The 63,365-nt window shown below is 40.9% G+C and overlaps 1 protein-coding gene across 1 annotated transcript; it reads left to right on the top strand.

Annotated features, from left to right (window-relative positions):
* The first annotated feature begins 5,917 nt into the window (after positions 1-5,917).
* On the top strand, positions 5,918-50,116 carry nsg2 (neuronal vesicle trafficking associated 2). The gene is made up of 5 exons (XM_084373186.1): positions 5,918-6,267; positions 6,625-6,804; positions 20,300-20,410; positions 45,488-45,598; positions 48,677-50,116. Exons 2-5 carry the CDS (start codon positions 6,676-6,678, stop codon positions 48,875-48,877), a joined length of 552 nt encoding a protein of 183 aa, XP_084229312.1. The 5' UTR covers positions 5,918-6,267; positions 6,625-6,675; the 3' UTR covers positions 48,878-50,116.
* Positions 50,117-63,365: the final 13,249 nt, after the last annotated feature.

The following is a 63,365-nucleotide window of genomic DNA, read 5'->3' as shown; positions in this document are numbered from 1 at the left end:
AAGTCACTCAGTGGCAACCTACTAGCCGAGCATTTAAATATGTCAGGGAGTTAGTACAGAAACTTGATTATACACACTAGTGAGACACGTATCCTCATATCGGCGTGGTGTCGTTGCACCAGTTTTGCACCCTGGACATTAGTTTTGGTGCGGTGGGTGAGCATTTTAGAAGTTAAAACACTTTGTGAAGAATTTGCTGTTAAATGAGATGAAAAAAAAAAAGATTATTTTATACATGGCCTGCTGATTTTTGGTACAGTGTTTTCTAGCTAAATTATTTTGTCATGCACATATAAACATTTATTATGCACTACTTTTCTAAATATTTTTTCTTTTTCCAACAGTCATTTTAGGCACATTTTTCACAAATGGGGAAACTCCTTTTTGCAATACCTCAATTTTTCACATTGTGAAAGGTAGCTTTTGTACTTTTGTTACTGAGAGATCTGCATATATGGAAATGTTCATTTTAAGAAAAAAAAAGTTGAGTGATTTCAATATATATTATTTTCAATTATGCTTTTTATACATTTCAGTGCTGAGGAAACTTTACAACTAAGTGCGCACTTGTGTTGATGCGACTTCAGATCTGCAGAGGAGAGACCAAAGTGTAACGCTCTCTTGGTCTTAGCTTTTCGTACACTAGATGTTTCCAGTCAATCTGGTCAATAACAGCATGGCGAGAATTTAAAAAAAAGAAAAAAAGATTGTAAATTAAAATTGATGTTAATGTCTCTAAACATGGCTATACTAGTTGGACAATGGTAACTTCTGTCTTGGTTTCCTCTCCATAGATGGAGTATAACATATTATAAGGAGAATGCAAAATTTGGTTCACGCTTAACGCTGAATCTTGTATCACAAGAATGGATGTTTGGTGTTTAGATATTTTAATATTTGAAAAAAAAAAAAGTATATATATATTCTTGAACTTGCCAACTAGCACCTATTGTAATCCTTAGCATGCATGACAAAAAAAAGAGAAAATGACAAGTACATGAATTAGCTATTAAAATTAATTGTTGTGGTGTGCACCAAATGTTTCTCAACTATTAAGTTGTTAAGGACACCCCAAACCCGCTCTCACCTCACCTCACCCCCGTTTCCCCTGCTCCTCCCCTCCCCCCACGTGTCGATCTCCTCGCTTCCCCATTCGCAGACCTCTGCAGGATGCACATGACGGAGAGATAAAAAGACGAGAAACAAGACAGAAACGAACTTTAAATCGATTTTTTTCGGGCAGTGCAGGACTTTGAGCATCCTTCTAGAACACTGTTTAAAAGACTTGAGAACTCATCCCCGCTGTCTGTCGAGGTGATCTTATATAGACCTATCTGGAGGAAGGGGAGCTTAAAGACTTGAATGTGGTAAATGTTGCAAGTTAACTTCAAGTTGTTATGTGCAATACTTCTTTTGAACCTTTTTCCAGATAAAGACTCTTTGCAATGTAATTCTTTAATGCCATTTTTAATTGCAGACATTTAATTAAAGAAGATGTTAATATGTTTTTCACAGTCATTTTCTACTGTTATTGTAATCCTTTTCATGCTGGTGTTTGTAAAAAAGAAAAGAAATCAAACTATTTGTACTAATATAAATAATTGAAGTTATTTTTAAAACATTAAAGGTTTTGTGCTCATTTGCTTATTTTATTTATTTTAAGCTACTGTGATTGATTGCATTGTAATTATTAGGTCAACAATGTATTTAGCTGTTTATTGGTATATTTTTAATTGGAATGTATAATTGATTTTTATAATTTTGATCAGATTTTTGTTATATTTTTGAGGTGAAGCTTTTAATATGTTAAAGTGTCTAGTTTTTACTAATTGCTATATTGTGCTCCACAATATATGGTTCACATTTTCTGAAGGAAAATAAATATTTAAATTGTTGTCTGTTAATGATGTTACTTAATGGCAAGATTTCAATAGTTTTTAACTGTGTATGGGAAGGTTGTTGTATTTAGTAATAGCATTTTTTACTTAAGATATCACCTTAATTTTTATTGTCATTTCACTTTATAAGTTCCTATTTTTGTATTTTCCTTTCTAATTAAGTTATGTAATACGGATATGTCCATATTTCTAGGAGTTGGTCTGTAGAAGTTCTGGTGAAACGAAAAAGAAAAATCTAATGTTATTTAATTGTTTGCAGCCAACTATTTATAACAGTATGCATAATTTTTAAATATTTGTAATGTGAAATGTTGAATGAAATAAATCTTAACTGTGATGAAAATGTGTGCTTGGTGTGCTTATTCATGCTCGGTCTTTGAAGCGTTGATTGGGTGGATTTGCTCACCAGTCGACTCCCTCTGTTGTAATCACAGCTTGACTCTGTCGTTATATTACCATGGTCGTGAACCTTCAGCTCTGACTGTACATCAGTTAAACCCATCACATGTTCATTGTTGTCATTCTGTACAGTTGACAAATGTTCATATTTGGCCTTGAAGGGAAACTCCACCAATTTTACAGGTCTTTGGGTGTACTGCTGCATATGTGGAAAAAGTAGTATGAAGCCTTTTGTGACTTCAGAAGAAGAAGATTTGCCTTGAGTGATGTCACTCAGCGGCTAAATTGCATTGTGGGTAATGTGGGCAACAGGTTTTGATAAGAAAGAAGAACCACAATACAACTTAGCCACGAATGCAGTAGCACTCCCAAAGACCTGTAAACACACTTTAACGTCACTTAAATGAGTTACTCTTTAAAAATGTGAGGTGGAGCAGATAACCATTAGAGCCTTTACTGTCTCTGGTAACTAATTATAGACTACCTTAACAACAGGCTGGAAGACCACACCCAGCAGTGATGCCGTGGTGTCCTGACCACACCCTGGAGTGCACTTCTACATCACAGAAGTAACGTGAGAAGTTAAAGGTCAGCAAAACTGTGAATTTCAGACAACAAAGTTGCTCTTTAACACTGAATACACTTTACTGAGTTAGTGAATTAAAAGGTCAGACACTTCCATCATACAATCAATTAATTCTGGTCCCATTTGTACAGAGGAAATCCTGTAAATGTGTCTCCTGAGCTGAAGAAAATTCTTTGGAAAAACTCTGATATGGCTCCATGGTGTAAAAATGCAGTAAAAGAAAATAAACACTCACTTCGATCATGACGTATAATAACAGAAATTAACTTTTGGCGGTGTGAGGAGTTAGAATTGCCAATGGCCTTGTTTTGGCAGTCTGTATACATAAGTTGAGTGATTTCAGTGAATGCTTTTTTAAATTTTTATTCCACAGATTGGTTGTCTATATCTGTGGCCACAGGGAAGATGGGTGAAGCCTGGGTTGAAGAGATGGCAGGGGGTCATGTGTTATGGTCAGTGCTCTGCGATTGGCAGCAGTGTCAGTGAGCGCTGCCAGGTAGGGAGTGGGGTTGTCGACTGTTTGAGAAGATATGCTAGTGATTTTCAGAAGCTTGTTTCTATTGCAGAGTGGGAGCATTTTGTTAAGCAGCAGGTGGCGCAGTACAGGAGGATGGGGGTCAATGGGTGGGGTTTGACAGAGAGAGACAAAAGTTTGTGGATGGCAGAGAGACTTTGTTAGCAGTGTTTCTGGATATCTGTGGTGTGGTGATCAAAGCTCAGTTTATTTTCCAAGATGAAGTTGAGGTACTTAACGCTCTCTTAACTATTAGTTTGTTCATGTATTATTCTGTCTTTGTATTCCAACATTAGTTAAAAAATGCTCGTCAATGCCGGCCATTGAGGAAATAGCACACCACTGACTGCATGCTTTGGGACGGATTGACCCTTTAATGGACACTCTTGGTTTGAGCGTCTAAGGATTGAGGGTGTTGTGCACCTCACAGAATATATAGCAGCTTGAGGCAAACTGGTGATTTGTGATGGGCTATAGAAATAAAACATACACCACTCTTCAACATTTACTGTGCAATACTGTAGGAGTGTGTGTAGCTCACTGAAAGGGATAAAAAAAAAAAACTTGTGACATCCTGGGAGGAATTTCTACACAACAACTCATGATAAGCCCTTCATTTAAGGGCTTTCAGTTTGCAGAGTCATTCACTTTGTGGATCCATAAAAACATGTCATGCTATCTTCTGAGTAAAAGCAAGAGTGCTGACTGGGTCATGTGTTGTTTTCTCAAATTCCAGGAAAAACTGAGCAAACAGACACGATGGCTCAGTAACACCACCGGCTGGTGGTGTGTTGTACTGTTGAGTGTGAGTTGAAGAAAGTGTGATCATTATTACTCACTGAAACATTAGTCAGCATTAGTCATTAGTTGTTGGCAGGGATGTATTACAATAATTTGTCAGAGTAATTCTGAAAAAGAAGAGTCAACATTCTCTGATTCCAGCTTCTTAGTTATGAATATTATCTGGTTTCTTTACTCTATGACAGTAAACTGAATATATCACACCCACTAACATGAATGCAACCATGACACCTCTTGCCAGAAGATAGAACTTCATGCTAATATCCACTTCAAGGTTCATCAGCATAATGTCCATGAGAAAACAAGAGCTTGTGTCAGGAAATGAAGGAAATCAGGTGCATTACCATAAAGTACAAAACAACCAGAGGAGCCTGTTTCTCCAGTGCAGAGATACAGATGATTGGGCTGCCTGGAGGAAGTTTGATTTGTTTGTGCTTATTCAGTGAACGGTTAACAGATAAGTTCACCCAATAATGAAAATTCAGTCTTTATCTACTCAACCTCATGCCAATGAAAAGTAGGTTGAAGCTCAAGAGTCCACAAAACATTTATGGAGCTTCACAACAAAACAGCGTTCTCCTAAACAAGTGCAGTAGATGGGGACTTTTTTTTTTTAAGTTTAAAACAAGTCCCCATCAGGTCCAGGTTAAATATGCTTTTTATGTAATGTAACATTTACTCACCTCCACTGATTCAATGCAGTACATCTACTCTAATAGTATCGTACTTCAGTACGAGTTTGAGGTTCTTGCACTTGAGCATTTCCTATTTTTTGCAACTTCGTACTTCCACCCCACCACATTTTAGTGGATGTTATGGAAAATACTCTCTTTGTTTTCATGACTGGATAAACTGAACAATCAAACCGACCTTGAAGGTCAACGCAATTTCATACAGTTTTATTTTGTGTATATGTGGCGGACCCTGCCACCTTTCCAGCTCCAATTTTCCTCTGAGAACAGCTTGTTTATTCAGTTATGGAAAAATAAAAGTTTTATTATCACCTCATTAATATTGTAAATATTAAAATTCTTACTTTGAATTTCTTCTCCAAAACTGCATAGTGCCCCTTTAACACAATATATTTACTTTTACTTTTAAGTTTGACTGTTGGGACTTTATTTCTATTATTTCCGCATGCCTCAATCACTTTTATGGATGATTTATATATCAGACAGATTTGCCTGATCTCTAATTAATTCAAATTAACCTCTCTGTTTCAAACATTTAAACATCTCAGCATCTGTGCTTTTACAGTCAGATTATTGATGTAATTTCTTTTATTTTGCTGACACTACTCTCAGGTCTGAGTGTGAGTGTGTCACTGATTGAACCACCAGATGGCGCTGCAGGACCAAAAGAGCCAATCTGGCTCGCACATGGTTAATGCTGCGTTCAAGTGCTGTGTAATCCACGGATTTCCTTTTCTCTTTCAAACTTCTTGCTGGAAAAGTTTGACTTTTCTGTTGGGATGTGATGCAATAGGCAGAAATAATCATTAACTTCATTGTTTGGGAGTGAATTGGTTTTTTTTTATTCCTCACGCACAACATCAAACTGCTCTCTTCGTGACAAAACAATCCACTTCAATACAAAAACCTTCATTATTCAGAATGATAAAAATGAATATGCTTCCGCCCTGCCGGCTCAGCTTTGGATTTTCCGAGCAGCCCTCAAAGGCATCATTAATTCGTCTCCCACTTTGCCCAAACAAACGAGACTCCCTGAGAGGACAGAAAAAACCCCCTAGTGGCAGCTCCGGCGGCTGGGTGTAGCAGCAGCAGCAGCAGCAGCAGCGGTGAGGAAGAAGAAGAGGCTGTGTTTGGATTAGGGGGTTGGGCTGCCTGCTGGAAGGAAAACCTGCCGCCAGACATCCACTTCTGTCTCCGGCGGTGCAGCGTTGCTTTCCCGCATCAGCATCAGCAGCATCAGCAGCAGCAGCAGCAGCGACACCGCAGCGCAGCCTCCAGCCTCACCTGCTCCTCATCATCTGCGCTCCCTCCGCCTCTGAGACCAGACACAAGCACTGCCGCAGCACGGAGGGAACGGACGGACAAGGACGAGCAGCTGTAAGTTACTGCTTTTTGTTTTTTGGGAGGGGGGGGTGTTTTACATTTTTGTTTTGTTGTAATGGAGACAGGTTATGTTGATGTTACCAGCACAGGTTTGTCTTATTCTTCTGAACTGAGCTTTATTTTGAGTGTTTTGCTCTGCTGATCATCCATAATCCCACGCTTTGAATTTAATTGCCATGCCCCTTAAGTGAACAGTCATTTTTTCCTCATATTCATATGTACTTTAAAGCCGCAATCAAGTTAAAACAATCTCATCGATACTCAATCTAAAATCATCTCCATCACATAATCTGCCAGTTTTCATTGACCTGAAGTGCTGTGAGGTAAAAATCCTCTTTTTTTCTCATCCAGGAGCAGCAGTCTTCAGGGAAATAAGGGAATATAACACGCGGGCGGTGAAAGATGGTGAAACTAGGGAGTAATCTTCAAGACAAAGGGGCCAAACCTGTGAGTGTGGAGGACGGCTTCCAGAACGTGCCCCTCATCACTCCACTGGATGTTGGCAGCCTCCAGAGCCAAGCACCTGACAAGGTGAGAGACGAGCGCAGCCCAGACGACTGTGTGTTTGTGTGAGAGTTTCACCGCTTGTTTGTGCATCCTTAATCTCCTTCTGCCTCTATTAACTCAGTGCAGTTGACCTACGTTGTCCTCAAACCCTCTTATGCTGAATAACACACACACACACACACACACACACACACACACACACACACACACACGCAGACACGCTTGCCCTTTCATTCATTCACACGCTCATTCATCTCAGCTGTCTCCCAGCCATGTCCTTTGTTTTCCTGCTGAGATTAGGAGACAGATTTGGTGCCAGACAGACTGTCATTTATCATCTCGACATCCCATAGTAACTGCACCGCCGCTCGTTAATCCAGTTACCATGGTGGCAGAGCAACGTGGCGAGCCGATTGGTGTTTGCCACAGGGTTCGGGGACACAGAGCTGCACTGATTGCAAGTGATGGAAATGAATGGAATTAGACGACAGGCGAGCTCGTGGCACGTATGAGAGCTTTGTGATGCATGGATTGTGTGGCACAGCGTGATGATGTCATTTTGAGCTGCTGATCAGTGACTTACTGTAGGACCCCAATCGTTGCACCAGTCAGTTATCTCTCATCTTATATGGTATCAGAAGGATTACATCATTATTCGAACCAGTTTTTAACAGCGGTGCTGTTTAAAAGCTGGTGAGACTTCCTCGGTTGACAGTCGGCATTATCTGCAGTTTCATGTGAAAAACCCTTCATGTCGGCGTGTGTGCAGTGTTTACCTGAGATCTGACATTTGATATCTGCAACATGAAATAGAGACTTCCTTCATGGAAAGCTTTAGACTCTCCTTTGATAAACTTGATAATTGCATCACCAGAAAAGTAATTTCCAACCATTTTTTTTGATTAATTAATAATTTAGACCATTTTTTAGGCAAAAATGCCAAACATTCCCTGATTCTAGTTACTTAAAGGAGACCTGTCATGCTTTTTCTTTTTCTTTTTTTTTAAACTTTCTTTCATTGTTTTAAATATTATATTTTGTGCATGTAAACAGTCTTAAAAGTTTGCACCAACAGAAGCTATTCTTTCCCACAGGAAACACTGCTCCTGAAACGCCTCATCACCAGTCCCGCCTTTAATTCCCCGACTTCGTGACATCACACTACGCCACTATCTTAGACATTTGCATAATTTATTCCAAGTGGCTCACTTGGCACACAAAAATGTATTTAGCACAGCTAGTCTGTTGTTATTACAGTGCTGGCTCAGGCGTGTGTGAGCTGACCAATCAGAGCAGACTGGGTATTCAGGAGGGCCTTAAAGAGACAGGAGCTCAAACAGAGCATTTCAGACAGAGGGGGAATACAGAGCTGCAGCACTGGACAGAATGAGAAAAACTGATGTGATTATTGAGAATTAAAGTGTGTAAACCTATTCTAGTAGTGACCCAAAATAAAATTATGAACCTAAAAATTAACATAATATGTCTTCTTTAAGTACAAGATTTATTTGTAAATTTAAAGGAAAAGTTAAAAATCTTAGCAAAGAAGCTCACGTACCTTCTTTGTGAGAGTTAGATGACAGGATAGGTATCATTCTCATGTTTGTACAGTAAATATAAGGGCCATGACACATGGGCAATGTTGGGCCCGTTGGTCAGCGTCTGTGGCTCTAGTCGGCCCTTGTTGGTGGCTTTACAGCCGACTGAGCAGGTACAATCAGCGGCGAGTCCATCAGTGAGAGAAGTTAAGCTAATTGAGTCAGTGCACGCGAAGAGAAACGGAAAATGAAATGTACAGCCCCATGAGTCTGTTGCTGTAGTATCCATGATTTCACCCATTTGAAGTTGGTATATGGGCTGCTTTGTCACAACAATGGTTTGTGTGTCCACAGTCGTGAATACAGAATACTGCCTCCTTGTGGTATGGAGAGTTTCTTATCTCTCATGCCGGCGCTGAATGTACGAGCTACAGTAGTTACAGTAGTTGGCTTTGTGATGTGTTCATGTGCAGACGCAGGCAGCTGGAGATGACGCAACAGTTGGCTTCGTATAGTGCTATAGGAATGTGCATTATAATGCATGATAGGTGCTGTATGTTCATGATGCGGTGTAATGCATTATAGACATTGGTAATAAATACACAATAAATACAGAGACAAACTAAAACAGAAATATCAATTAATGCATTTATGCCACATTTTATAAATTGATTAATGTCTACATTTATTTTCACTATACTTTTTAAAGCTTTTAATGTCTCTTTTCTATTTCATATTATACCTGTTAACTGGAGGGACTTGTCATTCACTGCACTCACTCACACATGTCAGCACACAACAGGAAGAATGCACTTTAAATCACAATGGAGCTTACGTGCATCCTGAAGGAGCGTGAACATGTGAGTGACAAGTCGTTTCCTGTCACTGGTCACCAGTTCTGAACATGACATTCATAGAGCTGTCAGTCATTTTACACTGATTAAATTACTCCCAGTAGACTCGAGAACATTGCTACATACTGGTTGTGGTCAAAGCTAACGCACATACTGTACGTCGTCACTGCACTGCGTGATTGCTTAGTTGTATTGCTCACCTGAACAGGTAGAGAGACAGGGAGGATCACCTTGGTGGAGTGTGAGCTCCTCAGATATCCTGGCGTGTTTTTTGTTGTTGGCATTTGAAAGCAAAGGAGGTCAGAGAAGAAGGCTGGCTGTTTGGTCGACTATCAGTGAATTTCTACATGCCCCGGGAGATGCAGGCACAAAGATTGCTTTTGCTTGTTGCTCTCGGATACTCTCGCTGACAGCTGATGCAGATTTCCTTTTTTTTTTTTTAGTATGCTGCTCACTTGTAAACAGCTCTGAGAGATTCTCAGCCCAGCCGCTGCATAACCGCAGGTCGAAGTTGTCCCCACCCTTACGGGCATTAAGCGAAAATGTCTTTCTTATATATCATAATGTGATGGGTCCATTTGTTTTTACATGGGACAGTGTGGTTTTAGTTTTAAAGGTCTATTTGCTGCTAAATCTGTGAGTGTGTCTCCAGCTGTAAGTGCGGGGATCCGTCTTCCTGGCAAGTGATGCATGAACACAAGAGAGGCCGAGAGGAATAATAATGAAAACTGTAATTAGACGTCAGCATTTGGGAAGTGTTGATGATGGCTATTACGGTTCTTTTAATGGAAATCTGAACACTGTATTTAACAGACTTTTCTACACTGTGTGATCACGCTCTTCTGTCCTTATAAAATACCACGCAGCAGTATTTCTTATGGCCTCATTGTGCCAGTTTTCTCTACTGTAATCTCGCTTTAATATATAATCTTCAAAAACTGACTTTTTATGATATGGTGAGCAGTGATGGGATGTAACTTAATCAATTACTGAACTTAAGTACGACTTTTAGGTAGTTGTACTTGAGTATTTCCATTTTCTGCTACTTCATACTTCACTGCACTACATTTTAGAGACAAATATTGTACTTTTTACGCCAAAAAAGAGACAAATCACACAGTGAAACAGTTAAAGATACATTTGACATTTCTATAGATATCGTGATATATCGTTATCATTAATATACTTGGTCATGATGATGGTGTAGTGAAAATCTGATATCGCGACAGCCCGAATATGTGCAGTGACCTATGATATCAGCCAGTTTATTGGCAAATATTCACCAGAGCCCGATGAATACTGGATTTCTGGGGCCAATACCGGTATTAGGTATACAAAAAGTCTGATATATTCTTTATATAAATGTACAATTTTGCAATGATCCCTCAAAAGTGGTTATCAAATACTTGAGGCAGGATGTTTTACCATTTAATAATTAAATGTGTTGTCTGAAATTACATCAGTGCGCTGAAACTGTAACTGTTTTTGGTCTCTAACTCCTCTGAGAATTTTGGCTAATTAGCTGCTAGACGCTCCCCATTGTTCACCAGTTAGACACTTAACGTGTCTGTCTTCTGTTTGGTAGTGAGCAGGTAGTGTAGAAGAGTGGGCTTTTTAGCTGAAAACATCTGCAGGTCAAAACTACCTTGAAAGAGCGGTGGGAGTGAAACAGAAAAGCAAACAATGAGCTAGACCTGTCTACAGAGCTCCATAAAACCGAGGGCAGCTGCAGAAACAGGTGATAAATGATTTTACGTTGTAATTTGAAAAATAGTTTTAACCAAGTATTGATTAAAAGCACTTCAAGGACAGTGACTGTGTTGTAGGAAGCCATACCTTTGTGTGGCTCGATCTCTAAACCTAAAAATACGGTACACCAATAATACCTCTGTGAGGAAAATCTCTATAATCTCACTGAATTCAAGGTTGTTGTTGTTTTTGCTAGCCACCACACCCAGAAGGAGTCCACTGTTAATCAGCTTTCATCCGCCTCCCAGAGTCTGACCTGAGACCAGTTTTCCTCTTTCAGTCCTTTAAAGCTGAAGCAGGGGTTTATCGTGTCATGTGACCTGACTCGTACCCCAGATCAGCCGTGCTGAGTTCTGAGCAGCTTTACGAACTCGACCCCAGCTGTTTTCACCCTGATCCTGCCTGATGACTGTGTGACCTCCCCGACTGCAGGGTTACCCGGCGACACAGAAGTACACACACACAGACACACACATAACAATACCGCTGTGGCCCACAGAGGCTGAGGCATTAGAGAGGTATTAGATTTGATTCCATCTGGGCAGCGACGCGACACAGCCACCGCTGGGTCACCAATATCTTGATTGGATCGCTGGTAGGTTGAAAAAAAACAACAACAACCTAACAACAAGCAGAGGAGAGCGGAGAGACATAGAGGTAGACTGACTCCAAACAGAAAGACGGACAGATCTTTTCTGTCTTTTGTCGTGTCTCCGAGATCAAAGCTCAGGTACAAAGCCGTGCTTCAAAGGCTGCGACGTTTCCTGTCCAACACGTCTCCTCACACACACCCTCATCCTTTTTCTGGTTCCTCTCCTCGGTTCCTGTGGAGGAGCTCTTAAGTCTCATTCAATCTTTACGCCTGTGTGTTCTTATCCTCATAAATTAGGGAGGAATTCCTCGGAGCAGGAATCCTCAGTCAGCGCTTTAAATCAGTAATGGATCGATGAATGATTTCTTATGTGCAGTGAGACCTCATAACCAGACGAGCCATCACCATCCAAGTTTAATTTTACAAATGATCACATATTATACATAATGTTTTCTGTTCTATCTGTCAGCTGCGCACGGAGACGGTGAGAGTAGCTGTGACTTCTCAGGGAAAATAAATGTATTATAGTTATGACTCAGTGTTATGTTGTTTGTGGAAAGGAAAAGCTGCACACTGACAGAGCCTGTTTGCTCCCAAGATGTCATTTGCCAAAGGTGTTTGTGATGTTCAGGAGGTGCCCTGTCCTAAAACAAGATCTTTGAAGGTTACAGCACACGTGTAATACACTGCAGACTGATCCATGTTCTGTTTCAGTAATGTTTATGTACTGAGGTGAGTCACACAGATCCCTATACGCAGCTTTTTATAGTGTAGACTGTTCTAGTCAAGGACTTTCTAAATGAAAATAGACCTTAGGTTTATCTTGCTGCTTTTATGTCAGATGCCGATAGACACAAACCTCTTACCGTATCTCAAGTACACACAACTGAAATGCTTCTAATAGAAACGAAAAAGTCAACAATTTAATTTAACTGAAGTAAAATGCAGCTTGTTCCCTCCAATAATATAATTAAGTTTTGATTGAATGGCTCTAGTCCTTTGGCTCAGGGTTGTTATTTTACTAAATTCCTATTTAAATGGGATGCTGAAAAATGATCTGTAGATGTGATAAAAATGCAAATTTAACATCACCTGCTGTTTCCACTCATGTATAAAGTCTCCAGCTACACTGAGCACACATCTTGTAAACATGTTTGCAATTGTAAATTTGTAGGATACATAAATAGAAGGAAATTCACAGCATCAGTGGGAACTAGTAACGTTTTTACTTTATATTTCTTCTCTCCATGCTCCTCTGTATACAGTACACTCCAACAGTACTGCAGAGCTGCCTGTCAGCTGGTTTTCAGTCCTTCTCCTCAGGACTCTGAGCCCTGCTGGTTTTTATTCTGGCTGTGTACATGGATATCGATCTACACCTCAGATGTCAGGAGAATGCAAATAAACGCTCGTACTTACCTGGATGAAGAGAGAACCAACAGTGGGCTTGAGCCCAGTGATTGTTTATTTTTAATGGTATAAAGCTTTTATTTATATTTTAAGCTCCTATCATCTGTTTTTTTTTATATATATTTATATCTCAGCTCATCATTTTGGTTTAATAGTCATTATCAGAGGCAGCAGGCAGCTGCTTTTAGAATAAAAGGCTCTAACAGACACAGTTGGGGACTAGTTGGTGAACACAGTGGAGCATTTAGCAGCTTAAGAGCCAGATATTCTGAGTTGGTGAGGCCAAGAGAAGAGCCAAAAGAAATATTGTGAACATCGGGTTCGTCAGGTGGGCGAAAGCACAACTTCAAATGATTGCTATAGTTATTAATTGATGTGTAAATAGGCATGGGGGTGGGATGGTTGCCTACATTACATAGTGTTGCTTTAATTGTCCACCTTAAGGGTACATTCAGACTAAAACAGGCAGCATGTCACTCCATGATCCATGTGTGTGACGTGTTGGGAACCTCCGCTGATCAGTTTGCCGAAAAGACAAAGCTGCTATGTTGTCATGTTACTTGCGTGCTGGTCCTACTATTGATTGTTTGTCCTCATCAACAGATTAAAAATAATAGTAAACAACCAGGATGTGAGGCGGATCATTACTGTGTTTTAAACTGGGGCACAAGACCAAACCAAGTGATCACAAGTGAAACAAAAGAGAAAGAGAAAGCCGTTGCTCTGCAGCATTTAGCCATGCTAAATAACTCGCCCAGCTACTGACCTGTTCTGCCCTACCTCTGAACTCTAGTCGTGCCTCTGCCAGAGTAGGTTAAGCATGCTGGTTCTACAGTGATCGTCAGCATCCACAGATTTAAAATAAAGGTGTCAAACTGAGAGAATACACACGCTGTGAGTCTGATCACCAGCTTATGTGATTGGACACCGCAACGTAACGTCGGGCTGTGTTCCTCTAAAAGTTGAGTCCATTTCATCTTTTTCACAGCAGCCGGCTACTTTTTTCTTTGGAAACCCCCTGCGGCTAGCACCGCCGCAGCCAAAATGGACTACTTTCAATTTAATTTCATCTGAAGACCTGTGTTTTCGCCACACCACCTGATTTGATCTGAGTGTAGCCTAGTGCACGCACACTGGCTTGCCTCTCCTTTCTGTTTCACTCTCCAAACAACGTTATCTGCTTCCTTCGTCAGCAGTAAGTTTTTTTAGTTTGTTCAGGATTTTTTCACCTGCGATTCTGTGGTGTTTGTTTTACAATCTCAGAATAAAATTGAATTGCGAGGTGCCCTGAGATTCCCACCACTAGTGTTATTGGATAATTACATCCGCAAAAGTCTGCATTTTATATTTCTAACCAGATCCGTGTAAGGATTCTGATTTCCAAACAGTGCCTATCTTTTTTTAGAATCAATTTTCATGTCTGTTTAGTCTCTGCAGGGGTGTCTGATTTAAATCAACCAAATATCCAAGCACTTAAAGATCAGTTGACTTAACAGCACTCACCTTTGATCATATCATCGCTTCATCCTGTTAGACCTCATGTTGTACCAATCGAGCTGCCACAGAGATGGATTCCCCCTGCGTGCAATTCATTCACTGTTATATATTCACAAGGAAAAACTAGAATCAGACGTGTCAAAAAAATGTCTGCAGCTGCCTTCAACACTGAAACTTCACCAAAAACCAACTCTCTCGCAGCTCAGTCTTTGGGGATTCAAAAATGAAACAGCAATCATAGTGATAACAGGTCTGAGGAATAACATAGTGGGGAAGAGGGGGGGAGAAGAAAAGTTTTGACAGCTCTTCCGCAGGGAATATCAAATAAAACCTACCGGGATTTGAGACAGAGGGAGAGATAGTAGCAAACTAAAATGTCCTTTTCTGAAATGTACTTTTCTGCATCATTCAAACTGTTGTTCATTCCCTCAAATATAAAACTGAAAAAGCTCTAAAGTGCTTTTTAAAAAAACAAAACATAAATCGAGTCAGTTTGACTTAAAAATCCAGCCATCCAGCGTCACATTACTCAAAGCTGTTATCTCAGCACACAGACGTAAATTGTGGATCTCTATTACAGATCCAAAAGTGACTCTGTGTCAGTCATGGAGATATCAACGGGTCACAGTGAATCAAGACGTTTCCATAAAATACACACGGCTAATTGAATATCCGTGAATAGATTCTCACAGGAAATTGAGGCTGATGTTTTTTTGTGTGCGCTGGAATCATTTAACTTCCTGTTACTGATGTAGAAGTCCCTGTCAGTCTTAGTGACATTAAAAGGTCACAGTGAGAGAGGAAATTTAAATTAATCAAGTCAACAGTCATGATATGAGGCTGTTAAAAGAAAAGCAAATTGCAAGATGGATAAAAGTTGAAATCAAAAAGAAATGTCAAAGTTATTACGATCCATGGTAACACATTATAATACAGCCTGCCATGTCATTTTGTTGTATTATCAGGTAGCAATAAAATAAAACTGCTTTGTGTTGGTACTTAAATGTAGGTATAGTAAAAGAAAACAAGACTACGAGGTAGCAGTAATAGTAAAGTAGTAAGAAGTCGTAGTAAAACTGGGCATTTTAGAGAAAATGAAAAATAACAAAACTGATATTCTGTGAAAGAAATTATGGTTGAACGTATTTCAATATACAGAACGAAGACAGTAAGTTTACAAAAGGGGCTTTGGGAAAATGTCGTCAACATGGTCCCTCACCAACGCTGGAGTTTTGGGGTAAGAAGCATTAAGAAAAAGTGGTACACATCTTGGAATAATGAGGGACTTACGAGTGATTTCTGAGGTTAAACGCCATCCTACTGCATAGATGACTTAGCCTACCATGTTATGTTCTCTGGGTTGACTACAGTGTGTGGATCAAGTACAATCAAAACAAATGCTTCTGTCCTTTGCTCATGGCAGTTCTTAGGTAAGCTTGCCTTAATCAGATGTTCATTTGGAAAAAGCTGCTGGTGGTTATAGAGGACATTGAAGTACCAGTACGAACTCTAAGTATGACATCCAGTGTTTTCACAGGATTTCATGGGACTATGATGGGTTGGCCTTGGACCCTCTTTGGTTTCTTTGGTTAAGCAATGCTGCAAAACGTTAGAGATCTTTAATGCAATTATGAGCAGTGGAATATATTTTCAGATGATCATGAAACTGTGGACGAATAAGACTTTGGTGACCTGCAATAGTTGAGGTAATTAATAGTAGACACTGACACCACACTATAAACTGCTGGCTTTGCTGCCTATGGCGGACATGAACGTACAACATTTCAAAACAATCCTTCCAATAACTGCCAAACGGACAATTAGTTTCATTAGTGATTAAATGGATGATTGATTTAGTAATCATCTGTGAAGTCTATAAAATGTAGACAAAAGTATGAAAAATGGCCATCCCAATTTCACAGAGCCAAAAGTGTGTTAAGGTTTGCAAAATGGCGAGGACCCAAATGCAGACACAGAGGCAGGCAGGAACAAGTAACACAAAGCTTTAATGGAGGCGATATCCAAAGGCCAGAAGGCAGGTCATGGAAAAAACGAAAGAGAAATACCAAAACTGAAGAAGTTAAAGAGAACGATGCTGAAACACAGAGGGACACAGGAGACACAGACGAATCAACGAAGAGTAAAGGAAAAACACAGATTTAAATACAAATGAAACACAGGTGTAGGACAGGAAAACAAACAAAGACGGGAAGTGGAGAGTAAAACATGACACACAAGGATATAATCTACAAAATGAGAGAGGACAAATCAGAGGATCACAGCAGTCACTGAGTTTTCGGTTCTTGGAGGATCTTCTGGGGGTCATGAATGCCTGCACAAGATTACTAGACGTGCACCCAATAGTTGTTCAGATATGTCACTTAAACCCAAAATATCAACCTCTTGGTGACGGAAAAGTCAGATTCATCCTCACGTCAGAGCTGTTAAGCTGTCAGTCTGGACCAAAGTCGTGGGCTGAACTACCTGACGTTGCTATCTCCAAAGTCACGCCGCATAGAAAACAAACTAATAGATTGTCATGAGAAATCACAAATGAAAAATGAAGGGCGACCTCTGTGGAATAATAAAGCCAGTTGTAATTATATTTTCATTGATCCTGTCACGACTGTTGATGGCTGCATCATTTATATGATGTTTTTCACATCAGGCTTTGTTAAACAAGATTTAATTGTCCACATATTAATGGTTTCTCAGAAAGTATTTGGACCTGTCTAATCAGAGAAGGTGGCACTTTGTCCAGTAGATTTCTATGAGCTGCTGATCGCTAAGGGGCTGTGTAAATGAGGCAACGTTGATTGATCGCCACTTCATTGGGTAATATGGAATAAAGGAGCGAGCGGTACAAGGGGGAGGAGAGTAATGAAGCAACATAAAGCACTGCTGTGTTTGAACCTAGAGGCCCCTCGGCAGCACGTTGTTGTGAAATGAGACAGAGAATAAGAAAGTTGAGGCAAAATGAAGACATTAGTTACGACTATGACAAGCCTGACGCCGGGTGTTGCCGCACTGAACACCATGAGGCTTTCGGAGCCTCAGGGGTCCAATCAAATGCACTGTAGTCGGTACACCTACTGCGGCCTTCAACACTTAGATAAGAGCTCTCTACAGCCAACTGACAGCGTTGTTATTCAGATAGTGGAGCCCATTTGTGTGCACAGCAGTTCCTGGCTTTGTCTCAAAGCGACGGAGAGCCGCTCAGAGGCAGAGCAATTAGCCACAAGGACACTGAGACATTGTTCTCTTTCTCTCCATCCAACCTCTCCTCCGCCTTGTCATTTGTACACCTTTCTCTGTATCTGCCCCGTCCGCTGGCGTGCATTAATATACAGTGAATGCACAAAACAGCAGGGACACTTTCTTCTTTAAGCAAGTGCGGTGATGAGGTGAAACCCGGTGACGGCAGCTATTTTGTTCGGTTAAGTCAGGGCCAAAGAGAAGGAGATGATGCTAAAGCTGAGAAGACGAGTTAATAAAGGTTGTAGGATTGAAGATCCTACAACTGTTTGATTGTTTTATCAGACATTTCTCATGGTACACTTATACGGACACATTTTGGCAATAAAAAAATTTCTTTTGTTGGTTTTTTTTAGCGCGATTATGGCTCTTTCAGATGAATTTAATGAGAGCCTATGGTTTACATGTTCCACGTTTTATTTAAGTGTGTCATTCAGTAAGGGACTCAAACTTGTCTAGGTCTTGACTGGGTCTTGTCCTGCCGCTGTCTCAACCCCTCAAAGTCTTGGTCTTGTCTCTGTCTTGTCCTGCCTTGGTCTTTGTTTTGACTCGGTGTCAACCCCTTAAAATCTTGGTCTTGACCTGGTCTCGGTACTCTCTGGTCTTGGCCATGGCATGGTCTCGATTTAGGTGGTCTTGACTACAGCTGGTCTTCAGGCAATAGCCTGGAGGAGTACACAGTTATAATTTTTTTGTTACTGACATCCAGAATGATTGATTGAAGCCTTTCTCTGATGTGACTCCCTTATCGGCAGCACAACATCATTTGTCTATGCCTTCCAACAAAATGATGAATCGCTGTTGGAAAATTAGATCCATTTTATGATCTGGCAACACTATGGTTAAGATTTGGGCAGTTTAGGCACATACTGACAGAAAAGATCGTGGTTTGGGATAGAATTACTACTGAGTAAGGGTTAGTGGACAGTCTTGATCTTGGTTAAAAGAAACCAACACTGACATTTGGTAGGAGACAGCGATCTCTCACCTTAGTCCAACGTTCTGTTGACCCATCAGTTCACCCCGACTTGGTCCTTTGCTACTGACCGACAGCGGTCAGAACACGCACAGCTGCTCGAAGTCTTTGTCAGAGTTTAGGAGTTTCGCTCCGTCTCTTTTCCCCGTGTCCCTCCTTGCCCTCTAAACCTGTTTGCTTGAGGAGTGTTAGACTGACAGTACTGGGGCAGAGCCGAACTGCCCTGCCTCTGTTTTTCCATCTAGCTGCCGGCACAAAGCACAGTGTTCTCCCTTCAGATTGGGGCTCTTGGATTCTGGGCAGCAGACCTTATTAAAGTACAGTAGAGCCCTAACAGATATCCGGTACTGGTGTTTGCTGCAGGATGGTTTGTAGCTATGTTGGTTGTAATTTATCTTTGTTTGATCTTATACCAAAATAAAGGGGGAGTCCATGAATTCACTGCTCTTACAATAAACTCCACTGATACTGTTTATTTACAGTTCTGGTATTATATGAGTGCCTTATGTTTTTTTTGTTTGTTTACAGACTCCACATCCAATAAAAACCTACATTTTCATTTATCCCTCTATACTTCCTTATACCTTTGTGTATTGAGCACTCATCTCGACCTCTTTGTTTTAAATTGCTTTTTTTTATGACATGTCTGCTTTATCAGAATGTAATACTGTTGAAAGATGCTTGACCTCCTGATGTGCTCTCCGTGTCCCATCCAGCTCAGGAGCTCTTTGGCTCTTCATATTGAATTTTCAGACAAAGCTGTAAACACATTTTGAGTTCATATTTAAAGGTCCAGTATGAAGGATTTAGGGGGATCTTTTGGCAGAAATGGATAATATTAGTAATTGTGTTTTCATTAGTGGACCATGTTGCACCGCATTTCTACTACGGTAGCCCAAAACAGACAAATCAAACAGCGGCTCTAGAGAAGGCCTTTCGTGTTTACTGTGTTTTTGGCGGCCACTGGAGGGGAGGATGAGATGAGGGAGGGTCAGTTGGTCACAATCGAGGTGCCACTTAAACGTACATACATGACTTCAAAACAATGCACAGTGTAATATCTATAAATATAAAACCACACTGAATAAGTCTATACAGTCAAATACTTGAAAGACATGCAGAGAGCTCCTAAACTCTGCATTTTAAATCATTTACCTGGAATTCATCAAGTTACAACATAGTAAAGAGTCTCATTTTGAATGAGACAGGACAAGTATGATGTCGAGTTATAAAAGTTGTGATTTGCATTTGCGGACTCATGGTGTTGGCGTCATACTGCACATCATATTTAATTCATTGACCGCTGTATCAAATAAAACCCATGTATTTTGATCAAATAAAGAACAAGCTTGGTTTCATCATTATAGACAGTACTTGCACTGGCCCTGTTTGCTCAGCTTTCTCGTCTTCAGGTTTGATTTGTTTTTGTGTGTGTGTGTCTTGAGGGCAGCCATCTTCTCACAGGCGTTTTATCATTTACATGCGTCTACATCTTGTTTTCTAGATCCTTAACATAACTGTCCGTTGTTGTGAGGTGTATTAAGAGTAAAGGGTGACATTTAAAAAAAAAAAACAACATCCATCTACCCTTCATCGCCGTCATATCCCCTGAGGATTTCTCTGATTTAACTGTTTCTCTCTCCTCCAGGTGGTGGTGAAAACTCGCACAGAGTACCAGACAGAGAAGAAGAGGCTGAAGGTTCCCAAGGTGGAGGAGTTCACCATCAGCTTTACTGACGGGGTGTCTGAGAGACTTAAGGTAAGAATTTGTCCAGCACTCTCTCCAGCACTAGTACTGGATTGGCACTTGCTATCGGCTGATAACCTGACCTCTGTTGGATCATTGTTTTCCTCAAGAATGACTCATTCTGTACTTGATCTGTAGTTTGAAAGTACGACAGCTTTCCAGGCAGAACATTTCCTGTGCGTGGGCTGAGGTTATACTTGGCTCCAATTAGAAGCAGGATATTTATTCATCTAACATTTCCACTCGGCTTACCAAAATTAAATCAGTTTGACCAGGTTGAGCTGCCAGTCTGGTTTAGAAATGCACCTACAATTGACTCGGAAGGTTTGCTATGTAATTACTCAGGAGGTAGTGGTGCAAGCAGAGATGTAGACAAACAAATGGAAGAATTAGTCATAGTATGATCATCTCAACCAGACATGAACTTCAAGCTCTGTCTGGGTTTCTTTTCCACATCTAACACACATGCATGCAAGTAGATAACAGTCTTAGACGGGAGGTTCAGTTAGCTTTGCACAGAAATGGCCAGTAGAAATGTCCTTCAGTACTTTTTACGTTTATACTCAGAGTATATTTCAATCAATACGTTTTTGTACACATAAGTATCTGTACTTCTACTTGTGTAAAGAATGTGTGTACTTTTGCAACCTCTGTCTAAAGGCGGGGACACTATTACGACACATTACGACTGATTGGACCAAGCTGTCCCGGATCCTTACCAGTCTTGGTCTGCTTACTCAAGTGTGAATGCAGGACTTGGACTTGGAGTATTTTTTATAGTACTGAATTTTCCTTCCACCACTAATCCTCCCTGGCAAACAGTAGGACTTCAGCTGAGTGTGTGAATCACCGAGTTACCTTTCCAAAAACATCGACATCATCCAGGTGCTGTGTGTTAGAGGAGACCAAAGACAAGTCACATCATGGCAGCAAAGAAAAACCTCCGTCCATGGCAACCAAGAGAGCGAGAGAGAGTGCTAAAGCAGAGGTGTGTTCGTGTGTGTAAATGAGAAGTGAAGCACTGGCTGGAAAGATCCTTCAAAGGGAAGGAGAACAGAATAAGATATCAGACACCAAAAGCGGCTGTGAAATCTGTCTGGATGACACACTGTGTTTACACACACGCGCACATATTCACACACCGCTACACTGAAGCTGTGCCAGAGCATGTCACAAAGGTTAAGTGGAAAGCTGCATCACTCGGGCCTCAAAAGCAATGTGACGAGCTCGGTGTCTTTGAAATGCAGACATGGTGTACAAACATTTTAGGAATCTAAGGAATATGGGGGAAAAAAACCTGAGTAGGACGTCCGTCAGCCTTATTTGAGCTGAGTCTAAAATCACAAGGACCCCACTCCTTTTCCTGCCTCTTCTGCCACGGTGTGTGATTTAATTTTGTCTTAAATCACAATACAAAATCATGATACGGTACGCACAAAGTCCTTATCTAACTATAGTACCGTTTGTATAATTGTACAGTAAAATCTCTAAATAATTTCCTCTTTTGGTGAATATTATCATATCGCCTTTACAGAGTTAGCACTAATGAGAAATCTGCATTTGAATGTGGAGCGAACAGAGAAGTTAAGTGTTTACATTTTATTGATTTTGAATAGGCTTTATAGGAAATGCTACTTTTGTTGTTACTAGAATAACATAGCCAAACCTCTGACTTTAGGCTAGGTCTGGAATGACAGTGTAACTCCTTACTGCTGTAGGTGTGTGTTTTGTGCTAATTGGGTTAGCTTGGCACAGGGGCTGTGTGCTTTGTGCTAAGGTTAGTTGCTGAAGGAGGCTGTTCCTACAGCAGTTTCTCTGTTCTTTGGCTCTTGGGCTGTGTGCTTTGTGGTACTTGGTTAGCAGCTGAACGACAGTCTGTCTCTACTGCTTCTGCTTACTTGCTCTATGGTTCAGAGGGCTGTGTGCTTTGTGCTACTGAGTTTGCAAGCTGCTGAACAACAGGCTCTGCGGCTGTGTACTGTGAGCGCAGCATATGTTGTCATCGCTAACTGTATCCAACTACCTCATGTCTCAATCACATGTAAGAAAACACGTAATTTTATCATAATGAACGTGAACAATGAGCATGGCTATAATCACTGCTGTTATGCTAGCACGTTAGTAGAAGGAAGTTTTGGCTGCACTTTCTTTGAATTTCTCTCTTGTGCGACTAGCTCGCTAATAGCTTTAGCAATACACCCCCGGCCCTGTGAAAGACTCATACACAGTGAGTGCACAGTGCAAAGAGCAGTGTGCATGCAGGTAGGCAGGTATGTAGTTTGATAGACAGGCAGCCTGTGTAACAGTGTTATACAGTAGGATTGCGATGTTAAATCAGTGAGGAAACACTTGACGTGTTCTGGAGACTTGCAGGAGGGAAAACATATCAGGACACAGCCTAAAAAAACGTACACATTATGCTGAGCTAACTGGTTGGAGATTGCTGCTCATCAGAGTTGGCCCAAAATGTTGCCGCAGTTGACTTTCCTGTCATCTCCGGCTCGCCACACCATGTCAGCTTTTGTTAGGAAGAAATGCATTTCAGTCTGTGCGATTTTGTGCGATGTCGGTTGGTTTTGGGTGCTTGACTGAACCGCTTGCTTTGCTTGACTGACAGAGCTGATTCTGCAGGCACACACACACACATGCACACACACGCAGAGTGCTGTGCAGTACAGAGCAAACATTTCTGGATGAAAAGCTTGCATATCTCTTCTCTCTTCAAAGCTTTGCAGATTGTGTTGATGGATGAAGAGCTCAGAGTGTAAAATGCTCTCTAATCTGCCCTCCCTTACCGCCTTGCTCCTGCTTACCAGCTCTCCATCCTTTTCTCCACCTCTCTCTCCTTCCCTTCCTTCCTCTCCTGCACGATTTTGCTTACTGCATTGCTTTTTTCCTTTTTGATTCGAGCTGTTTTATTTTGAAACGCTGCGCAGCTTGTTTTGTAAAAGACAGGAATTTAGTTGCAGCTTTTTAATCCGACACACATGCCCTTGACGGCGGTTACTGTGAACACAGAATGATCCTTCTGCAAGGAGAGAGCAGAAAGAAAGGGAGCAAATGGGGAAAAGGAAAAATGGGCGATTCTCTTTGGAGACATGTTAACATCCACAATGCATTAGGGATATAGAATATGAACATTGTATGTCTGCATGTAGGAACAATAATTTTGTTAAACTGACTTCAGGAGAGACTTGATGTTGATTCACTTACATGGAAATACTGAAAATCTGTGCACATATCGCTATCGGCCACGGCAAAATGAGTTGGAAGATATCTGCGTTTTGCATATCCACAAAAAATCCAATATCACATCCTAAAAATAAAGCATACAGAATATGAAATACAGTTATAATGTGGTGTAAGTAGGGCATATACGATGATGGCTTCTCATGAGAGCTCCCACCTTCCTGTCATCTCTCCCTGCCTCTCTCATCCCTTCTTTCATCCCTCTCTATTTCCCAAAGATTCCTCCCTTCAGACCAGGTTAATGTGTCATCGCTTCCCGTGTCCCGGTTCCCTCCTTCCTCCTCCCCTCCCTCTCTCTCTCTCTGTCTTTATGATTACTCCCAGCAGACCTGAGCAGCAGTCGTTGTTTTGTTCCATGAACAAGCCGAGGAGCGCACGTTTCCCCCCTCATTAACTCGCCAAAGTAAAGTCAGAATGAAAGCTCCTGAATTTCACAGGCCTCGGCGAGACTGTTGACGTATATAATGTTTGCAAAACCTCTCATGTAGCTGGTATAACCTTGAATTAAGGATACATTAATACATACATTAAGCTAAGATGAATTAGTCACTGGTGACAGTTGATTTTAAGTATAACATAATATCAGGCTTGTCCACACCACACAATACTTCATGTGATGTTAAATGTTTTTCTCATCCCAGCTTTATTGATTTTGTTTTCCTTCTGTTAATGTTTTTTTCATTGGTCCCTTTGTACTGTACTGTCAGGTTTACTGTTAACAATGCTGCTGTTGTATTGACTTTTAATGTTATGTTTTTACAAGGTTATTTTTTAACTGGAAAATGTCCTGGTGTCTGATTTATTGGACCCAAATCTTAAAAAAACAACTTGTAATCCCCACAGAATGAAAAAATACATCTGCAAAGTCAAATTTCAGTTGTATCATATTTAGTTTGTTTTGTCCTACAATATCAACTTGTAACGGGTAAATCATGATTTCCTTCCCTTTGAACGATCACTACCCACCTTGACTGCTTCCTTGTGACCTCTGTGTGGCTTAAAATCTAACAATGCTGTCATTTAAACACAACTAATATGCTTTTTTAGTTATGTTGTAGTGGCAATGGTTATTGCTCACCGAACATGTTCAGAGGCAGTGTTTTTGTTCTGAAGGAAGCACCACATTCATCTACTGCACCACTGTCACGGGGAGCTGGTCAGGGCGGATGGTGGGCGTAGTGAGTCTGTCTGTGGCTCGGTTTAGGCAACAAAAGCACTTTGGCTCCGGCTCGGAAAGCTTGTGTCACACTGTCCCTTTTTCTTGACTAATTGTAACAGCTCTGATTCAGATATCTAAATATGAAAACAGAATATCAGCAGTAGGGTGAAATGAAAGGTAATGTTTGTGCAATGTTTTAGATTTAAATTCAGCTCGTGGCCTTTGCTGCACACAATCTGTTCTCTTCCTCTTCCATTTTTACCACCACGCTCAACTGCAGACCTCGTAATCAAAAGAAACGGCAGAAAGAGCATCTTTGAAATGAAGACGTGGAAGAGGAAGGACTAGTATGAAAAGGAAATGGATAAGTCTGGGCGCAGTAGGGCCGGGATTGAGAGATGCAGGTGTGGAGATTGATGAAAAGGAAATTTAATTTGTGTTGTCCTGCTCGGTTTCTGGCACGCTCGCCATCCAGAAAACATGGTGTACTTGGCCGCCTCTCGCCCCACACGCGCACTCCAAACCCACGTGCACACGCCCACTCCTGCAGGAGGGACACTCTCACACTCGCGGACAAAATGCCAACACAAACCTCATCATGCACACACACACACACGCTGACTACATGACAGCGCCGTGGCTGCCAAGCCGAACCCGCTTGGTGCCAGCAGAAGTTAGCAGGCCTGTGCAGGTAACAACGGGAGAGGCAGCCATCGTCCAAAACAATTATCCCATTATTACCTTCACTTCCCCGTCTGATAAAAGCTTTGCTGCAATCTGCCGCCTCCACAGAAGGCCTCCTCTGTTTGTCAGGTTGGAGGTAATTACTGCTGTGATTCGAAAACCTTGCACAGCCTCCTGTTCCACGTATTGTTCTTCCTTGTTTTGTACGGATGACTAATAGTAGGCTGATTGTAGGGAGTGTTCATGGCCGTCGTCTGCTCTCTGTTAAACACCCACACTGATGCACACACACAGACACACACACACACACACACACACACACACACACACACACACACACACACACACACAGACATTCAAGTGAGCAGTGTGGGGAACAATCGATTTACCTTCAGCACTAGTATTATGCTCTGAACTTTGTGTGCTGCTGAAGGCGGGAGAACATCAGAGGGAAGGAAAGGAGAGCGCGGATGCTTTGTTTTGCTGATGTGGGAGCAGCAGCATCCAAACTCCTCTGCTGCACTTAGACTACAGCAGGTGTCATGAAAACAGAGATGATAATGTGTTTGTAAGTGAGCATCGACTCGGCCGTGGTCATAGGCTTTTTTTAAAAAAATCTATACTTTTTAAACTACTGTTTGTTTCATTCTGATTGTTTTTGTTTTTTACTGACTTTCATAGAAAGCTCAATTCCAAAAAAAAAAAATAACTGGGACACTGTGGCTTTTCTCAGTTTTTTGTGTTACAGCCATCAAGTTCATAATTAGTGTGTATTTAAGTTTTAGCAGTTGAAATGGATTTGAAAATCATTGAAGAATTGCATTTTGTTTTTGTTTACATTTCACACAGTCTCCCTCAGCTTTGGGAATCGGGGTTGTCCCATATTTTGGAAAAACAGTTTGAGGTTGAAGAAGACTCGCTAAGTTTACGCTAATCAAGTGGCTCTTATGATAAAGTCAGGTCAGAATATGGGTCCAACAAAAGAAAGGGAAGTATGAATAAAATATGAATAAGCTGCTGATTAACCAACAAAGTCCCTCTAGTGAAGTAACATTAACACATTAACAGTCAAATTACTGACTGTTTGTGCTTCAAATGCTACTGTAAAGGTGCGATATGTAAGAATCAGACAAGTATAGAATTCATACTTAAAACCAACAGGGGGCAGCATATCACCAGAGTAACTGCTATCTGTAGCTGCCGTTAACTAGTCAACTTTGCACCAGGGTAGCAAAGGAGTACAAATTGCACCTTTAAGCACCCAATTTACACATTTTTCACAATTGATTTTAATTAGATTTTCATTTAATTAATAATCAAATATAAAATTCAAAATTACTTTACTTCAGAGGCTTGTTCCAGACTTTGTGAGGTTATACTTTGAGCTATATGATAATGTCAGCATGCTAACTAATAATAGCAATGCTAACATGCTGATTAATAGCAGGTTAGTTTAGTGAGTTACATTTACATTTACATTCAGGGCATTTAGCAGACGCTTTTGTCCAAAGTGACTTACAATAAGTACATTTGTCACAAGAAAGAAACCACAACATATCACTGTTGATAAAGTAAGAATGAAAAGCAAGAATAGAAACAATTTTCAAGCCCTCATCTGAGCGTAGTAGCTGCTATTTATCAAGGATACCTTAAGTACCTAAGTGCTATGATTTAAGTGCTAAGGGTAAGAACATACAAGTGAAGTCTGAACAAGTGAGTCTTGAGTCTTTTGCGGAAGATAGCAAGTGACTCTGCTGTCCTGACATTGGTCGGGACTTCGTTCCACCGCTGAGGCGCCAGAAGAGAGAAGAGTCGTGAGTTCACTTGCTATCACTAACTAATTAGAGAAAAGATAGGGAAATTAGAATTAGAGATAACATGATGACTTTTTGGTCCCAACTGAGAAATCAACTTTTTAGGTTCTAACCCAATTTATTTTTGACAGAAATGCTCCAAAAGGTTAAAAATTAGGTGCTTGAACAAGAACGGGACCCGTTCAATAATGGTAGAAAATGGGCAAATAGTCAGAGGATCACCAAAGTCATTAAGATTCATCCCCCTGGGGACCATAAATGTCTGTAAGAAACTCCATGGCAATCCATCCAGAAGTTACTGAAGTTTCTTTTGCCACCAGACGCAAAATATAGACAAAATCGAGACCTTTTACGCCTTTTGCTCGAGGTTATCCTCATACACTCACATAACAGTGGATATGAGCTGCAATCAAAAGACCTCAGAGGACTCAGTCAGAAAATGTTCATCAAAAAAAAAACCCCAAATAAACTACACCTACAAGAAACTGCGTTTTCCTTACGGGAGTGTGAAAAGTATTTACACCTCTATGAACTTCTGTCGGATCCCTCAGTAATACACTATAGAAGATGCATTTACGTGACTACATTTATGGACGTTCAACCTAAGGTGTACATGCCTGTGGGCTATACTTTTTTTCATATATTGAACACATTTTAAAGTCCTGAGCTGACTTGAATGCAGTAATCGTCTTGCAGTATTATTATCTGCAGCTCAGCAGCTGTGGTTTTGCCCAAAGGCAACTCGAAAGTAATTGGTAACCAAGGTTTTTTTTTTTTAACCTGTTCACGGATTCAACCTGGCAACCGTACTGGGTACTTATCATCTATAGACACGTATTCCTTCCCTCCCCTGCCTTCTCTTCCTCTCATCATCTGTCCAGCTCACAGGCTTTTATTTTGCCGCCCTCTTCTCCTTCTTCTTCTCTTTCTCTCCATCGTGTCGTAACAGGCCAACAATCGGCGGCAGCACGTTCGCACTCTCTCATCTAACTCGGCTCTGGGAAGCGTTTTACAACACTTCTAACACACACTCACAGTTCCTGTTAGAGCCGTGCCAGCTCCTATTGGCCGATAGTCACAGACATCTCATTGTTCAAAAATTGGCCTCTGATAAAATGAACGAGCCAGATGTGATCCCCAGATCCTAGAGCTTTGGCGTGCGCACAAACACACACTTGAAGTACACACACTTACACTTGATGTCGTAGTTAAATTATCAATCAGTTCAGTTTTGGCCTCATCCTTATATGACGGTTGTTATTGGCTTCGTATGGGCGAGATAATCAGTTATCAGCGTGAAACAGAGATGGAGAGGATGCTGTTAACAGGCTGAATATCGAAAAAATCAAAACCAGCGTACAGCTGGATGGTCCCGTACGTGTGTCTTCACGCTCCACTGAACCGCAAACACAATCCTGGTTAGGTCAGTCCGCTGTCCCAAAAGCCTCGGTGCCGACTCGATTCTGAGTCATTTGTCACTGCAAAGAGGTCCCCCTGTGTCAGCTGCCATACGAGACACACAGACAGACAACGAGACAGGCTGGACATACAGACAGACACGCAATCTTCAGGACCTGATACTGTCTATCAGACACAACGGAGACAGACGTCGCTGCTGTGTGAGTGATACCTGTAATGAGTCCAGATGGCTCCCGTTCTGCTCTACCACTTTTTTCAGATCCCGTATCAGGCAGCACCTCAAAGGACGGCAGCATTCAATCACTGTCTGTCTATCAATATCAGCAGATGTGAAGACATAAACATAAATCATCTCTTACCCATTCAGCATATGAGGGAGGCTTGAATAAAGTATGTTTGGCACAAATCTGCTTCGGCGCAAAGTTTAAAGTAAATTCTGTCATCATCTGTTCACCACCATGCTGACGGAGAGTCAGGTGATGTTTCTTAGTCCACAAAACATTTCTTCACAGCACAACAGTGTTGCATCATTCGCCTAAAAAACTGAGGTAGATGGGAACTTGTTTTAAAAAAGCAACAAAACAACCAAAATTAAACATGAACTGGCTCTAAACAGCTCGTCCGGTGTAATCCATGTCTCTGCAAAGCCGCAAGAACCAAAATTGGTTTCGAACATTGTTATTTACTCACTTGTTCAGACAGGGTGTGCGCTACGGTTGCAAAAAAAAATGAATTTTTTAAAAATACCTGTGTATTCGTAGACAAGGTCTGAAAGTACTGCAACACTTCTCCTGTGAAGCTCCAGAAATGTTTTGTTGACTACAAAACTTCACCTAACTTTCCATCAGCATGAGTGGATAATGAGTGAATTTTTAGTTTTGGGTGGACTGTTCCTTTTAGGAAAAGAAAAAAACATAAATTGTGATTACAGAAAGTCAAAGACTGACAATCCTGTGTGTTTTTATATGATGACACAGTGGCGGCTGCATCCAAACTCTATTGTTGGACTCAATAAGTCAGTTGTCAGGCGTTTGCCAAGGCTATAAAGCATTTCTGAGCCTGATTGATGGCAAAACAGTCTGACAGCATTAAATCTCTTGGCATACATAATAAAATGCAGGCTGATTTGTTTCAGTTAGTTTTCTTTTTGCTTTAAAAACCTCATCTCAGAGCAGGAGTGGTAACAGCCCATCAGCTCTTGTAGTGAGGGGATCTAATCAAATCACACCTTCTTCTTCTTCTTTTGGTTGGAAACTGCCTGTGAACATAATTATCATCCGTGTCTTTTGTTTTCACAGCCAGCCGGATATTTCGGAAACTTTTAAGCATATTTCAGGAAAATTTGGTGGAAAATTAGGCCATCACCCGAGGAAAAAGTAATTAGTGTCTGGTGCTGATCAAGCAATATTCAAAGGTTTTTTTAAAAAATTGCAAGATAGGGGATTTTCTTTTAAATATTTAAATGATTTTTTGTGATTAATGCAGACTGCTGCTAATCTGAGTCGCGCGTGCTCTCTTTCCAGTTTTTCTTTTAAAAGCACCACTAACAGCAAACCTGGAGCCAATCAGGTTTTTATTAGATCACAAAATGATAGAAGACGAATAAATGAAAACCGGTCAGGTGAGGTTAAAACCATGATTCATTATCCGTAGCCAAACTAAACTTTAACCATGGCACTGATGGAAAATGTTTTATTTTGCAGCAACGGTTTTAATTCAGAGGACCTGTTGTTACCTTTAGTTTCATCCCTGAAATGTAATCTTTTAATTAAAGCCCTGTGCAGATGTGATCAATTTAAGACTGATAAGACTCAAAGAAACAACCTCCTGCAGCTGCATCTCATGTGGCCAGTAAATATCTGTTCATTCTGCATCAATAGAAGTGGAGCCCAGAGAAAAAGCCACGCTTTGATGTCTCCAAAACGATAAAAAGTGAAGGCAGAAAGTGAGTGAGTGTCCTCAGCCGGAGTCCTTCCTCACTTTGCTGCTGTTGCTCTGACAAGCCGAGCCCTGGGAGCAATTAGGAGACAGACAGACTGCGGATGGCCAGTCTGACCCTCCACTTCTCACTCCTCTGTTGTTTCCTCTCACTTTAACATTTGTCCTCGCTATCGATCCCCCTATCCCTGTGTCACTCATGCTGTGTTCGCGGTCCAGACAGCAGCAGTGTCACTTCTTTTATTTGCTATTAGTATCATTGATCGTCTTCTCCATCTATATGTAGGAAAAAAAATGCTGATAAAACGACATGTTCTGGACATCAAACGGTCGCACTCCTTACTCCCCACTGAATGATATAGCTCTCCAAAATCTCCCCATCTGCTCACTCAAGTAGAAAAATCCTTCTTATCCGTCTGCTCAACTCTGGTTTCTTTGATTTTTCCTCTCAACACCTTCCTCTTGGGATTATTCTGTTGTAACAGCAGGTGCTGCCAGTAAGTCGTTTGCGGCTGAGGAGCTAGATGGACATTTTACGTGGGAAAATTTCAGTATTAATATTTTTTCCACTCCTGACTGGGAGGCGACAGGACACTTAGTCTCAACCCCTGCAGTACCTTACGGCATTTTAGCGCTGTGTAGAAAAAAAAAGGTCTCGTCTGTTGGTCCTTAATAGAAACCAAACTATTTACAGAATGAATATCGGCCGATAACGATCAGCAGCCGATTAATGGCGCTTCTTCAACCTCCATCGGGCCCTTCTCAGTTGTGTTACAGTGGCGATATTGCCACTGGAGCTGATCCCGGCCGTTCTAGATGATGCTTGTGTTTCCACGTTTTAGCAGCGTCCCAGAAGCGAGTCTGTTTTTGACGGAAGCGGACCGCAGACACGTCAATCTGCGCAGAGCAGATCGAGCCGGGCTGAAAGTCAGAACAGTGGAACAGCAAAGTGCATCGGGTCTTTTTCAAAAAATAAAACACCCCGTGCAGACTTGGGATACAAAGTACAACTATGTTGTCAGAAATATTAACAATATAAACACACTTAAAACAGACAAATGACGAAACAATTTCATTACGTAGCCTACTCTACGCAGTAGAAGCACAAAAATCAAGGAGAAATTACAAAATAAACCCAATCTGAGCAACATCAGGCCGGCGTGACGCTGCGGCCCTAAAACGCTCGCAGTGGGAAACGAAGCTGCTTGGTGGACAGAACAAAACAGTGTCGCACATGCCAGGTAACACGTGCCCGGTGGAATCACACAGTTAGGCTTACATGACAACAGTTTTGCTAAAAACAGAAAAGTTCGTCCTTTGCGTTTTAAAAAAAACTGACGGTAAGGGTGGCATTTTCAAAAGATTGACCTCTGGAAACCCGCTTTCAAAAGTTTGCGCTTTCAGTTTCCCAAAATGCCGTTGTCGTGTGAATGAACCAAAGGTCAGTATTCGCGTCGCTGTAGGAGAGCTCACAAAAAATGATTCGGATGAAATGTGGTTCAGGAAAACCACGAAAATCAAATTAATAAATTGGAGAAGACGTGAATTTCAAGTCATCCATCAACATGACATGCTAACCTGCAGCAACACAGCACATTTACTCACAGACACACACACACACACACACACACACACACACACACACAGCTGTCTACATATGCAGGAACATAAAGCATGCCCAGGAGACTGAGAGCTGGGGATACATTAGAGTAATGAACCTTGTCTTGTGATGTAAACAACTGTTTAGAGGTGTGCTAAGTATACTCTGTCTGTGTGTGTGTGTGTGTGTGTGTGTGTGTGTGTGTTGAGAGGCGGGTCCCATCATTAATAATCTCCTCTCTTGCAACATCTTCATCTCTCAGTACGAGCTGATTAGCAAATCTTATCCAGATGTTTAGTGTCTCCTCGGAGACGTATTACTGATTCATAATGAGTGTCTGTTTGCATGTGTGCGCTCGTGTGTTCACGTTATCCATTCAGATTTGTCCTCTTTATTGATTGGATATCGTCTGTTTCCTCAGGCCAGGTGCGAGAGTACACTGTAGCCTTCGAATCGATCGGGTGCCGTGTCGTTGGAACGAGTTTCGCGGGGTCGCAGCGCGTGTGATGTTTATTCATTTGGCTCCTGTTTATGCATTTTTCTGGCTTCTATCATTTCACCCACCTGCTATTTGACTTAGAGTCTGTGCCCCGAGAGCACGTTCTCCTCCGGGCGGCGTCTCTAACCAATATGACAGCGTGCTCCGACAAAACCTTTGAAGTTTTGTCTCTATAGAGACCATCCTTAATTGGGATACATTAGCATAATTAGCATCTATCTCCTGCTGAACACGCATCGTCTCACTCGCTGCTGAGCTGCCGGAGCGTGTGCACGGGAAAGAGAAAGACTTTTGATGCTATTTAATCGCATTTCTACAAAACAGCAGAGGGAGTAAAAAATTCAAGCTTACACTATCTAAATACACAGAAGACACCTTTATTATGACAGTACGGTCACAGCCCCTCATTGTACATTAGCCTCATGTAGCCCCCCAGACATTTCTGAAAAGCATTATTCCTGAGAGAAGGCCTGATCTTCACTAAAACTGGAAACACAATACATGATACGAAGGCCGATTATCATCCTAACTTTCCCATGAAAAATTTTTTCTGTGATTGTAAGAAGCCCGCGCCGCTGAAAAATAGGCCAAGTCACTACGGAGACTCGCACGTTATCTTATAGCGTGCAGGATTTAAATCTCCCGTCTCCAAATTAGGCACCAGAGCAGTCTGATCCGCCGCGATTACATCGGAAACGTTTGATTTTCACCAGTCGAATCGGCTATTATGGATGTGATCCCGTGGTTTGAGATGATTAAAAAAAAACAAACGATTGTTTTGAAGTAAAATGAAGTCGTTACATGTGTGATGTTTGTACTTAAAAGTCCTGTAATTCGTCTCTGGCTGGTATTTCTTCCTTTTAGTGCACAGAGCCCTCACTGTGTTCCTGCAAGTCAGTGCAATTGCCAGCCCGGTGAAAAGAAAAATTCAGCAACTCTTGCTGCGCTTTTATGGAGGAGGCTGCAGAGGACGTTCAAGTACAAAGTGTTTGGAACTCATTCACCTCTGGATGTGCTCAGAAAGGGAGAGGGAGGTTGTATTTATTCACACCAGACAGAGTTTAGTCTTTCTCTTTGTGCATTTCTGTATTTCTTTTCTGTATGTACAGCATAAAAGCTCGAACATAATGAAGTCTGGTGTCAGCCCTCTGAATTAGAAGCAGTGTCTGGGCGTTTTTTTTTTGTGTTTTTTTTTTTTGCTCCTGTCACATTTTCAGTCACTGTGGACTCATTTTTCACTCATTTTCAAGTCCTACACGTCTATTGGAAGCAGCACAATCATCCCTCGACGAAGGGAAGATTCAAGGATATCTTTGGTGCAGTATATTCAGTTACAGTTATTCATTCATAAAACCATAAATTATAAAAAGAAAAAAAACAACATATTGATGATAAATCATCACTATTTTAAGCTTAGATGTATTGACTTATTTGTTCAGTAAAGTGAGCAGCACAAACAAAGCTTGATAGTCCAACCTTGTTCTTGAATTTGCGCGTGGCTGTTGGGATGACAACATAATACACATACACATAATACGGGAAATGCCAGTTTACACGACGATGGTGAGAGTTTCAGTTCCCCCTAAAAGTTGTCGCGTGAATGGACAACCAAAACGCAACAAAAATGTACCATTTAATACAAAAAACAGTGTCATGTAAGCAGCCCATTCGAAGACCATGAAGATAAAAAATGACATTGAAGACTTCAACTCATCCGTCAACATGTCTTGCTTAACTTTAACCATTAGAAATGTGAATATTAACCATGCCTCTCAAACCGGCCGACAGTTTGTGGGCTTGCACTCAGTGATCCAAGACTGCTGTCGTCAACGTACACACCACCTGAATGAGTCGTTCTCTTCATTGCATCCGAGTGACCTTTATATAAAATGGTAGATCTATAATGAAATCTCCTCACACACAAACAAAAACAGCATGGGCACTGCACAGAGTCCACTAAGCCTCTTGTTCTGTTCATTGTTTCTGGGAAGTATTGAACAATGCAGCTTGTTGACGTCACCGGACGAAACCTCACAGAACCTCCTGCAAAAAGCTCAGAGGGAGCCGCGCTCCTGTGTGCAGACCTCAGCTGACCTGAGAGGAAAATCTTGTGTTATCTCAGGTTGGCATTTTAACAGTTTGTGTTTCCATCCGAGACACGATGCATGTCGACAGCGGAGTGTTTGTGCTTTGTTGCCACACTACTGTAGCCGCGCTTGTTACAACCGGAAAGCCAGTCCTCAAGAGCCCAAATCCCCCCGTACACAGTCTCCTTGACATCCCCCTGCCCCGTCTCAGATACTCCGCTCGGAGGTAGCTTGCTCCCCAAAGATCACTGCTCTGAGACTTCACTTTGTTCCGCGAAAAAAAAGAGAGAACTTTGCACTGAGATGCTTTCGGAGGAAGAAGACACATTCAAATTTATGTCAGTCTAAGAAACATGATTTTCTCTTGGACTGTGGTGTCACGCTAGTGTCTCTATTTCAGAGGTAAGAAGTATTGTACGTTTATCTAACAGCTACAGTTAATAGATACTGGTCAGATTTAGACTATATACGAGTATATAGTAATATAAACATATATTAAGCCTATAAAAAGATGATATATTGTAAAAGACATCCCAGTTGCCAGGATATATATTATTATATATATATATTGACATTTGTACCAAATGTGGGGACATTTCCAGCTGTTTGCTGACTATTTGTCACAGGAAAGTGGACGATCACCAGGTGTTTTTGTGGCGACCAAAAACAGGTATTTTAAGCTAAAACGTGACATTTTCCTCATCCGAAGTGCCTAAAGCTAACCAGAACATAAGCACAGCGTTATGACAAGAGAGAAAAATACAATTCAACCTAAACAAACATAAAGTTGCTCCACACAGAAACATTAAGTTTAAACTTATCTGTAGTTGTGTAGAAACATACTCGGCTAACATTCATTCTGGCGATTGGGTTGAGATTTCCCGTGTAATCTTCTTATGGTGGCTTTTTGAAGTCATTTTACGAGGCTAAAAGAGGCCAGATTATGCAGTGAAGTCATGTAGCAGAACTTCTTCTTGTCTATCTCATTTATCATCTCATGACCCCTCAGATTTGTCTTGTGACCCCTTAGAACGGGGGCTTGGCCTCTACAATAGGTTGTGAACCACTACGGAAATGTAAAACAAGCTCCGGTCGGAGACGTTACAGCAGTTGAATCCTTATTTATGCATCAGGCTTTATCTTGTAATGCATTATATGAATATATCAGTCATAGTGGACATTTTACCTGTAGTACTTCTGAGTTGTCATGGTTTGGAGTATTGGCTTGCTTCTTTTCCTTGTTTTATTTTGTCCTTATTCTTGTTTTCCTTTCCACTTCCTGTCTTTGTCTTTTTCCCGCTCTCTGTCTGTGTACACCTGTGCTCCATCAGTTAATTACTCCTCTGTATTTAAGCCTGTTTTCCTCTCACTCTTTATTGGTTCATCTGTTTCTCCTGCACCTCTTGTCTTCCTGTGCCTGATCTCAGATCCTCGTGTGTTCCTGCTTTGTTCTCTTGCGGCTCCTGGTGTTTGCATTTTGGATATCACCTCATCATTAAAGCTTGCTGTTTTGTCGTTCAACCTGCTGCCTCTGTATCTGTGTTTGAGTCCTCTTTTGATGAGCTGCGATGTCGTATTTTCTACCGTTGTTATGTTTTCTCAAAGGGACTGAATACCTCTTCCACCACAGGGAAAACATAAGGTTTAAGAAATATCTTCTGGAGCCCAAATGGTCACTTCTGTCTTGTCCTTGCTTTAGCGCTTGACTTTAAAATAATTTATATTCCATGTACAGTGACAGAGTAGCTCCACGTTTTGCTCAAGGACACGCAGGGATCAAACCCGTGACCTTTTCCGTTATCGGTTGAAGTTTCCCTAACAGGTATGCTATCACCCACCTCATTAATTTCATCATTACAAAAGTGCCTTAAGATGATAAGAGAATATTTCATTTACATTTTTATGTAGCTGGCTGATCCCTGACTTGAACGCCTCTCTACATGTGATGAATAGGCGAGGGCTCCGTGCCTCGATTAGACACTTCAGCAGGACACATTTCCATCTACACTCGAGGCTCGGTTGTTTGGTCTCAGAGGGAATGGATTTTTTTTAATTTTATGTCTGACTTTATGGCTGCAACACATATATTCATTATCTGCTGTTTGCTCTGTAGGAAAGCAGTTTTAAAAAGAACAAAACAATGCCCACACACCACAAGTCAAAAGTTGCCAGACTCCCATGGTGATGTATTCAAATGACTTGTTTTGTCTGGTCCGGCCGTCTGAACCCTGCAGATATGCAATTTACAATCTTATAAAAAAGAGAGAGAGAGAGAGAAAAGCTGTGAATCTTCAAGACGTAAGCAGAGAATGTTTTCCATGCTTATTTGATAAATTGGCGCTTTTCACAGAAGACATTTTGACATGTCACAGTGGGAAAAAGTACAGGTGTGAATAATAGATTGAATGGTTTGTTTTTGGTTTTCGATTGTTGTCTTACCCATGTGCCACTCAGGGCGGGGGAGGAAGGAAGGCAGACTCTCAAGACTGGAGGCGCAAAAAGAGCTTTTTTTGTCAAGTAGTTGATGATTGTCGTATTAAACGCTGATAAACAAGAGTACCGTGCTTGTATAGGTTAAAATGATCACTGTCGAGTATTAAAAATGTATGTGAAGGCTGATGTTTTGCTGTCGTACTCAACCTTAACCTCCAATATTGTAAAAACAAAAACAAAAAAAGATCTCAAAACAATAATGAAAGGAAGGATGGCTTTTCCTACTATGATATGATATGATATGTATTTTTATGTGGCAGCCTTTTATCCGAGACAAACCTCCCTCGAGAAAATTAAATGAATCTTGAATCTTGAATACTCTCACAGTCAAGGACGCTGCGAGCCAACGAAGAACTCGAAATTAAATTGCTTGTTGTCCAAACTGATTCTAATGTGCTGCCAACTCTTAAATGATAATTCATTCAATTCAGTCAGCTTCAAAAAGCTGTGTCCTTGAGAAAGACACTCACTCGTTCAGGTGATCAGACAGACTGTAAACAAGCCAGCAGTTTGAATATCAGATTACTCACATTATTTTTTGGTAATAATATCTAATCAAACAGGAAAACTGTGTGCAAGAAAGTACAGAAAGAAGCAAAGGTCAAAAACAAACCAGGTAAAACGGTTAATTTCACCATTTTTCTCTTATTAATACATTTTAATACATTCTTGCGATTTCTTCTATGACTTTTTCTGCCTGCTTTTGCAGCCCTTTACTTTAGAGATCTTTAGGTTATCTTTAAGGCGCACAGAAAAAGTCATAGAAGATCACGTCCAACAGACAACCATTTTCCTATGGTTGTCTGTTGGACGTGATCTCTTTGTGATCTATTATGTGAACAATTTTGTGACTCATTTTGAGTAGGGCTGCAATTAGCGATTTGATGATACTGACTGTTGTATGTTTTGTTGTTTGTTAGTGGATTGTAACGTGATGAGAAAAATGAGAACTTCCACGTCTTTCTCGGTTGGCTTAACAAGCCTGTGGACATCTGTTTGAGTTGTTTAATGCTGCTGGACGGTGGATTTCTTTGTGGAGGTTGTATTTTCTGCCACAGTCCAATGGATGTGCCTCGTCTCAGTGCCTCTGAGAGAAAGCGACAGCAGCTAACGTTAGTTTAGAAATCTAGTCGCTAACAGAAAACTAAAAAAATGGCTTCCGGCACAACACAGAAGTTTCACAGAGCCCCTTTAATGATGTCGCCGCTTAATTAACTCGAGCACAAATGTTTTTATAATAGAGAGAATTGATGGGTAAACGTTTGATGGTTAAATGATCCTTTACGGCTGGACGTCGAGTCTGCTGGACGTATAATGGCTTTTGCAGCGGTCTGACCGGTGACCTTTAAGCCTCTCCGTGTTTTCTGATGAGACTCTCTCCCCGCGCTGGCTCACCCTGTCGCCAAGTTCATTAATTTCATTAATCAACAAACCGCCCTCGAGGCATTACAGATTATTACAGCCGAGATAAAATATATTTAATATTAGAACTTTTCTCATTTGATATTAATAGCTCTTTTTAATGCATGTAGCTTGGCATGTCAGTGTAGACGGGGCAGATGATAATCTTTAAAAACCAGAGGGACGGAGTCGCCTTTGTGCCGCTATTCAGGCGGTGTTAGAGGGGTAAAAAGGAAGATGAATGAAAAATAGTTGTGTGTGCCTCCTTTAGTGGGGTATTGATTGATGCATCAACTGATATCCCATTGTGTTTGCTGCCTTTCTGCCTCTCTGTCTGTCTGTCTGCCTGTCTGTCTGTCTGTCTGCCTGCCTGTCTGTCTGTCTGTCTGCCTGTCTGTCTGTCTCAACGAGAGGGAACGAGATCCAGCATCTGCCCCTTGATCTCTACCGCTCGCTCTCTGTCTGCCTTCCGCTCGCTGCTTTATTGTCTCTGTCATCGCCTCCTTTTATTTCTCACTTTGCTCCATTCTGTCACTCTGTTATCTGCTTTTATCAGCATCATTTTTTCTCTCCTGTCACACCCACCTTCCCCTTTTTCCTCGCTTACACATTCTCCCCCTTTTTTTTTTTTTTTTTCCTCGAGTGAATGCGAGGAGGTGTCTGCTCTGCAACCCCATATGGCTCGTCAAGTTCCAGCAGTAAGAGTGTGGGCGGCGTGTTGCATTCGAACATAACGTGGTGTTAAAAAAAAAATAGGGGGAGCGAAATCTTATGTTGAACTCCGGTGAAATAGGGTGTGAAGAAGCATATCCACTTAGGAAACCGCCTTTGAACTTATGATGCACTGTGCTGCCATAAATAATTAAAGGGAAGTGGATTTTGTGGAAAAAATCATCCTCATGAATCAGTTATTTTCTACCATCCAGAGGCATTTTTTTTAGGGAAAACAAGCAGGTGGTGTTTGCGTGTGTGTGCTATGAAGGATGGAGGTAAACATAAACAATAGGTTGACTGTGGATGCTTAATCTGCAGGCAGAGATGAGGAAGCTGGAGAACAGAGGAACAATCCTACCGGATCTTTTATAATCTGGTTTGATTGTTTGTTTTTCCTCCGTAACACACGACTGTCGGTAGGTGCACGCACGTGTTGTTGTTTCACTGATAGGAGGAAAAACAACAGACAGGATATATGCAGCATGTGCATCAAAATATGAGGAATATGAAAGTTAATCAACAGAAGAATAGTCGCCGGCAGTTTTGTTAATCACTTCACCGTTTGTTTTCCAGTTGGCCAGTTCCAACTTCTCACTTGTAAAGATTAGCTGCTATTCATTTCAGTGAATGAAAATTGATTAGGTATCAGGACTGTTCGAGAAATAAAGTGTTCAAAGTTACATTTGTTTTCTGATGTTGATTAGACAGAACAAGCAGACGACGTCAGCTCTCGTCTGCAAGAAAAACACGACAATCACGCTCGACTATTTCTGGCATTTTAGCCCAAACTATTCATCCATCAACCAAGAAACTAATCTTGTTTAGATAAAGGATTCAGATTAATTGAAATGTGATCGAAATCACAATATGACCACATGCAATATTCAGATTGCAAGAAGCTGCAGTGTTTTGATAAAGCTAAAATGCGTGACAAACAGCATTATAATGAATGTGCTGCGGAGATGTCCCAGCCCACAAATCTTTCTCTCCAGAGGTAAAAAAACAAATCAGTCATTAACAAATGTCACATCGTCATGAATTGTGATGCAAAAATGATCATTCCCACTAATCATGAATCAAATCGTGACTGTAGCTTCTGTCAAAATACTTATACGTATCTTTAAAGCTGCTGTAAGCGATACATTTTTATTAAAATAAGTGTTTAATATCTCCATATTCCAACAGTAAACACAGTTATAGAGTGCTCGGTCAGTAGCCCATGTCTCTACTTCCCCTCCAGAAAGAAATGTTGGGGTATCCCTGCCCACTTTATCCAATCAGGACAGAGAACTCGTGGACAAACCGTGTGAAACGCAGGAGGACCTCGATGCTGGTAAAATGTTTCTCTGAATAAAAACCTTTGCTCAGTGCAGATTTAAATCCAACCAGAACAGTTTTTATTATCCATTCGAACTGAAACGTTTACTGGCCCTGGTTGGAGGCTATTAGAGCTCATGCAGTCAGCCCAGTCTTCGCTGATGGAGCTGGTCCTTGTTAAGGACACGTTGCTTTTAGTCCAAATTACAGCAGCATGCTGTGCACCTACCTGCATCCAAGAAAAACAAACGTCTGCCTGTTATCTGTGCTGCACAGCGAACAGGATGATGGTTGTGGCGGAGGTGATAGTGGTGTAGGATGGCACATACTGGAGCGCTAATGACAGAACAGCCATATCGACTGTATTCCACAGGAAACAGGATGATGTTGATGTGTGCGGGGGAGGCTACCGCGCTGGAAGATATAGCCTTGTGTCGACTAAATAAGCACTATTCTTTTTTTTATTGTATTCTACTATATTTCTCTTTTTCTCTGCTATCAACATGACCACAGCCTTGGCACAGATTCAGCTGATAAGAGCATTATCTTGTCATAAATGAATATGGCATCAGGCCAGGAGATACAGGCAGATAAACGTATGAATCCACTTCATGCGTGGAGGTAGTCTTCATCCACAAGCTGTAGGAAGACCTCCTATGGTTTACTGCGGAGTTCAGCGAGATTATGAATAATGGAGAAAGGTCAGGATAGATTTTTAATGGATTTATACACCACATGGTCGCGGCTGCATCAACAGGGATTTCTCAAGCGATCGTTTCTATTACAAAGGTCGGGGTGTGTTTCTGAACCGTTGCTCCGGCTGCTGCGGCTCTTCTGTTGAATCTACACTGAAAGATTAATCGAGCGTTAATGTATGTATACGCTACTATTCATGCACGGGTTAAGACTACTAATCTGTCATTTTGAGCATCATTAAAGGGTCTGATGATATGTAGGAAACGCCTTATTGAATAAATAAGCTGCTGAATTGCAGATGTAGAACCATGCTCTCGTATTATTAACATTATTATTTCATTTAAATTGCAGTTCGATTACAAATGTATATCGCTGAATATGGACCGCACGGCTCAGTTATTTCTTCCACTTTAATAATTTCGCAGTTGCTTTGTGAATTAAGGGAAATATCCTACATTTAGACTAGTCATTGAACCTGTCACGGTCTATTTCTCTGTTGTATACTAGCCTGTCGTCTGTATTAGCTTTTCGGTCAGCTAATTACACTTTGAATTAAAAGGTTTATAGACATCAGTTGCAACTTAACAATGAATAATTGCTCAAGCACTGGTGTATAAAGCATTTCATTGTTTGATAACAGTCTGATAACTACTAAATAAAGTTGAATTAACTATAAATTTACCATTAATTAATGCTGTGTGTGATCAGTTCACCTCCCGTGATGAGTGTATTTTAGTGAATGTCATGAGGAAGAATTTCGTGTCTAGGCTGCGTTGACAAATAATTCAAATGCCAGCAGTTTAGTTGAGCAAAAGCGCAAATCTCTTCAGTGTTTAGAGACTTAAGTCTCCGTTTCATGTTTCAAAGTGTCCAAGCAAAGTTGGGTCTCCGCATGCATAAAACACTAACTGCTCGCTCCATGATACGAGGAGCTTTAAAGTAATCCCTTCTCTTAATAAGCCGTCTCATGCGCATCGCTATTCAAAAAGGGGGTCAGGGTGGGTCTTAATCAGTCATTCGACGTCTGTCGCCGCTCCTAAAGGCGGGTCGCCGTGACTTTAAATGCGTCCTTTTAATGCATCGCTGTGTGTGATGTGGGAGATGTAATTTACGGTGAGTGTCAGCGGCGACCAAGGCTAAGAGTCGTGTCCCCCAGTTGACACCGAGTAAACAGTCACTTAGCTTGCGTGTCCCTGTCCACCCACACAATGCTGATGGAGACTAATGATCACACCCATGTGTAATTGCTCCGACATCCCTGTGACAGATCATATAGAGAGCAGTAAATCGGGAATGGCTTTAATGTCGTTCTAGAAACGCAAACAGGACATTAGGAATATTCATCCATTGAGGAAGGATTGCGTTTTGTTTTTGCCCACTGGGATAAATCTGACTTTTTCATGACAACATTTTAATTTTGAGCATGTGGAGGGGAAAAAGACACACATGCACCACACAGCATTTATGACTTAGCAGACAGTAGCATTTTATAACACGGCTACACTTGTTTTGCATAATTCTAATTAAATGCTCAGTCAAAAGCAGCCAATCAGGGTGTCAACTATGAAGTAGGAGGAAACAAATCCTTTTATATGTTAATCTGCTTTACTACGACATTGTCTAGCCTGCCAGGGAAATGAATATTTCACACCTCAAACTACACAGAGGCGCTCTTATTTGCATCAGCACGGCAAAATAAATGTGTTATTTCCATCATTTTAGATTAGCTCTGCTTTTCTGCCGCTATTAAGCATTTCTCACACCACAGATGCATTTTGATTCTGTCCAAGCAAATCCTGATAACATTTCACAGTCGCTTGTTGTAAAAAAACTGACCGGAACATTTTAATATGTTCCAGTTTTTCTCCTTTTGCACACTCGAACACCTCGGAGCTGCTCGAGGTTTCAGAAGAATGCGCTTCATAAATGTGTTTGTCGCCTCTGAGCTTTATTCTGCCCTCTGCTGCTCGCTGTGAACGGCTGGAGACATTCAGAAAGTAGATGGAGCGCTAATTGATTTCTGTTGCTGACTTGAGTGCACCGACATTCAGCGCAGGAAGGATGCTGATTGATTCATGAGGCTGATTCAAAAACAAGATACTGCTCAAATTAAATTCCATTAAAGGGTAACTACACCAATTGTACACATTAACGTGTGTTTCCAGGTCTTGGGGAGTTCAACTGTATATGTGAAAAAAGTAGAATGAAGCCTTTTGTGGCTCCAGAGGAAGCTGCAAGTAATCTGATAAATTGCCTCCAGCGATGTCACTCAATGGCTAAATTGCATTGTGGGTAATGTAGGCACCAGGTTTTTGAAAATCAGTCCACTGGTCTGAAATTGCCCACCTATAACACTGTTGGACTTGCACTTTTTTTATTCCACGCTTTCTTCTTCCTTTTGAAAACATGGCGCCTACATTACCCACAATGCACCTTAACCATTTAGCGACATCACTGGTGGCAACTTACCAAATTACATGCAGCTTCCTCAGGAGCTACAAAAGGCTTCATACTACTTTTTTTGCCACATATGCAGTAGAGCTCACCGAGACCTGTAAACACACATTATATGTCAAATTGGTGGAGTTACCCTTTAAATTTTCAGCAGTCAGTGTGGTTAAAGCCCAGATAAAAGAATCAATTTGATATTCAGTGTAGTTGCATTGTTGAGACGTGCAAAATTCAATTTTCATCAAATGATAACTCAATCAGTTTCTCACAAGTCCTTGAGCCGGACGCCCAGCTGCTCTTCATGTACTGTGCATTGTTAAAACATAACAGGAGGTATAACTTTGAGGATTAAAAGAAGATTGAGTGTAAGCCGAGACAAGTCAGCAGTAGCTTGACTGAGCTTTGTTCTGTAAGTGTTGCAGGACGTATGTAAATTAATGTGGAGTTAAGAAACCTTGTTAGAAGTTCATATATAAAATTGTCCCTTTGACATTTCACAATTGGGCAAAAAAATACAGGTGTAAATAACGGAATGAATAATGACCAATTAGCACCTTCAGTTTTAGGGTTTCAGTGTCCTGGTGTTCATACCTGGTTTCTACATGCATCCTTAGTGATCCAATCACAAGTGTACAGCTCCAAGAACAGGTGTAAGTTTGTGAAACGGCTACGACAAATTTAAAATCATTCACACCTTCTTGTAAATTCTGCAGTTTTTCCAGCCTGTCTGCTTCGGTGTCTGAAGTGCGTCTTGCCTGCAAACATGTAGTAGCTGTTTGAACACACCGATTCAAGTAAATTCACCATTTATGTTTAAAACTTAGGAAAGAAGACAACATTTTATTGACAGTAAACATGTCAAATTTTACAAAAAAACCCCCCAGTAACCAATACAGACAACCTTTTTTGTGAAAGTCCCCAGACTCCCTGAAAAAAACGCTCAATTTTGTGAGTTGTTGCGTTGGGAGAAACTTTATAAACTTTGTGAAACTCTACCACAACAGATTCTTAATTATATATGCCTTTTTGTTAATTCGGCAAATATTATGCATGAGGATATTTCTCTCTTTGTGTAAAAAGCAGTTTGTGTTCGTCCCGGTGTTTATTTGCATAAAGAGCGGGGAGGTCTGCTGTGTCTGTAGTGCTGAAAGGGCAAAGGTCCGTGTGCTGAAAATGCATATTTAGAGATAAATCCTGTAGCAACACAAAAGCGCAGCTTACAGAAAGAAAACAAGAGCACAGCAAATCATCCACATGTTCTCCTGATTAACGTCACCGACTTGATGTCTTATATTTATCCATACACGGTGTCGCAACCTGAGTCATTCATCACGTAGCTCAACAGGAACACCTTGCCTTGAGGAGCCATTGACCTCAGTCAGCAGCATCTCACTGTCCCATTTATTATGACTACACACACACACACCAGTGCACACACTCCATCTTTCTCACTGTATAACCCTAACCCTGTCTCTCGTATATAAACCACACATTCACAGTCCTTTTTTATTGCTCTGGCACACACACACAGACACACACACACTGACCAGTGTTTGTCCTCCCTCCAGGTGACGATTCTGATCATCCTGGCCCTGGCCTTCCTCGCCTGCATCGTGTTCCTGGTGGTTTATAAAGCCTTCACCTACGACCACGCCTGCCCAGATGGATTCATTTATAAGGTAAGACCAGTAATTGGCCTATATTTCATTTTACACACCCATCACTCAGCCCAGGAGATAGTCAGGAGGTGAACAGGGCAGCTCAAATGTGAAGTGGGTTTAAGATTAGCCTTCGCAGGAGGTTTTCATTATTGATATTTTATTTGTACATGTCTTTGATTTGATTCATCGACAAAATATCGAAAAATATGTTAAAATGCCCATCACAACTTCATTGGTTACATTGTCAGTTCACAAAAATAACATTCAATTTATACTGATAAAAATGGAGAAAAGCAGAAAATGTAAGACTCTTGGCACTTTTGCTTGAGAAATTAATTAAAGATGAGATCAGATAAGATAATCCCATCTGATCCCACAGAACGGAAATTTGGGTGTTTTAACAGCACATGGACAGAAATAAGAACATTTAAGTGAAGAAACTGAGATAATGTATAAGTATAAGCACATACAACTATATAAGAGCAATTAAACTCACATTACAGGTGATAGAAGCACACATACTGTACATACAGCACCCACAACTAGTGTTATTGAATATGAAGCGACAGTCAGAGCAGTTAGCTGAAATGAGTTTGGCGCAAAGATTGAAAACTAAGAGAAAATCCACCTACATGGCTCCAGACTGACTTTTTCAACTAGCTGCTCCGTACTGAACATTTATTTGCTTTCTTTTTATCCATTTATTATCAATAAATCATTATCAAGTCCATTATTAGATTTGATTATTAGAGAGGTGAGAACTAGTCCAGCACTTAACACCCAGTTATCCCTTTGGACAGAGCCAGGCTAGCTGTTCCCCCCTGTTTCCAGTCTTTATGCTGTGCTACGCTAACCTACTGCTGGCTGTAACTAAGGTTGGGTAAAAAACAGTTTGAAAATGTTTAAATCAGCCCAACCCTAGCTGTGGCTTCAGAGTGGACCGATATGAGAGTGTACCAATCTTCTCGAAATAAGTAAGCGTGTTTCACAAAATGTCAAACGACTCCTCTATTAATGAATTATTCCAGCTGGAGTCGTATATTCTCTCTTCCTAAGAGTCCTTACACGAGACTGTTTGCCCTTCACCATCTCCCTCTCTTCTTCCCCTCTGCTCTAAATAAAGAATTAAAGGTGAGTGCATTGCCCAGTCTCCTATGGGAGAGGGAAAAAATAAAATACTCCCGTCCTACTTTTAATAATGTCTGAGGTCATCCTACAGGAGGAGGCTAACGAGGCTTATTAGACTGGCAATCATCAATGAATGATATCAGTGATTTTGTTATGACGAGTGTAATCAAGTGTAATTTCAAGCTTTTTTTTTCTCCAAGCCAAAGAAAGACATTGAGATATGTAATTAGCTGTGTCGGCTATTAAATGAAAATTAGACTTACTGCCTATTTTACAATAATTACCACATTATGATCACTAACTCCTGATCCATATGGCTGAGGTCGTCCATCCTTATCCGACAATCTGCTGCCCTGACGTGCACAGTATCAGTGTTAAATCTTTTTCCGGGAGGTGGATGCAGACATCCTCTCCTCCCAGGTACTTATAGATTTCCACTGCACTGCACTTATAAGTTTCGTAGCAGTTTGTGTGAGGTCACCTTGGAAGTCTGTGTCTCTGGACGAATCTGGTCTTTTAGGTGGAATAAATCTAGTTTCAGGCCCACAGCCTCTGCAGGGGCTCTCTGACTGCAGTCTGCAGAGGTATTATTAGAAGTGTCACATGCACGTTCGCCAGGTGCAAATGTGTCGATAGAAAAACACACTATGGCACATGCACAACCCAACTGCACACGGGGCTGATAATGTATGCACACTTAAGCACATTTTAATGCTATACGGGAGCAAAATGCAGTGATATAAGCATGCACTCCATGCGGTATTATGAGCCCACTCTCCCTCGTAAGAGAGCTGTACTTTTAGCTTCGGTAATGCAAAATGGCTTCTCTTATCTGTTCCCTATCCTCTCTGATAAAAAAACTGGGAAATATACAAGTATGACTATGACTTTTGGATGTTTTTTCAGTTGGCGAGCAGATTTTCCCCTGACAATAAACACAGTTCTTCTAATCTAAGCTAATCAAGCCATTTTCCATTTTCTACATTTTTGTGAGACAGTCAAAAACAGTAAACACAAGCGTTATGTTTTATTCAATGTAAATGTGCGATATGTTTTTAGCTAAATATAAATGAGTGTGTTTTCAAACACAAGCAGCAGTCTAAGTCTGTGAGGCTAATTTTACTGTTAGCTTCTTGAACATGGCACTTTTAAATGTCTGAATTCAGAATTAGTCAGAAAAATTGCGTAAGATTTTACTCAAATCTGTCAGCTCTATGAAAAGGTGCAGTCGATTTTATTTTGTCCTACCCTGAAGGTGTCGCACTGGAGTACCAGCATCTCAGACCAAAACAAATGGGCTCATAGGCAATCCCCCTTTCTTCAAAGATACCAGACTCCACTGAAACCACGACAGAAACCAATTAACGATCACCAAAACTGTCAGTTTCTTTGAAATAAACCCTTAATTTAGGGACTAAGATGTGAAACTGCTCTGGCTCTGCACGCTGTTTTACCCAGCAGTACATTCGTAACATATTTAGCTTGGTGAGAAGCAATTTCTTCAATCGGCTGAGTGACCTATATCCATAGTAGTGTCCGAAATCACCCACTCATTCAGTACTTACTACCGAGGGAGTTTTATATAGAGGAGTGTGTAGTGAGCTCATATGTCAAATGAAAATTGCACCCCAGCGCAATGCATGATGTTATATAATGCTTGGTTAGTGATTATCAGTTGTACTACTGCACTACTTTTTATGATGCATTGTGGGATGAGTCAACTATATAGAAGATAATAATTCCCACTACACTTTGGGGTAGCAGTACGAAATGGCAAGCTCACTACATAGTCCACTATTTTTTTACTGGCCTACATAAAATTGCTATTATTCTTCTAGCTATCCTGCTAATGCTCTGCTACTCCACTGATCTAATGTTGGCTGGCTGGATAAAATCTGAAATAAAAAAACTTTTAACAATGAATTAACCGCTCAATGTTATGAACCTCTCTGTTCTCTTTCTCCTCAGCACAAGCGATGTATCCCAGCCTCTCTGGAGGCTTACTACGCCGCCCAGGACGCCAACTCGAGGGGCCGTTTCTACACAGTGATCAGCCACTACAGCATGGCCAAGCAGACCACCTCGCACTCCGTCTCCCCCTGGCTGCCCGGAGGGGCGGGGGGGCAGCAGCAGCACGACGCGAAGCCCCCGAGCGGCGAGGGCCACTGAGCTGGCCGAACGGTTCGAGGGTGTTGTAAACCGCGTACAGACACACGCAGACATGAAGACATACTGACACAGGCAGATACACAAGAACAAGTAGGTGAATATGTAGAAATATAGACAAAAAGAGACGCACATAAACACAACAGCTACATATATAATGCCAATATAGAGTGAAAACATGCATGCAGACATTAAACCACACAAGCACATGCTAGATCATATTCTGATTTACCTTGACTGCATTTGAACCATTGCTCTCTTGGGATTATAATCGTTTGCTGACACATACACAAACACACACACACACTCTGCTCTCTCGTTACCATGTTGACTCCCTTCCTCTTATTTATTATTTATTGACTTGTCATGATATATTTATTTTTTACTGTAACGTACGGATGATTTTTACGTGATTACCAGGCAACTCTTTGTACAAAGACAAGCGTCAGTGCTCAATTACAACCTTCCTGTTTTTTTTTTCTTCGAGTGTGTATACTAGTAGTTACTGTATAATCATTCACAGCCCTGTTTCTAACCTGCGTAGCCTCAGATATGTCCGTCACACACACACACAAACACACAGATCACTTCATATTCCAATCCAGAAAATGTCAGTATGCTCTCGTATTGCTGTAACACATTTACAAAACGCAAAATTCACTCTCTGAGGAAGGTTTGACGCCTATGTCCACATCGACGACACGTCCTGAGTTGTTTGAACGAATCTTTTCCATCATGGCTGTTTGATAGCTCATATTCAGTGACATTTCAATGTGCTGTGCTATACATTTTAAATCCTGAGATCCCCCCCCAGTGACCCAAGCTGTACATACACCTGTGCGTTCAGGCTAGTTTTTTGTGTGTGTATGCATTGTAGTAGCTTTAATTAGCATATTTCTTCCTTTTCTTTCTTCTCTTTTGGTTACATATTGCTTCTGCGGCCGGTCTTGTAGCTCCTTCGAACACGATGTTGCAGATGGGAAAGGAAATACTGTGCATATCACCGTCTCTTGCCAAAACTCTTTGCTGTGTTTTGGTATGTTTATCGATGGGCTTCAACTGCAGCCAAGTTTTGTTCCTCTACGGTCACTTTTCATTTTGTAACGTTGGATCTGTTGTCAAGAGCGCTTTTATGAGATATCGTGATGTTGTTAGTTGATATGTAGCGATACTTGATGTAATTTATCAGTGTGCATCCTTGTCTCTTGGTTTGAATTCAAAATAAAACAAGCTGTGACCTGTGCCGAGTGTGTCTGTCAGTCCTGCTTACTGCGGCGTCTCTTTGGCGCTCGCACGGCGCCTAATTCAGCCCCCAGGCGGTGCAGTGCGAATGACAGTGACAGCTTTTCATTCAGCACGTTATATTATTCACATGTTCCTACTCCTACTCAAATTCATACTACATTAGATATGTATGCTGCCGTCTGTGTATAGAGCTCGCCAGAGCTGCAGAGAGCGGATTTGTTGATGATGAGCAGCTGTGATTGACAGCAAAAAAAAAAAAAAAGCAGAAGCAGCAGAAGAATACCTGTGTCTGTAATGGCTAGTTGATATATGATTCATCAACAGAGACCTCTGTGAATGCAGATAAAGCCTTTGTTTTTCTTGTGTGCAGCACTAAGACGCAGTGTCTTCAGTGAGTGACAGGAATAACTGGCTTTTCTAATTAGAGGCTTGTATTTTAATGAATCTGTCTGCTGTCTGTGTAGTAAAACACATCTGCTGAATGCAACAGCTTTAAGAGAAAGAGAAGAAAACTCAAAGAGAAAAAAGACAAAAATAAACTGTGTTTGTAATTATATAAGAATATAAACAGTATATTTAGCATTTAACATGTCCAGAAGTTTGAGGTTTTGACTGGGGATCCACAATATATAATACATTATACTGGCAAATGTACATGATTGGTTATCGGCCTATAATGAAAGTAAATCGAGCTGATAAGCTGAAGCCAAATTGCTTCATTAATTTACAAGAGTGCAGCATTCATACACTGCAATACAGTAAATGGTGGTGTGCAAAGTTAGTTTGGAAATCCACCAATAAACAAGAAGAAGAAGAAGACGACCAGAGACTCAAAAAAGTTGCTGGTGTGGATGGTTTTTACAGTTTCAGAGGAATACAGCACATTGCTCTGTACAGGGGCTCGGAGAGGAGGAAAGAAGAAGAAATTTAGAAAAGTGGGAAATTATCAGCCATGAGGAACATTATTTATTAATTATCGGTTATGGGTATCAGCTGAATCCTCCCTAGTTTCAACCTCGTGTTGACGCATTATAGTCCCATCAGAGTTCCAACTCCAGTAGTGTCTGCCGTGCAAAAACAACAAATTACTGTCATTTATCTCTCAAAGACATAATAGCAGCAATAACACAAAGCTTTGTATATTCTTTAATTGTCCTGTTGTCCTATTTCAATAACAGATACTGCTTTATTGCTCTGGGGTTCATCCTTAAGCCAGCCATTGCACACAATCACTAATAGTCTGTTGTCAGCTCGTGTAAAAACCAAAGTATGATCGTCTACTTTTAAAACTATATGTTTTCACAGTTAGAGCCAGGAAACAGATTTACTCTACGAACATCGGGCCGTTCTTTGTTCTTTTCTCATGACCATGTTTCTTCAAAATGAGCCCATAATAGCTTCATAAACGGTTTCTCTTCCTCTTCTCCTAGAATTTCCTGCTTTAACATTTCAACATTAACATTTTTAATGTGGTTCTTGCTGCTAGGGGTCGGACGATATCGATGAAATCCTACGCTGTGTGTTATTTTATTTCACAAGCAGTTTATGTTGATACACATTTTCCAGAAAATCTGATAAGAAATGAGATAGAAATGTGCGTTTTTGGGCAAAAACCCAGCAAAAAAAGGAGAGTACTCCATCACAATGATCATAAAAATCGAATTCTGACAGTCCTAATCACTGATTTACAGTGTCGTCCATAATAGACAACTGCCCCTTGTGGTGTTAATTAGATAGCTCTTGATCATTTGCACTTGTTGCCTTTTACTCCAATGACATGGTATGCATGACAGCCTACATGGAGGCGCCATTTTGTGCCAAAAAAGCCATAAGGACTTGAAAAACATATGATATTTTGGGCGATGTGACGGTTGGATGGTGAGGCCAGTCTGGATAATTACTGAGGGAAAAAACTGACAGTGACAACATGAAAATAATTAGCATAAAACTCACAGCAACACTGACGGCACAAGAAACAGTCATCCATATGCATCACATCCACAGCTGCAACAACATGTCAATCAAACAACGGCATTATCACATCAGTCGAGTTACATCTGTATTCAATATGACTGCCTCAAAATATGGCAAAAAAAAGTAAGTTAAAGCTCAACTGCCCTGTCAATGTCCTTCACTAGGGGTTGCTACAGGATATTATTTTGCCGTAGCCTGATTTACAGCAACCCAAACTGCACGATGTCCGAGAGGAAAAAGCGAGGAATCATGAGAAACCAGCAGCACTGTACTTCCTGCCTAGTTTGACATCTCTACGACATGTTCCTTGACGTTGACCAATGGATGACAGAGTGCTCTGACACGTATATGTGAACATGGCGAAGAGGAAGAGGGATGCTGCTGTGGCAACCATACCTCTGCCCTCGAGGGGTTACCATGACAGAGTCAAAAAAGAAAAATGTTGGTGAGAGAAAGCGGAGGCACTTCAGCAACCTGGTGAGTAACTTGCTTGTTAGCCATGCTAGCTTCGGTAGCCGTGATTGACACCTTCCTGTCCCGCCTCCCCGATGACCTATGGAGGGTCGTGACGGTGATTCGGGGTCATACTCGTGTGTTGCCAGTCTCCCAACTATCGACATGGTGACTATCGTGAACAACATAAATATCGCCTAGTCTGATCCCGACTTAATGTATTGTATTCCTTTGTTACAGTATATACTGTACTCCTGCACATGTTGTCGGCTGTTGCTTAGCCTCATGTTGTACTGGACGTAACCTTTTTTTCCACGTTGGCCATCTTGATTTAGCAAAACATGCTATAGCATTTGCTAACTAGCACTAAACACAGGGTACGGCTGTGGATGACGCTAGTGTCAACCAAATGTAAGCCACATTATTGGTCATTAAAATTTTGATTTGATTTGATTAGAGCTCATTCCAAGAAAGATCACATTTCATAGCAGTGCTATAAAAGTTATTGAGACATTTCATCCGGGACCAACATGATGGACTGGCCGACAGATGGTCATTGCAATCCCTGTTGCCACGCCCACTAGTGTGGCTAAAACTTCACTCTGAAGTCAAACGCACAATGTCAGAAGGAGCTTCTTATGGACATCAGAAGTGAAAATGAGCAGGACTGCGGGGCTGCTAACAATAATCGTGACATAAATGTTGACAACTGATAATAAAAGATGATTTTCCTGTTGTTTGCTGTTTTCTTTACTCCCATGTGGATGCACAACACAACTGACTCAAAGTCTGAGGTGGACAGATGGTTGCTTATGCAGTGCTTACACAATGATAAACACAACGCTGACATGTTGTGTATTGAGGGGTCAGGTGCACGGAAGCAGCTGGTGGCTTCATATGGGCAAGAGAAGGTACGCGGTTGTCTTTTTCCCACAAGGACGGCCACAGAAACACCGAGGCATACTGTGTGTTTAAAGTCAGCAGTGACTAAACTGATGTGAAACTGGTTGAAGTTATTTGTGAAAACATCGAAAAAGGACAACTAAACCCCCATCACTTGCAAACGCTCGTCCCATTTTGAAACTGCTACAAGACTATGCACCATGTATGGATTTTTAAGCCGAACTGCAAAAGATCCATTTCTTCTTTTCAAACTGCGGAAGCTTACAATCTTCCCAAAGCTTATTAGACCATTCATTTTAAAGACCTTATGGCCCTGATTACTTACTAGGGACAATTGGCAATCAGATATGGGATGAACTGTGGCTTAATCCTCTCTCTGGCTCTCTAATTATAACGGCAAATAGCTTCCAGCAGTATAATTCATGCTAAATTCCTGCCAGTGCAGGATATTAGATATTGATGCGAAGAAGAACTGATTGTAGCAGACAGGTCATTGGTGTTTTCTCAAAGTAAAGAGGGATGTTGGAAGAAGGCGGCGGGGAAAGCAGAAGTGGAGGGGGCGAGAGAGAGAGAGAGAGAGAGAGAGAGAGAGAAGAAAGCCTCTGTGTTGATTGGCACGGAGGGAAATTAAGTCCGACATCTGGAAGTGAACAGCCCCGTATGTCCATCCTGTTGTCTCACAACACAGGGAAAGACACGATAGACTTGGAAACTCACTGTTGATTTGGAGGTGTTGTGTTTGTATCCACTACAGAATGATAACAGCTGCTTCTCTGTATGCCTCATATATATATATATATATATATATATATATTTGGCTTTGTATTCTGAGTCTCTCTCTCTCCTCCAGCCTTCATGTGGGTTCTTCTCTTCACTCACATTTTGTTGTCTTTGTTTTATATTCAAGCTCTCTCTCTCTCTCTCTCTCTCTCTCTCTCTCTCTGCCTGTCTCTCCCTTTCTGTCTTCCTGACTGTATTTCAACACACACTTCACTGCTGTCATATCCCATCTCCCTCGGCTCTCAGCTACTACGAACAGGCAGCGCTGTTTTGATCTTTTGAATCGGTGAGAACAAGTCTTAATACCAAGGGTGACAAAGATATCAGCTACTGTTATTGTTTGTATTCTAATGAACAACCTTAGACTGAAACCAGTGGAGGGAAATATTTGCTCTCTGCTGAATGCTTTAAAAAAAGCTGCCATTCATTAAACTGGTTGGAATCAAAGAAAGTATTTATACTATAACAAACAGAGGAAGCTTTGTGCTGACACTTTTTGCAGATTTCCTCAGACATCAATGTCCTTCAGACCAACTCATAGTATAAGACTGGTATTATGAGGGATCATTAGTTTACAGTCCCAGCATCCTGTTTGTTTTATTTTGTACAGCAAGTCAACCCAATCAGCAGAATAAATGTTGGCAATATGCGTTAAAACCTGATTTTGCAAGGTTATGTCTCTTTGTGTCTGGTTTATGTCTTTATGTCTAGGTCTGGTTAGGTGAGGCATAAAAACCACTTGTTAGGGTTAGGAAAAGATCATGTTTCAGCTAAAAACACCTGTTTTGGTTAATTATGTCACCACAAACACAAATGGAAATAGTCCTGAAGTCTCCTTAAAATATCCAGTGGTGTCAGGCTTACAAATGTTCAAACAGTCTTGAACTGCAATCACTGGTTTGGCAGCCATCTCGCCCGTAGATCCACCACAATCACCTCCGCCTCCTGATACCACAGTCGGGTCATGAACATGTATTGTGAACCTGATATGAAATGCTTGTCAATATGGTAAGTACAAGTGTGAACATATCAGTGATTTGCAGAAATGTTAACCAACATTTTATCCTGGGGACTGCGCTGAGCAATCATTTATGCGAGCCCAGCTCCAGACCTTTAAGTTAAAATGGCTGATCAAGCAATTCAAAGAGGTCTGGTTTCATGCTCACAGATACGTCCCCTGGATGGAGAAACAAGTGAAAAATTATAACAGTGTGGGCAGGATTAAAATTTGGGAACATAATTTGACATAGCCAGCTAGCTCCCTGGCTACATCCCTGCAAAACGGAAATGGCAACAAAAATGACAGCAAGCGTCGTTGTAACTTGACTCAGAAATAACAGCTCTTAAATCATTGACAGGACGAATGCAACACTTGTTACTGATTGTTTAGGGAAAACACAACAAAAATACTCCAGCATCCAAATATAAGCATTGAACATCAACACAATGTAAGACTGAAAACATGGTGTCTTGTGGTGTACCACATGGCTCTATTTTATTTGAAATACGGGGTCTGTTTGCAGTCGAACTTATTCGACATCCACTATCTTTTCTACTCTGATGACACACAGCTGCGTCTGTGATTCAGGCCAGTTCGTCCAGTCACTAAAAGTTCATCCTCTCTACGTCTTCTGAGCGATCAGAACAGAGGATTCCCAGTGGCTGTAGTATAACTTTGTTTAAATCACAGCATGCACTGAACAAATTTAGCGTACATTACCAATTAATCTGTAGTCCCTGTTCTCCATCCAGACCCTTCAGATCTTCTGATTAATATCGCCCGCAATCCAAAATATCCATTCAGTTACACTTTTGCACCCATTTATTCTTATTATATCTTAATTTTAAAAGTGCTGTATAAAATTGACCAAAAAAACCCTCAACACTGAACTAAAAATGAACTTACCCAATCTGTCTTTCCTCTGACTCCCTCCCTCCTATACACCCACACACAGGCACGCACACGCATATCAATCCACATGCACTCAAACATACACACATATGGCCATCTGTGTAATTTGCGCTCCACACCTCCATCTCTCCCCTCAGCCGTCTCCCCTGCTGTCAGAGAAAGGCTGCTTCTCGGCAGTTGGTCCTCGTAGGTGTGGAGGAGGAAAACAGACGGAGGAGAAGGAGAGAAATAGATGAGGAGGTGTTTGTTGAGGGGGGGCAGACCTGAGGGGACTTAAAAGAACAAGAGTCGTCAGGTAAATGGCAGAGAAGCAGCGATCGGGAGTTTCATCGTAGCGTCTGCAGGCCGACCTGCACATTGGCACATTGATTTGTCCCTTTTTGTGTTCAGTGTTCCCGTCAATGCACAAACATGATGAAATGATTCGTTGCGAGTGGAAAGGGCAGGATTCGCCAACATCATTGAATTTTTATTTCAACTTTGACACAAGTTGCACGGCTGACCAGCAGCAAGACATTTTGACAGGGCTGACCTTTGAGAGAATGGAGAGCTGGAGAGTCCAAAATGGTGGAATCCTTTTTGGCTTATTAGCTGTTTTGCACCAACAATTTTATCAGAACCTCCTTTGTTGGGGTGTAAAAGACCAGTTTTGTTCTCAGGACACCTTTTGAATAAACTGTAAAAACTTAATGTCATGTTAGTGACCGAGCTAAGAGGCCTGCAAACTGACCTCCTTACTGAATGAAATGATGTACTTCCTAAGAACAGAGAGCAGAGGGAATTATACAGAGAAATGAGAACGAAGCTTAGAAAGCTAGTGCTCGCATTTTCATTGTATAGCTAGCCTATAGCTGTTAGCTTCAACCCAATCGCCAAAATAAATGTTGGTAAGCTGCACGTCTGCGCACTGAAACTTTACATTTATTTTATGTTGCAACTTTGCGTTTCTTTAGATTCAGTTTTCAGCTTTGCAGACATCTTGCCAAGCTGTTTTTGGCTTAACTAGTTCTGTCACCACGAACACGATTGGAAAACGTCCAGACATCTCCGTCAAAATATCCAGTGGTATCACGCTAACAAATGTCTGAACGCTGTTTCAAACAGTGGTTTCTTGCTTTGCAGACATCTTGCCTGGCTTAGTTTTGGCTCAACTAGGCAAGATGTCTGTTTCACATTTACTAGCTGTTTTGCCGCCACAACCCATCCACCTCCTGACATGAAAGTCAGCTTATATTCACAAATGTTAACATGATATGAGACTTATTGTAAAAAAGGTTGATGTTGAATGCTGCAGTAGCGTCACCAGGCCACTAGTATTGTCTATACCTGCATGCAAATTTTACTCAATAACATTACATCAGTGTATTACTCATTGAAGGGAACTTTAATCATATCGGTCAAGGTCACTTTGATGATGGACAGTCTGGCTTTTCATCGCAACCGATGGTAAATACTATAACTTATCAGCTCCAGATGGTCTCTCACAACACTCCGCTCTTGATCCCAAATCCCACTGGTGTGCTGGCCTGCCTGCTGGATTACAGATGATGCTGGTGAGCGGTATGTTTCGCACATCCAGCCACAACATACAGTACTCAAAGAAACATACCGTACTTAAGAAGAGCATAAAATATTCAACACAATCCACACTTTGCATTAAAAATGTAGGACTCCTCTACACTAACATTACAGGTGATGTACTACTGTAGGTGTGTTAAGAATGTACAAAAGTACTTTAAAATGTCAAAGAAGCTATTTAATTAGCCCAAGTTTCTCATTTCAATTCATTACAAGATTCATTGGGCTCTCCAAATGAACTCTCTCATCACTTGAAAAGCTGATTTCAAGTGATGAATGAATGTGATAATATATATATATCATGTTTAATGTACTTTGCCATAATGACACTGTATTTTTTTTTTAAACTATATTAGCATGCAAATGTTCAAAGGTTAATGCATCCAAGTGTTAGTGCCCCAGTGAGTTTGTACTTTCTGGCCTAGTTTCTCCAACCCATTAAGGAGGATGTCAGTTAAGTCCACGAACCCTCACTGCTGCGGGGGTGCTCCCGCTGAGTTTGCTGCATGTAATATTCAAAATACCGAGCACGGTTCAATTATTTAGAAAAAACGTCTGAGTTAAGGGATGTTAGTCGTGTCTGTCTCTCAGGGAGCGGCCACAGAGCATGATGATCTGGCTGTCTGCAGCATTTGTTATTGCACAAAACAGAGCATGTGGCTCGATGGCCTGCTGTAAATAAAACTCATTAAATTTGTCATGTGTTTTTATTAACTACCTTAAAACTGTAAACACGCAGGCTGGAAGCAGACATGGGGGTATGCTCCCAAGCAGATAAACATATGCTCACACAGACTGAAGTGAATATGGCCGCACTCACACACACACACACAGCAGTCTGTGTAACGCGCTAGTCCCAGGGAAACTGGGGCAATGGGATAATCCCTGGTCAGATGTCAGTCATAGTTACGAATGGATGCCAAGACACCGTGTGCGGCAGACAACAAACTGTGCTTCCATGAGAGCAGGGATTACTAAGAGATGATGCTAAACACAAGCCTGGATGCATTTTATGTACATTTGCTGGCAACAAGTATGTTCATTTAATGACTCCTGTGATTAATTTTCCTCTAAAGAGGCCAGACCTGCCAACACGGGCTGGATACTGTTTAACTGTAGTCATAAGACCAGAACACTTTGCTCCGACGATTTGTCCATAAAACTCAACAGTCCTGCAAACAATGAATTTATGAAACGAGCTCAGACGGTAGCCGTTTCCCTCCAATGAATCCAATTAGCATCTTATAGATTATTCAAACCTTTAGCTAATAAATAAATGAACTTTACATTTCTTGATGTTGCAACCAATTCTTCAGGTTCAATTTGTGACAACGCTGTTCTTAAGGTCTGGAGTTTGGTTTAGGCACATAAACACTTGGTCAGGGTTGGGAAAAGATCATGTTTTGGCTTCAAATACCTGTTTTGGTCGCCACAACACGGTGGGAGATGTAAAAAATATCCCAATTTTGTTTTGTTTTGTGCTAACAGATGTTGAAACACAGTCTTGAACAGTGGTCACTGGCTTGGCAGCCTTGTTGCCGTGCTGTAACGTGACAGGTTTTATTGAAATGTCAGCCTATGACATCTACAAATGTGAAACGAATCAGTGGTTTGCGGAAACATTAAGAACCAACATTTGACCGAAAAATGTACAGTAGGATGAAATTCAGTGCAAGTACATCATCTTCAGGCTTAAATGTTAACATATCTCACCCAAGAGCAGACAGAGTTTTGCATAATTCAAACTCGGAGAGAAAGAATGTATTAAATGGCTGATCGAGGAGACTGAGAAGGTCTGTTTGAATACATCAAAGAGATATTTTGCAATTTAAGGTTAGACCCTCAAATTGCAGCTGTTTTATAGGAACAAGGTTAAGGTGATGATGAAATGAATAACAGCAGTATTCCTCAGAAGATTGACAAGGACACATAAAACTAAAACATCAAAACATAGATATTCAATTTCCAATTATATAAACCAGAGAAAATCAGAATGTTTTCACATTTCTGGAGTTGAAAATGTTTTTTCCGTCAGTCAACTAATTGATTAATCAACTAATCCTTTCTCTGAATGGAATATTACCTGGTTAATCATACAATTTGTATTTTGAGTTTGCTAAAAAACCACCGGATTTATTTTGACACGACTTACTGATTCATGCAACAACCACTATAAATCAAAATCTGTCTGCAGTCGTTATCAGGAGTCTTGCACAGCTCTGGCGCTCATTAAAAGTCAGATAGAGCACTTCCGAATTAATATTCACAACTTTCCTCACCTCTCCTCTGTCCTCTAGTCTCCTCTCTTCTCTTTACTTCGCTCTCTAATTATCCTGTAATTGGGCCTTCATTCACCAGCATATCTGTCTCATCACGCCATCACCTGCCGTTGAAGCCTAATCAGAGAGAAGGAGAGAAGGACAGAAATAACCAAGTCTGCCATGTCTTCTGTACTGATTTGCTGCTGAGCCTCAATAACAAACGTATGCATTCCACTCTTCTGTTTAAAAAGAAGAAAGTTGATGCTATATTGGAAACGGGGGTGACCGAATTTTCCACTAATCATTGCTCCTACCCCCGCAGGAAACAGGAATGAATTCAGTCGAAAGAAGACGGCAGAAGGAATTTGGGTGAGTGAAGGTGAGTCATAAAAAATACAAAGAGTTGCCACAGAGGAAGAGACAATTACAGAGTAAGAAGGCGCTCTAGTTTTAGCCGAAGAAAAGGAGAAAGGAGAGGGTAATCGCATGAAGATGAGATGGTAAAGTTTCCTCCTGTAGACAGAGATGATGTGTTTCCTTTTTCTTCACCTCAGAGGATTAAAGAAGACTGCAGAGGAGGAGGAGGAGGAGTGAAAGTGGACAGTTGTTAGTTCAAACCATTAGTTATGGAGGACTGAAAATGTCAGCTCATTTTCTATCCTTTTTAAACTTGTGGTTTTCAGACCTAACTGACACTCAAGGGACATTTCTTGAGGCGTTTTATCAGACTTTGTGCACCTCTGTCTGGAGACCCAAGACCTTAAATGAGGCACTCAAACTCCCAAAGACCTATGAACAGGAATTGATGTGTAGAAATCTAAAAATCAGTAGATCCTCTAAGCCCAGCTGCAGGTTTTTTATTTATCTCTAGAAAACAACCAAGCAACAAAATAAAGACTACACTGAGTCTGAGGGAATATATTACCAGACTAATATTTCAAAGATGCAGTAAACATGTTCACCAGCCCAATCGGCACAATAAATGTTTGAAAGCATTTCTGCAAAACCACGGATGTGTTGTTACTTGACATTTCTCTTGGTTACATTCTTTTTTGTTTTATAGTGCGACAGCGCTGTGCTCATGGTCTGGTTAGGTTTTGGCAGAAAAAACACTGATGGGGTTGGGAAAACTTAAACTCTGGCTTAAGATATGGTCGCCATAAACACACCAGGAGATTGTACTGAGGTCTCCGTAAAACTGTCCTGCGGTTACACTTACAAATGCTCGAGTGCAGTCTCGAAATTGCAGCCACTGGCCTCGCTTCTCACCTGTAACACCCTTCAAATATGCCATGACATGTAGAAATGATCACAATGATGTGACCAAATAATAATCACAGGTGGAAAATCTCAATCCAGGTATAATCTTGGATATTGATTTCTCTATAATATTAAAGGTCTGCCCGTAACAACTCCCCAGAGTTGTTAAAGTAACGTAAAGTAAGAGTCTGAGGGGAGACAACGAAACTCTCCTGAAGTCGGTGGTTGATATTCTCTACACATAGACAAAGGGGGAGTATCCATCCAATTTTCACAAATCCAGCTGAGACTTGACATAGTGACCTCAGAAAACATATTAGCATACATTTTATTCCGGTGACTGACTCAGGCTGTCCGAGGGACAGGGGCGAAAAGAAACAAAAAGAGGAGCAGCTGCTTAGAGAAAATTGTGATGCATTTATGGTGAAACAGTTTCAAGCCCTGGTCAAGATTGAAATTGTTTTATTATGTGACTCAGATTTAAAGTAGAACTATTGAATAGTATATTGCAGCCTGCATGGCTGCTGCTCTGCATTTTCTCCACTTGAAGGGCACCCTGGAGGGCACTTCGTTTTTTTTTTTTCCAACATGGGGGAGCTGCAGCTGCATAATACATGACGATGGCATCAACATTTCAACTCAGTCTCCTTCTTTGTTTGAATGTTACCAGATTACAAGTGGATCGGTCTCTTACAACAGACTTCTCTTCAGGCTCCAGATGAGCCTAACATCCTACAAAGAGATGGAAAAGGTTTTTTGACCAGATTAAAGCTTCTTAGATGTGAAGAGCTCAGACTTTGACTCTGATTATAAGCAATAATTTAAGTTTTGTTTTAAATTGTTGTATATTGGTGTCATTGTTTGGTTGTTTTTGTGCTCATGCTATACTTTTACATAATGTGTGTTCTACTTTATTCGTATCTTCTTGTAGCTCATATCATGCTACATAAAGAGTGACAGGAATAGAAGTTAGCATTGCCCTGGTTCCCTTGACAATTATTGTTATTATTGCAGACAATAAAAATATGTTTTTGTTCAACAAGATAATGTTGACAAATGACCACTTTAACGTTTTTTTGACGCATAAATGCAATCACCAGAAATAAAAAACTAACGCTAGGCTTTAAACAAACGAGATTGTGCCCTCATGACTTCGCGGTCACCGTCACTAAGCATCTTACGACATTAATCTACACACACTTTATTAGAAAGTGATCAATTTACAGGTTGGAAAAGTTTGCAACTAAAGCCGCGTGAGAAGACTTGTGAGAAGACAAGTCTCTGTGGTCAGAGCGATGATATCTAATGTACCCGACAACCTCTGTCGTCTCATTTAGCCACTTTTTAAAGACAGGTAATTTCAAAATAATTGATGATGAATTGTATTTACTGACATATGTTATGTCATAGAACATAATGGAGAAATCTCTTAAACTTGTGTTAACCACAGACCTATTTTCAGGGCATTAAACCAAAAACCCAGTTGAAAAACTCATTGACTTCCAGACAAAGGAACCAATGCAGGGAATAATGTGCATCTGGCATGTAATTAACATTCTTATAATGTAAATTTGCCATTTTGAAACAGTAATCTCTTATCTATCTCTCCTGACTGTCACTCAGGTAACCTATTGCTTTTGCGGCTGAGTGACCACACTTCTTTTTCAGCTCCAACCTGAAACGAATGTTTTTGACATTGACATTCAGGAGGGGAGGGAAAAAAATATGTTATGGAGCTATTTCATTAAACCCCAACAGTCGCTGTTGAAATGAAACGTATAGTATATTAATGACACATATGACTTCTAGCATTGTTTTCTTGGCATCAATCACGAGCTAAACTTAAATTAGCCACTTGGAATTCCAAACTTGCACTATGTTTATCTCGCTGTGAAAAATGTTCATCCCGGATGCATTCAGATTCAAACTCACACATATAAAACAGCAGTTGAATGCAGCATTAGCAGCTAAACTGCACCTTGAGCAGAGCTGACATTTCTGGTCCTGCTGCTGTTTCGAGAGCTGCTAAATATATCAAATTATTTGTGGCATTTAATCACATCTGCCTCAGGGAGCTCGGCACTGTCTTTTCTTTTTTGGTCTGGTTGCTTAATTCGTTAAGTAA

This window comes from Pagrus pagrus, assembly GCF_965226575.1.
Source record: "Pagrus pagrus genome assembly, chromosome: 14".
In the NCBI taxonomy this organism is placed as follows: Eukaryota; Metazoa; Chordata; class Actinopteri; order Spariformes; family Sparidae; genus Pagrus; species Pagrus pagrus.
This window is presented reverse-complemented; position numbering and strand designations above follow the sequence as displayed.

Excerpts from the sequence above, each read along its gene's own strand:
- nsg2 (XM_084373186.1), top strand. The coding sequence starts at position 6,676 with ATGGTGAAACTAGGGAGTAATCTTCAAGACAAAGGGGCCAAACCTGTG. Across the intron at positions 20,411-45,487 it reads GGGTGTCTGAGAGACTTAAG|GTGACGATTCTGATCATCCT; the intron begins GTAAGAATTTGT and ends TCCTCCCTCCAG. Across the intron at positions 45,599-48,676 it reads CAGATGGATTCATTTATAAG|CACAAGCGATGTATCCCAGC; the intron begins GTAAGACCAGTA and ends CTTTCTCCTCAG.